We start from the raw sequence: 72,089 nt of genomic DNA on the forward strand, positions 1-72,089 counted from the left end.
CAAACAACCTGTACAAAATTTGTAACTTAACTCAAATTTAAAATCCTTCAAATCTAAAACATGAAATAGAAAAATATATGTTAAGGGAAAACAATTGAGAAGTTAGTGTAGAAGATTTTAAGATAAAGATCAAATAAAAATCGCCTTATATATAAAATCCAAACCATTATCAACAAAAAATACTACTAGCTATGATATATTCAATAATAATGTAGAAACGACTTTTACTTCTAATGTGTGTGTGTTTGTGAGACCCATCATTGCTTGATTTTAGAATGATATCAAATTTTCTTCACAAGATCCCTAACGTGGTTACAATTGCAGATTTTATGGCTTGTTAATTATCATATCACAACTCCTATATTACACATGTTGTCTGTAATGGATCTGCCTAAAAAAGAGTACTGCCAAACTTTAAGCGAAAGAAAACTTTAAGTTGGTCAACAAAATAAACTACCAAAAAATAATAAGAGACATATTAATGATTTTTTACTTTTCTCTCTTCTTTGCGATGCTTTGCATATTCTTTCTAACTGATCTTCATGCTTAGTAACAACCAGAGTTACTGAGTAGTTTATATTCCTAGTTGGTCAAATACCATAGAGTTAAATACAACTCAGAAAGTAATTCCCATCATGATTAAAAAGTCAATCCGAGCATGAATAAATATAAATTGTTTATATTCAAAGAAAGAGACATGGAAACCAAAACGTGGAATGATAGCTCTTTTATGGAAGTGTTTGCCTATTGCAGTTTGAAAAATGAAAGAATTTATGATTAGAAAAAAATTAAATGACTATTCTTATATATTACTCCCTCCGATCCACAATAAGTAATTTTTTGGCTCTTTTTTGTGGTCCAAAATAAATAATTTTTTCAGATTTCAATAATGAATTAATTATTTTTCTTCTACATTGCCCTTGGAGTAAATAGTGTTGGAGTATGTGTTAGGAGTGTTTATGTGAAAAGATAGAAAAGGTTAATATGGTCAATTTTATTGCTAATTAATATTAAAAGGTGAATTTCTTAATTTGTGTGAAAACAACCAAAAAATCATTTATTGTGGACACGAGGGAGTAGGAAAATAAATTAATGAATATTCCTAGATATTAGTAAAATAACTAAATTACTATTTTGTCCAGCGTGAACTCTGTTTTAGAAGGACAAAAAAGACGAACGACATTTTGCTAAGGGCATTCGTGCTTTTAATATAGTACTAGTCTTAGGGTACGCTCGTTGCGCGTGTACCCCGTCTCGGTGAGTAGGAACTTTAAAAAAATAAATTAAAATATTTTAGTTATAAAATAAAAGTTTTAAAAAAATAAAAAATTTCAAAATCGATGATTATTGATCCTATTTAACTAACTTAATAAATGAAGTCCCCATAAAAATTCTTAGTCATCTCAGTCAATCTATTTAATTCAAAATTTATTCCAGTTTTATAATTGCATTACTTTAACTTCAGAAATAATCATGCGCAAAACCTCATCTAAGTTTGAACTTATTATACAACAAATCAACAACATTTACCATTTAAAAGTTAGAAGGAACTATGCTATTTAAGGAAAGAGATTTAATTCACCTTCTGCATGGTGATGTGTCTACGATTAAAATCAAAGAGTACAATAAAAATTATTTGAAAAAAATACACAAGAAGTTTGCCCTAGAAGGGATGAATTTTATAACACTGGAAACAATGTTCTTATTAGTCTAAGCAACGTCATAATTTAACACTTGGCTGAAATAAATTTTTTTCATTAATTAGAGATTTTGAAAAAACAGGATAGCAATATTTAGAAAAAATAAACATAAAGATAACTTAGTGGAGAATCATACATGAAGAAACGTCACCGCAACAAAAGAATATAGAAGTATTGAAAATGAATCTAAAGAAATATTTTTAAGCAAGAGAAATTAACTACAATTGTACATATAAAATCCAGAGATAAAATTGAAAAATATATAGATTAGAAACCTAAATAGATCCAAAATCATACCTGCAGATCACAATTCTGTTTTGGTACTAATAAACGAAACAAAACTGCAAAATAGATAGGAAATCAAGTAAATTTATTTGCAAGTATATCTTTATCTTGACCTTAGATGCGCGGATTCTACTGTAGCATTCAAAGCAACCGAAAAACCTACCGTTTGCAACCATAAGTGCGACGACCCAATTTCACCAATAGGTCGTGATGGCGCCCAACACCACGGCTAGGCAAGCCAACTTAATAAATTAAGCATACATTGACAAAATTTAAAATCAAGAGAAATAATAAAACTCAAATTCTACCAATGTGTATGCCAAGACCTGGTGTCACAAGTGTATAAGCATCTAGTAGATTATACAAAACCTCAAATACTCTCTGAAATAAAAATAGACAGAATAAAAAATACAAAAAGAGACACTAGTAGCTGCAGAACGGATCAGAGAAATAGCTCACCACTATGCCCCTGGATAACGTGGGTGTAAGACGCTAGGTCCCCCACTAGTACTTGCCTCAATTCTTGCACAAAAAGTGCAGCAAGTGTAGTATGTATGAGTACGTAAACAACGTGTACCCAGTAAATATCAAGCCTAATCTCGAAGTGGTAGAGACGAGATGACCGACTTTGACACTCACTATAGGTCAGTAATAATAATTGAAATACAACTAGGATATTTAAATTAGCATAATTTACAGAATTTAAAATAATTTATTTAATCAGCGAAAATAATCAAATTCCTTCAAATGCAACAATTCTCAATATATTAATTAAATTCCTTCAATTCAAATAATTTTTAATTTATCAATTAAATATCATTTACATGAATAACAATTAATTCTTTAACAAGCAAGAATAATAATTCATTAAATTCCAAGGATTTTTTAATTTATCAATTAGTTTCGCAAGCTGAAATAAGCTATTTAAGTATCGCGTAATTATTATTATTAAGCACGATTTCTGCCGAGGACGTACGACCCGATCCAGAGTGTCGTGTACACTGCCGAGGGACATGCGGCGCGATCCATAGATGCATCTATCATGTCGAGGCGGTCGGCCCGCTCCACAAGAAAGGAGGATATTTTCTTATGTGCCCCCGGAAGGAGAGTATATTTATTATAAGATAAATTCGGGAGGAAGAACAATTTCTTTTAAGAATTAATTGATTTAAGCAGAAAATCAAGCATATGAGATTTTCATCCTTTAATATCTTTATCTAACAATTCACAATATATTCATATATATCAATTAATATTAATTAATCAAAGAATACAATTTACACAAGTAATGCATGCTTTGAGTCCTAAACTACCCGGACTTTAGCATTAATAGTAGCTACGCACGAACTCTCGTCACCTCGTGCGTACGTAGCCCCCACAATTAGCAATAATTATTTAATTTTAATCACCTACGAGGTAATTTCTCCCTAACAAGATTAGACAAGAGACTTACCTCGTCTTGCTCCAATTTAATCCACTAGAAGGCCTTTTCCACGATTATCCAACTCTGTCTGACTCGAATCTAGCCAAAAAATAATTCGATACAATCACTAAAAATTATAGGAATCAATTCTATAAGAAAATACTACATTTTCAATAAAAATTCAGAAATTAATTAAAAATTCGTCTGTGGGACCCATATTTCGAAATCCGGTGAAAGTTATAAAATATGAACGCTCACTCAAACACGAGTCTACCCATACCAAAATCACTAAATTCCGCTAAAAATTCGGCCCTCAAATCCTCAAATCTATCTAAGAGAGTTTTCAAACTTTTCTAACTCAATTCACCAATTAAATGATAAAAATAGTGATGGATTCAGGTAATTTAACCAATATTAAGTTACGAACACTTACCCCGTTGTTTTCTCTGAAAATCTCCCAAAAATCGCTTAAATACGGGCTCCAAATCGTTAAAAATGGATTTTCAGAACTTAAACTCTCTGCCCAGTGATTTCTTCTACGCGATCGCGTAGCACAAATTTTTCTGCCCAAACATTTACCCTACGCGAGCGCATCAAGTCCCACGCGATCGCGATGCACCGGGTTCTAACTCTACGCGATCGCATCCCTCTTCACGTGATCGCGTAGCACAAACACGTGGCCCAGCTTCCTCTCAAAATTCCCCTATGCGATCGCAAACAATGACACGCGATCGCGATGTACACACTGGCCAATCCTACGCGATCGCGGACGCGCCCACGCGATCGCAATGAACAAATTCCCAGCTTCCCAAATTAACCTTACGCGATCGCAACCCCATTCACGCGATCGCGTAGAACAAATTCACTTCTGCCTAAATTACTCTATGCGATCGCAGACCAACTTACGCGACCGCGTATAAGGATACCAGAAGAAAATACCAGCAGTTATTAGCAGTGTTCCAAAGGCCAAAGGTGATCTGTTAGTCGTCCGAAACTCACTCGAGCCCCTCGGGACCTCGATCGATTATACCAACAAGTCCCAAAACATCATACGAACTTAGTCGGATCCTCAAATCATACCAAACAATGCTAAAACCATGAATCATCCCCCAATTCAAGCTTAGTAAAACTTAAAATTTCCAACTTCTTCATTCGGTACCGAAACCTATCAAATCAAGTCCGATTGACCTTAAATTTTGCACACAAGTCATAAATGACATAACGAAGCTATAGAAATTTTTAAAACTGGATTCCGACTCCGATACCAAAAAGTCAACTCCCCGGTAAAACTTCCAAACTTAAATTCCTATTTTAGCCATTTCAAGCCTAATTTAACTACGGACTTCCAAATAAAATTACGAACATGCTTCTAAGTCCAAAATTACCATACGGAGCTGTTGGAATCGTCAAAATTCTATTCCGGGGTCGTTTTCTCACAATGTTGACCGAAATCAAACTTACCACTTTAAGGCCAACTTAAGGAACCAAGTGTTCCGGTTTCAACCCAAACACTTCCAAATCCCGAACCAACCATCCCCCAAGTCATAAATCATTAAAAGCACATACAGAGATTTTATTTTAGAGAATAAAGTTCTAAAAGTTAAAATGACCGGTTGGGTCATTACAACAAGCAAGTAAAAGATGTAGATTAATCGAAAATAATTCTCGTAAGTTGGATAACAAAAATCGGCAATCAACAAATTTAGTACCCAATCTGCTGAACAAATGTAATTTCCACTTTATAGATTATGATTACCACATATATCATATCATATGAATAAATTTTTAGCTTTAGATTCACTCGTTGAGATGTGCAAAAGAGCATATATTGCTATAAACCAATGCAAAATAGTGAGTCTCGCAGAAACATTTTTTCTTTATAACACTCGTTTCTAATTCGCCAGAAAATTATTAGGAGCAGAAGATCTTGACTTGCTTAAAAATCAATTAACTTACTTGCATAAAACTTAGAGATATTAATTAATTAATTAATGAGTCCCACAGAAACATATTTTCTTTATATAACTTGTTTCTACTTCGTTAGTCAATTATTGGAGTAGGGGATTGACTTGAGTAAAAATTAATTAATTTTATTGTATAAACGTAGAAGTATTAATTAATTAATAAATATATGAAAATAATGATAAAGCTTTTATAAATTAAAGATACATTGTACTTGCAAATTAAGACTCATATATAGTTAAAATAGGAAAATATTTAGTAGTCAATGTTTTAGTTAATTTCAAACTCTTAAATATTAAAAAAATAATTAAATTACTATTTTGACTAATCTGAAACCTATTTTAAACGGTAATAAAAAAACGAATAATATTTCGCTAAGTTTTTTTGTTTTTTTAATATAATATAAATAGATAAAAAGACAAATAGATATAAATATTTTAATAAGCTCGGTGGAAAAATATATTACAATAAATCAATTTGCAAACTAAGCATGCGTGGCAGATGGCATTAAATGCACTTCCTTCCTCGAAAACCATCTTAAAATCACAATGATGCCCGCATTCGCAGAGCCCAAGGTTTTTCGGGAGCGCGAAGCTTCTTGCCGTTCATCTGTCTATCTCGCTGGCGGGAGATTCAACCGTTACTAGGGCTCTCTGTCGACATTGCCGGCGTCAATTCCTTCAAGGTCTATTAATCCCTTAGCTCTAACGTATTGCTTTGTTTGATTCTGAAAATTATCCAATCCCGTTAAGACCTCCTAACCCTCCCCTTTTTTCTCTTCGTCTTGAACATGGCGCAACTTTAGTTGGTTTTGACATTATCTCATCTGAAGCAACTATAAAGATTTTGTTATTCCTCATTTTTTCTTTTTTTCTATGCTAAATTAGGAGTTCGGCTAGTTCGAGGCTGGCAGCGGTTAAGAAGCTAGTTAAGCTGCTTTCATGTTTGAATTCAAATCATTTTTCAAGTTAACTGTCTCACAAATCAAAACGGTGTTAACTCTATTTAAAAGCTAATTTTAGGTAAAATAGTCATTTTCTTTTTCTGGATTGAAAAGAGGCTTCAAGCTGAAGATTCACATTCTCCGCCCCGGTTGTTCTTGCAGAAATTATTTTCGTTTCTTGCCATTTTCTGGGCTGTAATCAAGCATTTCGAGACAGACATGGTTGATTGTAAGATAGAAGATAACAAAGAAACCCTGCCAGAAAAGGGGGATGCCATTTCCAGTAGCGGCGTCACAAATGGCACCGAGTTGAAAAAGGACATACTCTCAGAAAAAGAGAACTTGGGCGAAGAGTTGGTGGCTCCAGGGAAGGAGCTGTTTCAAGATGTCGGTAGTTGCACAAAGAGTGAGACCCCAGACTTCAGCATACTTGATGCTACGAGTCCTCGGGTGCAGAATGAAGAAGGAGACTCAGCAGACGAAAAGGTTTTGTTCAAATCTCCCACCGTTGCCTCCAAAGCTGAAGGCGATGTAAATGCTAGTGAATCTCAAGGCCCTCGTGGCTGCAGGGACAGTACTAATCTTGATTCTACCGATCAATTGGACTCCATCATCCAGAATGAGAGTCTTATCAAAATTAGAGCGGATGATGAAGAACTTAAAAAACAGAAAGATGGGGTGACTGAAGGGGAGGTAAGTGGTCAGGCAACTAAAATGGAATCATGTACGATATATGTTGCTGGAAAAGAGGAACTGAAAATTGGAGTGAAGAGGTGTACCTCACTCTTAAACAATAAAGAAATGGAGGAGAACTTGAAGCGAGGAGCAATTCTGAAGCAGGCATCAACGGAAAATGAAACAAAGGAGGGATCGGATGATGTGTTGAAAGAGACAGAGGTGCTATCAGCCAATAAAATAAAGGATGAATTACTAAAGTCCGAATTGGATGTTGAACATGAGATTGATGTGAAAACTCCTGGCAAGACCTTTCTGCTGGATATAAATCCCATCGGGGGCGATGAGTCTGGAACAGAGGAAGAGCAAGCTGCATTTATGAAAGGGCTAGAGACTTTCCACAAAGAAAGGTGCTTGGAGTTCAAGGCCCCGCGGTTCTATGGAGAGCCATTAAATTGTCTCAAGTTAGTCATTCACTTGTTTCAGAATCTCACCTATTTACTGTGTTCCTTGAACTTGGTCTAATTATTTTTGTTATCATGTTTGTCAGGTTGTGGAGAGCAGTGATCAGACTTGGTGGTTATGAGCAGGTTTGTATAGAGTTTCAATACGCTGCTGTACCGTTACCATTTAATTGACAAACTTGTGTAACTGGCAAGAGTCAGAATAATGCAAATTTGGGGTGAAAAGAAGTGTTTTGGATTGAAAAGGATCTGTGATGGTTAATGGCTAAGTGAAGGTTCAAGAAAGGGGCTGGAAAAGATTAACTGCACTGGTCTTTCTGAGGGCTAGGCAAACAATATGAGGAACTGAAGAAAGAGGAAAAGAAAAAGAATAAACTCTAGTGGTTTCCTTCAGTTCCCCTCTCCCTTTCTCCTAGGCGAGTGGATTATTGAAAAATAACCAAGGTTTAGCCACCTCTGTAAAGAATGTATACCGAGACCTAAAGAGCGTTCCATATAGACTCATTACATAAGAAATCCCCTGCAAAATAGAGAATTGGGCATATTAGGTTCAATTTGTCGCTGGAATAGTGGGGAAATTGGTGGAATTGATGGGTCTTTATGGGAACACCAATTGGTTTAGTTTTGATGAATAAAGTGCCTAAGTCAGAGGAATAAAGACTCTAGGATTCAGACCTACATTTCCACAAGAATAAACATCTAGAACAAGGTTGTATAAGCGCCAAAGAAGTGAGAAAAAAACTTCTTAAATCTGTAAGAAATTCACCTTAGTAAATTGGAACTAGTTTTCCTACAGGGGTCACTATTGTTGCTCCATCTTCAGTTACTTTCCTTTTTTTTTTTCTTCCTGTGGTGAGACAGAGTTGTATTGATCTTGTTGATGGATAGTCGTGTTGACATGGGTACCAAGAGGTGCCAAATGTGTTACAGTACAAAATGTTAGGAGATTCTGTGGGAACCCTTGACTCCTCCAATAACAAGTTAGCAAATATGTAAGAAACATTAAAACTTTAACCTGTTTTGTGTTTAGTCATTTTATATTTGTATTTTGGTTGTAGCAAGAATAGGAAGGTTCTGCGGAGCGCTCCTTCGCTGGTGGTGATGTGGTGTATTTGGTTGGAGTATGCTTTAACCTTTCAGGAGTGGTTTCTTTTACTATACCAGTATGATTGAGAGTCGGGTTTCTTTTCTTCTGCGCTGTAAGAATTTAGGCCTCTTTCATGATACTTGACTTTTTTTAAGTGGATTAGTGGATTGGAGGAGACTTCTTCTTATTTGATGCATTAATTTTTTACTTGGCTTTAGTAGAACTTTCGTTTCTTATTAAAGAGCTTCCAACTTTTGGGCTCATGTTTGACTTTTGTTAAGTGGATTAGTGGACTAGAGGAGACTTCTGCTCATTTGATGCATTAATCTTTTACTTGGCTTTTATTATAGCTTTCTTTTCTTATTAAAGAGCCTCCAACTTTTTGGCTCATGTGTTCCATACAAGTTTACTGACTACAATTCTAGAAACATATTGGAGTTAGAAGGAAAGACTACAAGAGCTTTATCTTTGGTTCTGCATAGAGATTACTATATCACTTGAACTCTCTACAGTGGTCAGAGTTTGGTTGTCTATTTTGTCTGTTTCTATATGAAGTTGAATTCTTGTATTTCATGCTTACAAACTTCTGTTTCTTTCGTAGCTTTAAAAAATTCATTGTTGGCTTATGATGGGGAAGGCAATGCTTTATTGATCAGTTATTTACTATTTATGGTTTTACAGGTAACATCATGCAAGCTATGGCGGCAAGTAGGAGAATCATTCAAACCCCCCAAGTAATGACAAACTCATATTTATGGTTTGCCTATATTGTTTAGAATTAGGGTTCTTTGATCGTATTGGGCAGCATGGAGAGACGAGAGCTAGGCGATATCTCCAATGGATTAGGATATTTATCAGCTCAACGGTTCCTAACCACGTGGTCAAATGCATTACTGTAGTAGAATTTGAATTTTGAGTTGGTTTAGATGTAGAAATTTAAGTTGATATTGACAAGAAAATCTGAAAGCTTTGCTTGGGCTAATGACTTGTTAGGCTACAAAAGTATATTTCAATCTTTTGGTCATTTAGGTTGCGACATCTATATCTAGTCAATCAGTAGAAGGTAGTTTGGTAGATAGCTATATTGTGCTTGCTTCCACATTTGTTTAAGACACAAGACTCATGTTTAAGACAAAAGACTCACTTTTTTGCCAATGATAAGAGTATTTCGTAGAACATCAAATGCGTAAGCAAGCAATGTGTTCTATTCAACTGAAGAAAATTTTAGATCTTATGATATTTACCAATCCAGAATGCCTTTTTGTGAGGTTGACAAAATTCTTGATGCAACTCTGATTTCAAACCAGTTAGTAGACTGAGGTTGTCGTGCAAGCTTGACTTTGAAAAGGATCATGGTCATTTCAATTGGGGTTTTTTGACTTTGAAATGGAAAGAATGAGATTTGGAAAATCAACGAGAGTCCCACATAATTCTTCCGAAGTGCAGGGGATCCTTTATCTACAATGATGTTTGTTATATAGTTATGTGTAAATAATTCTAGTCCCATATGTAGTAGGAGTAGAACATTATTATATATAGGGCTCATTGTATCATTGTTAATAAATCAATAAAATAATTTTTCCGTGCATTATTTCTCACATGGTATCAGAGCAGTGATGAACCAGAATACAACCAGCAGTCACCGTGCCTCAATTTTCCGGCAACTTTTCACGGATGTCTTGCGTCATCTCTCTCCATCAGTGTTGTGCAAAAACCAACACTACCACAAGATCCGTCATCGTCCAACGACGTCAACCTCTCCGACAGCAGCCCCCTCACGCGCCCTCAGAAGCTAGGGTTCCGGCGAGCGCGTGAGCTCACACGCCAGCGAGTACGACCCTTTCCGGCCATTTTTTGAAAAAGTTCCTTCAGGACAATTGCTTCGTCTACTAATTCCGACCCCACCCATATTGTTTTCGTTCTATTCCGATCACTTTGAGTTTTTTCCGTGATTTTTCCGGCAACTACAATGTCCCTTTTTCTGTTTCAGCAAGTTACAGTTGATTCATTCTATTATTTGATGATAATTCACTAGAACTCCCTTCAATCCAATATTGTCTCTGAATTTAGATGCTTTTGGTTCCAAAAATAGTGGAGTTAGAAATTCAGCCTTTATGATTACTTCTGGACCCCTACTTGGGAGTTCAAATTATTTATCTTGGGCTTCGTCTGTGGAGTTGTAGTTTAAAGGTCAAGGTATTCAAGATCACTTATCCAAAAAGGCTTGTGGGGGAGATGAACAGGCCAAAGCACAGTGGGAAAAGATCGATGCTCAATTATGTAGTATCTTGTGGCACAGGACGTGAATCACAAGGCCTTTACTACCTTGACTCACTCAATCCTTCCACAGCATGTCCAGTTACAGATCTTCTAGACCTAATTCATAGACGTTTAGGACATCCAAGTTTATCCAAGCTTCAAAAGATGGTGCCTAGTTTATTCAGTTTGTCTACATTAGATTGTGAGTCGTGTCAACTTGGAAAACATACTCGAGCCACCTTTCCGCGTAATGTTGGGAGTCGTGCAGAGTCTGTTTTTTCTTTAGTTCATTCTGATATATGGGGTCCTAGTAGAGCCAGTTCAACCTTAGGATTTCGTTATTTTGTTAGTTTCATTGATGATTACTCAAGATATACTTGGATTTTCCTAATGAAAGATCGTTCTGAGTTTCTATATTCTAGAGTTTTTGTGCTGAGCAGTTTGGCTTTTTTATTCGCATCTTTCGTAGTGATAATGCCTTAGAATACTTATTCTCTTAATTTCAGCAGTTTATGACTTATCAAGGAATTATTTATCAAACATCTTGTCCGTATACCCCTCAGCAGAATGGGGTAGCAGAGAGAAAGAATAGACACCTTATTGAGACTGCTCGCACACTTCTAATTGAGTCTCATGTTTCGCTGCGTTTTTGGGGCGATGCAATTCTCATGGCCTGTTATCTGATTAATCGGATGCCTTCATCTTCCATCCATAGTCAGATTCCGTATTCGGTATTATTTCCTCAGTCACCCTTATACTCTCTTCCCCCTCGTGTGTTTGGGAGCACATGTTTCGTTTATAACTTAACTCCAGAAATGATAAGTTAGCTCCCCGTGCTCTCAAGTGTGTCTTCCTTGGTTATTCTCGAGTTCAAATGGGATATCGTTGCTACTTACTTGATCTTCGTAGGTACTTTATGTCAGTCATGTCACATTTTGAGTCTCGACCTTACTTTACTTTTTCTGATCACCTTGCTATATAAGAGGTCTTACCTATACCGACTATCGAGGAGTTTACTATAACTCCTTCTACATCTTCCGCCACAAAAGTCTTACCTATACCGACCATTAAGGAATCTAGTATTGCTCCTCCTAGATCCCCAGCCACAAAAACATCACTTTTGACTTATCGTTGTCGTCCGTGACCAGCATCAGGCCCAGTTGATCACGTCTTGCACCTAACCTCCTGCGGACTTGTCTCCTCCTAGTCCACCGATTGCACTTCAGAAAGGTATACAGACCACACTTAATCCTAATCCCCATTATGTCGGTTTAAGTTATCATTGTCTGTCATCACCCCATTATGCGTTTGTATTTTTTTGTCCTTTATTTTCATCCCTAAGTCTACATGTGAAAGCACTGCACCATCCAGGATGGCGACGGGTATGATTGACGAGATGTATGCTTTACATACGAGTGATACTTGGGTGTTTGTTTCTCTTCCTTCAGGTAAATCTATTGTTGGTTTTCGTTGGGTTTATGCAGTCAAAGTTGGTCTGGGTGGCCAGATTAATCGACTTAAGGCCGTCTTGTTGCCAAAGGATATACTCAGATATTTAGGCTCGATTATAGTGATACTTTCTCTCACGTGGCTAAAATAGCATCAATCTGCGTTTCTCTATCCATGACTGTTGTTCGCCATTAGCCTCTCTATCAGTTGGACATTTCTTCACGGCGATCTTGAGGATGAAGTTTATATGGAGCAACCATCTGGTTTTGTTGTTCAAGGGGAGTCTAGTGGCTTTGTATGGCGCTTGCGTCGGTTATTTTATGGTCTAAAGCAGCCTCCTCGAGTCAGGTTTGATAAGTTCAGCACAGTTATCCAAGAGTTTGGCATGACTCGTAGTGATGCTGATCACTCTGTGTTTTATCGGCATTCTACTTAAAATCTCTGTATTTATCTAGTGGTTTATGTTGACGATATTGTTATTACTAAGTTGTAGGAATATCTCTTTCAACACTTTTAGACTAAGAATCTGGGCAGATTGAAGTATTTTCTGGATATTGAAGTCGCTCAGTCTAGCTTAGGTATTGTGATATCACAACGGAAGTATGCCTTAGACATTCTTGAGGAGACAGGAATGAATGGCTGTAGACCTATTGACTCTCCGAGGGATCCGAATTCTAAATTTCTACCAGGACAGGGGGAGCCGCTTAACAATCCTCCAAGATATAGCGCCTGGTTGGTAAATTAAATTACTTCACAGTGACTAGACCTAGACATTTTCTTTCCTGTGAGTGTTGTAAGTCACTTTATGGATTCTCTATGTGATAGTCATTGGGATGCAGTCGTCCGCATTCTTCGGTATGTAAAGTTAGCTCCAGGCTAAGGGTTATTGTTTGAGGATCGAGGCCATGAGCAGATCGTTGGGTACTCAGATGGTGATTGGATATGATCACTTTCTGACAGACGTCCTATGTTTGGATATTGTGTTTTAGTAGGAGGTAATTTGGTGTCTTGGAAGAGCAAGAAACCGAATGTGGTTGCTCGGTCTAGTGCAGAAGCAGAATATCGAGCAATGACTATGGCAACATGTGAACTAGTTTAGACCAAACAATTGCTCAAGGAGTTGAAATTTAGTGAAATTATCCAGATGGAACTTGTGTGTGATAATCAAGCTGCCCTTCATATTGCGTTAAATCCGGTGTTCCATGAGAGTACTAAACACATTGAGATTAACTGTCACTTCGTTAGAGAAAAGATACTCTCCGGAGATATTGCTACAAAGTTTTTGAAGTCGAATGATCAACTTGTAGATATTTTCACCAAGTCCCTCACTTGTTCTCATATTAGTTACATATGTAGCAAGCTCGGTACATATGATTTGTATGCACCAGCTTGAGTGAGAGTGTTAAATAGTTATGTGTAAATAATCCTAGTCCCATATGTAGTAGGAGTAGAACATGTCTTATATATAGAGACTCATTGTATCATTGTTAATAAATCAATAGAATAATTTTTCCGTGTATTATTTCTCACAATGTTTTTAGTCATAAAGGCACTTGGTAGAATAATGAAGAAAAGGATGCTATGGGAGGCTATTTGAGGGGATTACAACCTCCAAGAGAAGGCAGACAATTTTAATGTGTCATACATATTCTTTAATTTTCCAGCTACTTGGTGTTTTCATTAGTGATATTATTGGCTAATTGCAAGAAAGACATTATTAATGCATTGCATTTACTATTGCAGATGGTATAGTTGTATCGTGTGATATAAAGGATGCTCAACTCTATATCCTAAAAAACACTACCTATGTTTTGAAGAAGTTTCGTGGTTGATAATTTATATGAAGAAGTGTGAGATCATCCTAGCGAATAAAGTGACTGAGGTTCCCTTTTGTAAATTGGGTCCCTTTGCAAGATTTATTGGGGTTTACCTATGCGGCTCACAAGAACAATTCTCTATAGGATCCCGTCACTGTGAGGGTTGTAAGAAGGATAAGCAGGTGGCTGAAGAGATATCAAAGAGTCCATGGAAAAGGTTAGACACTTTGCAAAGTGTTCTCAGTGGGACTCGAGCGGGGAGGTAAAGAAATATCATTTGCTCACGTGGGAGGTGGTCATGTCTCCTACGTAGGTGGGGAAACAAAGAATCAGAGGCTTGAGGTGTTAAAACAAAACTTGATGAGGAAAGTGGATGTGTCTGGGGCGGAAATGAAGTGTTGTGGAGTAGAGATATTATCGACAAATATGCAGTTCTATTTGGGTGTTGGAGAATCAATGATGTAACTTTGTTGTATGGTGTAGCTTTGTTGAGGAGTATTATGAAAGAGTGGGAGGACTTCTATAGAATTTCAAGTGTAAAGTAGGAAGGGGAGAATGGAAGAGAATGTGAGTCACCTACTAGGCTATGATGTGTAGTGTGAAACATGTTAGGAGTAGCTTGGGTGATACCAGAAACTATTGAAGAGATGTTACTATGATGGATATTCAGGAGAAAGAGATGAAGAAGCAAGCGGGAGGGAGGAACGAGATAGCGACTGAAAGAGTAGGCAATTATATTGTACAAATTAAGTAGTTCTTGTGCATTTGGAACAGCTTTGATATACTACTCATTAGTCTCTTAGTAGAAAATCACGCCTTTAATGAGATTTTACATTTTTGTATAAATCTTGTACACGAGATTTTTCCATTAATTTAATAAAATATTAACGCAAGACATTGTATATGAGCACAGTGATCTCTCTAATGTGTGTAGCTCGTTTGTTCTTGAGCTGGTTTAGTATGCCAAATAAAATTAACGGGTTGTGCTCCAGCTTACTCCAGTGAATATTATTGCTAAGGGTGAGAATTGGTATAACATTATGACTTAAATATGTCACGTCAGTACTTATGGAAGCTTATTTTTGAATTATAACTTCAATATAAGTAGGTGATGAAATGCTTACTGTTCACTCCATTAACATTTGTTTCTTTCTGATTCTTATGTTTTATCTAGCTCTCTCCTGCATGACATTAGAAGTTTCTTTAGTAGTTGGTGTCTCTTAAAATGGAACTGTCTTGATGATTTATTGTTTTCAATCTTGTGCAGGACTTGTACTACTGTCCTGCACAAGATTCTTTCGTAGCTCTCTCCTGCGTGACATTAGAATTTTCTTTAGTAGTTGGTGTTTCTTAAAATGGAATTGTCTTGATGATATATTGTGTTCAATCTTGTGCAGGACTTGTACTACTGTCTCTTGGACATTCCGATGTTTTTACGAGAAGGTTAATCTAAAATTGTTTCCTTGAATTTTTATTTCTCTTCAAGTTCTAATTGCTGGAACTTTTTTGTTTAGATAGTGTGTTTAGGGCGCTCAAGATTTGTACAAGCTCAATCCTTTTTAAACGTGATATAAAGCGAGTGATCATGAATACTTCAGTTGACTAAAATTTTCATTTAGGTTAGGCCAACATCTAGTTGTACTATGATTATAACATCCCTGGAATCTAATTCTGATGGTTATGAATTATTGCTGTGGAAGGTTTGTTGTCTTTGGATAAAGGTTCAATAGGGAAGAACCATGTGTACATGCATTTCATTCTGACGGAGATATTCTTATTCTTCGGGCTGGGTTTGGCACATCCCCAGTGTTCAGGTGTATAAATTTTTATTTGGTTGATCGTCGAGCACATAGATAGGCATTTTAGGATGGTAAAACAAACAAGGGATGTCCTATCTGAAACAACATGTTGACTTGGGAAAATGTTCTTTCTCAAACCAAGAACGGGAAAGAAGACGAAAAATCCTATTTTTTGTTTGCGGTTATATCTAAATTGCACCTTCATCCCTTCATATAGCTACAATGGCAACCCTTCTTCTAGTCTCGTCTTTCTCTGTCCATATCTTTTGATAGACAAGTATTTGTAAGAGCAGTACAAAGAAGACATTGGAAATCTACTTTACACTGATCCTTGTCGTAAACCAATTCTCTTGGCTTAACTTTCTTGTATCGTAACAAAATATGATTTTCTTACTTCATCAAAAAAAATATAATTTTTTACGAACCCAATCTTCTATACGTACAAGAATTTTGTGGGTGGGTGCACCAAAAGAGAAATAAAGGATAAAAGGCTATTCCTCAAATGGACAAAATCCTTTCTTCTATTATCAACAACAACAAACAATAACAAACCCAGTGTAATTCCACAAGTGAGGTCTGGGGAGGATAGAGTGTACGCAGACGTTACCCCTACCTTGTGAGGGTAGAGAGGCTGTAGACCCGCGAAAAGATGAAAATCAACCGAAGCGAAAAAAACAAGAATAGGGATAAGAATGAGAAACAAACAAGAATAGGGATAAGAATGAGAAACAGAAACCCAAGGCAGTAAAAGAAAATTGAGCATAAGAAAATATAAGAGCAATATTAACACTACTGGTATGAGAAAGAAATATGCTCCACTGCCTATTATCTTTCTACCCTAATCCTCGACCTCCACACCCTTTTATTAAGGATCATGTCCTCGGTAAGCTGAAGCTGCGGCATGTCCTGCCTAATCACCTCCCCTCAATACCTCTTTGGTCTACCTCTACCTCTCCTCATACCCTCTAGAGCTAACTTCTCATATCTCCTCACTGGGGCAGCTGTGCCCCTCCTTTTCACGTGCCCGAGCCATCTTAACCTCACTTCCCGCATCTTGTCCTCCACGGAGACCAATCTCACATTGGATCGAATAACTTCATTCCTGATCTTATCTCTCCTGCTATGCCTACACATCCATCTCAGCATTCTCATTTCTGTCACTTTTATCTTCTGGACATGGGATTTCTTGACTGCCCAACACTCTGTCCCATACAACATAGTCGGTCTAACCACCACTCTGTAGAATTTACCTTTTAAGTCTTGGCGGTACATTCTTGTCACACAAAACACCGGACGCGAGCCTCCATTTCATCCAACCTGCTCCAATACGACGTGTGACATCATTGTCAATCTCCCCATCATCTTAGATTATGGACCCAAGGTACTTGAAACTCGCTCTCTTGGGGATGACTTGTGAATCAAGCCTCACGTCCACATCCGCTTCATGAGTCACGCCACTGAACTTGCACTCCAACTATTCCATTAAAAGCTCTCTTTTTTTTCTTTTCCCATACCATCCACGTAAGTGCTGGTGGAGCAATCTCCCACGCTTTACGTCTTCTCTTCTGTCTTTTAAAGGTCCAGCTAAAAATATCTTATGTGACTGTTCCTGTCATCATCACCCTGAATACCAAACTATCTCAGTATTTCCCACCCTAAGTGAGACGCTACCCAACAATGTAAAAGGAGGTGATTGACGTCTTCTCTTGAGCTTTTGCACATGAAGCATCCTCAAATTTTCAGCCTTCAATATTATCCCCCTCGTAGTTAGCCGAGTGAAAGAACACGCCTTTCTCAGTACTCTGGTGATCCATACCGAGAGTCAAGAGATATGGAAAAGCTGACTCCTCCAAATCAGAAGCTTCTCATAAGAGAACTTAACAGAAAAGAAGTCATTATCCCCTCTCCTCCATCTCCAAATATCTTGCCTATCTTGCTTAATTCTTTGTTTGTGAAGCAATTCTATCAAACTTTGGAATTCTGTAACATCCCAACCTTGTAAGTTCCTCCTAAACCTCAAATCCCACATAAATTCCTTGGTTGATCTTATCCAAATGACCAACAAAAATCTCAGTTATTAAAATTAAAAAATTTGATTGGCACTCATAAAGTCCCAATCTACACCATTTTCCTTACCTTTCGAGATTATTACTTCAAGTTCCAATAATGCTGTGACCCAAGTGAGGACATTAATGTGATGGGACAGAAGAGGTTCCAATAATGCTGGCATATGCGCTCAATTTCCTTGAACAGATTGCTGTTTCACATGCCTCTCCCACTTTTTCTGACAGTTTGAGTCTCCAAACTGTCATTTTCCATGCTCCAAAACTGAATGCCTATCTCCACATCCCCTCATCTCTTTTTCGTTCATGTTTAACTAGCTAGGTCTTTTAGTGCTTGTTGTTTTCCTCCATCTCCTATTTCCAGCAGAACGAGCCTTTCAAAAACCTTGTTTATCAGGAACTCCTTAGCATTTGCTTCACCTATCCAAAAACATAAGAAAATGACTCATTGCAATATCTACTTTGCTTTATATTTTCACAATGATTACATTTATCTATCCGAAAACATAATTTATCTTGAGAGTACCCTGCATCTACTATCCGTCTCAATTGGTATTCTGAGCTGTCTTCTCATATGTTTCACAATATAATCTCTTCGTTCGAATGTAAAATATTTTTTGTTATGTCCTTCCATCTAGCTCTAATGCCACTCTTTGTTTTAGTGACAGAGAAATTGATTGTCCCATCAGTACTCCTTATTTTCCTCCCCTTTCCATATTGTTTTACCTTAGTCCTCGTATTTCTGTCAGCAGATTTATACTCTTCCTTCCTCGCCTTCCCAAAGGGAAAAAACTAATTTTGCGGACCTGACCGCATGAGGGAAAAGGAGAATCTTTTTGCAGGTTCATAAATAATTATAACGCTTTTCAGATTTGTACTTTTCCCTCTCGCCTTCCCAAAGGAAAAACACTAATTTTCTGGACCTGACCGCATGAGGGAAAGGAGAACTTTTTTTGTGCAGGTTCATAAATATTTATAACCTACTACTGGTTTTCTTTGTTTCCGGTATTTTTACCGATTGTCAGCACAATCTGGAGTATTCGTTTTTGCCACATATGCCCCTATCTCTATTATGTCCAATGCTTTATGACAGATACATGAGTAACCTCCTAAAGAAGATCCCATGTTTATTCATGTTCCTCATCGGTACTGGTCCCGTTCGTTGGTCCTAATATGTTGGTATTAAAGAAGTGTTTAAGAGTTATTCAAAACTCTTTTGTTGCTGTATATTTTATTTTACCTACTCCATTTAGGCTGATGAGCTGTCGGCTTTTGCAGGCCCTACTAGAATATGAAAAGCACAAAATGCGTAGTGGTGAGCTTCCATTTGCTGAAGCTGCTTTTGCAGAACCTACTAGTTCTGGAATCCAGGTATTACTGTTTATCCATCTTGCAAGATGTTATTAACCCATGAGTACCTCTCTTTTTTTCTTAAGGGTTTTGGGGGTGGGGGGTGGGGGGGAGGTAGGTTCACTTTCTTTAGTGGAAGAACATTTTTTTTAAATAGTAATTGGTCTGGAAAAGTAAGAGGATGACATAAAAGCACCTAGTTGTTATCATCAATTTTTTTTTTCTGTCGAATTGTGCGTTTAAGTGAACAATTTCTCATTTCTGTATCTAGTTATCGTTTTGATTTTTCGAAGTTGGAAAGAATAGTATTTCAAGTGAAAGAACTCCTTTGCTCAATTTGGGAATTATTTTCTTTAGTCTACAACGCAAATTGCCGTGTTTAATGGTTTATTTTACACCAGCCATTGCAGAACTCTTTTCTGCAATCTAGCTTTCATTGGATTAGAGATGCAACTCTAGTTATGTGCTTGAACGGTGTGATTCCCGACAGTTATCTTTTTGCCTTTTCCGCAATTTAAACCAGATTCTTGTCACTGATGGTGTAATGAACAACAGTTATGTTTTTCTTTTCGTAAATTCAATACAGAGTTTGTCACTAATTTCATAATTCTAAACACTGCCCTTGGCTTCATTTTGGAGCCATTGCCCATCACAAAACTTTTCGACCCTTAAACATCCTGTCTTTTCTGCCATTTATCTGCAGTAATTTGGACCCTGAAAGCTCTATAAAAAATTTCCCCGTCACTCTTTTGGATTTTTGTTTCAGCTTTATTTATTAGGAAAATATGCTCTGGGATGATTTATCAAGTGCTCCTTTGTTTGGATTTGTTGATTAGAAAGGTGAAAGCCATATACTCAAATACACTTTTTTTCCCTATGTATAACTCAAGATATATTTAAACTCTGTGTTAGGATCCAAGGGCTTCAAGCCTTCAACGGCTATTTAATTGGCTAGAACACTTAAGCCCATGTTTTATGAGGAGACTAAGTGCATTTTTGTATCAGATGGAAAATTTTAATTTCTTATAGGTTTGTGCATATTTTGATGGATGTATACTCTTTGCCTAGAGGTGTTGCAAAGTAGTTGGTTTTGCAATTTTAACAAGATCAGGCGGGTTTCAAGTTCCCATTTCTCTTACAGCAAAAGGCTTGTGATCTAACGTGATTGTTGAGACAACAACAATAACGACCCAGTAAAATCCCACTAGTGGGGGTCTGAGGAGGGTACGCGGACCTTACCCCTACCCTGAGGGAGTAGAGAGGCTGTTTCCGAAAGACCCTTTGCTCAAGAAGACGAAAAGAGATAATATAGCAGTACCATCAACAGAAATTATAGAAATAATATCATAAAAATCAGAAAATAGATGAAAAGCAAAAGCAATAACCAGTAAATAGATCCGGCACTATGAGAAACGGATGAGTAGTGAGAACACAACATTAACCACTAGCAGTCTAAGACAAAATCATATCAGACTAGCCTCACATTGGTACGAAGTAGAAATAGGCTCAACTACCTCCTAATCTACAACCCTAATGCTCGACCTCCACAGCTTCCTATCAAGGGCCATGTCCTCGGAAATCCGAAGAACGCCATGTCCTGCCTAATCACGTCTCCCCAATACTTCTTAGATCGCCTTCTACCTCTTCTCGTGCCTTCCAATGCCAGCCGCTCATACCTCCTTACCAGGGTATCTGGGCTTCTCCTCTGTACGTGTCCGAACCATCTGAGCCTCGCCTCCCGCATCTTGTCATCCATGGGAGCCACGCCCACCTTCTCCCGAATATCCTCATTCCTTATCTTATCCATCCCAGTGTGCCCGCACATCCACCTCAACATCCTCATTTCTGCTACTTTCATTCCTAACCTGATTGTTGAGAAGTAATTAAATAAAGGCTGAATACATACGGAAACACTTAAAGTTGACACGATTTTTCATTTAGACACCTGAACTTAGGGGGTGTTCCTAATGAACACGTACATTATACGAACTTTGTTCCAATTAGACACTCTTTGGACAATTAGCGAAACTTACAAAATGTGTGCAATACATTCGCTGCTGACGTGGCAAAATGACGAATAAATTGAGGACATATATCTTTTTGAGTTAAAAAAGAGAGGAAAAACTATGTTAAATCTATTTAATAAACAAAATAAAAATAACATTCTCGAAAAGAAAAGAAAAACTTAATTTACACCCAATCAAGAAAGAACACATTTAAAAAAAATGAGACATTGGTGTTTTGGAAATCAGTGTTCTTGGTGTTCTTATATTCATGTGTGTTCTTGTTCCAACCACGATTTTATAACTTCAGCTAAAGATTCCCCACGACGACCCGAAGACAACTCCAACATTAATTTCTCAAACTTTCATCAAATCAAGTAACCCATTTTAAACCTTCAAGCTTTTTAAAGGCCCCATTAATGGTGTTTCGATTTGAAATGAAGAACTAGGACTCATTTCAGTTTTAATCAATAGGGACGATTGTTGGTTCAAACTTTCGAGCTAAATCAATGGTGGAGGCACAACAATGGTGAAAGTGGAGGAAGCAATGGTGGAAATGGTGGTGGAGAGAAAGAAGAAGAAGAAGGAAATAAAAAAGAAAAAAAAAGAAGAAAAAATCTGTTTTTTTGGGCTCTTCACGCGCCTATATTGGGTGAAACTCACTCTATGTGCCAACTCAGCAAGAAGTGCCTAATTGGAACAAAGTTCATGTAATGTACGTGCTCATTAGGAACACCCCTAAGTTCAGGTGTCTAAATGAAAAATCGTGCCAACTTTAAGTGTCTCTGTATGTATTCAACCTTAAATAAATGAAAGTTACAGTTTTAAGTTGGGTTGCTGAAGTCCAACACATCCCCAAGACGAGTGTCGTAGAGATGCGGATGCTAAGATCGATTTTAGATGAGGTGGTCACACAATTCTACACTGATTTTATTTACGTATTAGAGGTACGAAGTTATGGATGTAAAACGAATTTTCCTCAAACTCAGGTGCGAGTATCTGTTCTGGGTGCGAATGTAGAGGTCTGATTCTTCTATCACATAAATTTTCGGATTAGGGGTATGGATCCGAGTGCGGATACGGGTACTGGGATATGGCTGATAGATGTATATTACGATATATAAAGTATGTATTTCAATTAGTTAAAGTTATTGAACTAAAACTAATAAAACTATATTATTTATAAACACCAATATTTTATGCATAAGATAATCTCGTAATGGAAAAGCATTCTCAAACTGTTTATTACTGTATATATACACACACACATACCCAAAGATCAAACTAAATACCCAATCAATCTATACTTTTCGGTCATGGAATGTAGTCAAAGTGTACCCGAGGTAAGTTGACCAAATCCAGTATGAATCCCACACCCATATCCACACCCACACCCACACCTATAGATATGATATAGATTGCCCAATGCAAATTGGACTTCTTTTAATTTTCATTTCCTAGTGGAGCAGGGTCTACATTCATGAGATGATGGAGTGATTGTACCGATTAGTAGAGTTTTCCTTGATTTGGAACTTATAAGCTGTTGTAATCCTGCAGGTTGATGAGCTAATGTCATTCTGCTAAGAGTCCGATATAGCATAGGACTGATCTTGCCTTTTGTCTCTTAAACAACAACAACAACAATTGCGCCTTAGTTCACATCCTTCGTTAAGCTCAACTCATATATATATATATATATATATATATATATATATATATATATATATATATATATATATAAAAATATAAAATAATAATATTAGTAGTTCTCTACCAAGTCTATAACTTATTTCCAAACTAGTGGATATATATATTATCTAACTTATTTTCATTGTGATCTATCTTTAGCTAAGTCTGCATTGATTTCAAGGATTTGTAGGTCTTTTGAGACAACTTCCTTCCATGTGATTTTAGGTCTACCTCTTCCCCTTTTAACTCCTTCATTCACCATAGTTTCACACCTATGGACCGGAGCATCTATAGGTCGATGTAGGACATGACCAAACCATCTCAAACGACCTCTTATTTTATCCTCAATGTGTGCTACTTGCACCTCCCGGCGAATATGGTTATTTTTAATCTTATCTAATTTTGTGTGACCGCACATCCATCTTAGTATCCTCATCTATGCAACACTTATCTTGTGGATATGTTGGACTTTAGCATCCCAATATTCACTACAATGTAACATAGCCGGTCTTATAGCTATTCTGTAGAATTTACCTTTCATTTTGGTAGACATCCTTTTATCACATAACACCCCGGTAGCACTTCTCCGTTTCAACCATCCGTTTTAATCTTATGAGTAACATCTTCATCTATTATTCCATTCTCTTGGAGCAACGAGCCTAGATATCTAAGAGCCCGTTTGGACATAAGATCTTTTTCAAAAAAAATTCACTTTTTTTTCGAAATCAGCGTTTGGCCATATAATTTCCAATTTTCACTTGAAGATGAGTTTTGGAATGTTTCGAAAATTTGAAAAACTCCAAAAAACTGTTTTTTAAAATTTTCATTCATATCACTCACAAAACTTCAAAAACAACCCAAAATTATATTCATGTCCAAACACAACTCTAATTTTCAAATAACATTTTCACTTGAAATTTTTTCACTTTTTTTTGGAATTTTATAATTCTTATGTCCAAACGCCCACTAAATTGTTTGCATTTTGGCACCACAATCCCATCTAATCTCACCTTAACTTCTCTCTTTTCAGTCTTATTTCTACTTATCCTAAAACCTTACTCTCTAAGGTGCTTCACTCATAGCTCAATTAGCGCAATGCATCGGCAAATAGCATACACCACAGGAACTCATCTTGTAATACGTTGGTTAGCTCATCCATAACTAGGGTAAATAAGTGGTGGCTCAATGCAGAACCCTGGTGTAAACCCACAACCTTTTATCTGTTGTGCTTTTGAAATCTGTCTCCTACTATTCTGTGTTAACTCATAACTGTGTATTTAAGATCCAGTGTGTCCTTATTATGGAAAATAATGGTAAGACATAGGTGCATTTGGTCCTGGTTGCTACATCATAAAGGAGCTACGGCCTTCCTTCCACAAGAAACTAATTGTAGTGGCATCTCTAAGTTTCCATAATTATCTCTTCATGCATCATGTACTATTAGAACATTTGTTGTTGCAGGGGAATCAAGCCTCCGGATCTGGTAGAGCGAGAAGAGATGCGGCAGCTCGAGCGATGCAAGGTTGGCATTCTCAACGTCTTCTTGGTAATGGTGAGGTTGGAGATCCTATCATTAAGGTCTGTGAAGATGTCTATTAGTTTATTCCCCAAGACAATAGCAAATGGGTCATCTCAAAATGGTGCTGTTAATGCTTGCCTTTCCTTTCCTTGTCGCAGGAGAAGAACTCTGTGTCTATGCCAAAGCGTGAAAAGCAACTTAAAAACATTGGTATCGTTTGTTTTACAGAAAATCTTAGTTGGGACCCTTTTTTTTTTTTTTTTTTTTTTTTACACTGAGCTCCCTTTCTCAATTAAGGTTTGAAGCGGAAAAAGCCATCCCCCATGGAGCAGGTTGCCAAAGTTACATGCATGAAAGTATCAAAACCGCAGTTAAGATTCTGGGTTTCCTCTAGATTCTTAATGGACTCGTTGCTTACACATAAATTCAGGTGGCTTGCATAATGGAAATGCAGGTTACTAGTTTGAATGCACATTTCGGTGTTATTGTGAACAATTCTTTCTGTGAAAGGCATGGATAATCACATTAAGAATTATCCTTGTTTTCTCGATTTATTGATATTTTGCTGAGTACAACCACGTTTCTAAGTGGAATGTGCTCATTATGCTACTGTCATGGAGCTTCTTTGATATCCTTGTAAATTTTTTCACTCTGTTACAGCTGCTTGTTGTGGAAGCATCTTTTATTTCCTGAAGACTAATAAACACCTTTACATCCCCAAAATTTGCAGTTTGGAGACAATGGTGGTGGATATTGGCCCTCCTGCTGACTGGGTGAAGATCAATGTGCAGAGAACTGTACGTTTCTCTTTCTCCACTGGCATGATTCGTTTTTTAATGTGGTGTGTTATATTTTCTCCATGGGGACTAACTTCCAATGTAAAATGATTTGTACAGAAGGATTGTTACGAAGTGTATGCTTTAGTTCCTGGCCTTTTGCGTGAAGAGGTAAATCCTAACATTGTTGTTTCTCCTTATTTTTGTTGATCTCATGTGTACCAGCTGGGGAAGCTGTACCCGATAACTGTTGGATATAAAAATGTTTGAATATTACGTTTGTCAGCGAGCGAGCGTAGTCCATAACTTGTGGTTATTTCATCTGGACTTGCCATATCAGAACAAAGTGTATTTATCAAATGGGTACTGTTGCTTACTGCTTTCAGTTGTAACCAATTAAGATTCTCACATATCTTGTGTTCTGTGTCAATACTGAACTGGACTATCTCTGCAAATTTCGCGCCGGACAGTTAATTGATTGACTAATCTCCTATCACGTTTGTAATGATTATTCTATCATTGCTGATGCAAAAGCAGACAATTGCAATTCTACCATCTGCCGTAACAGGAAATATTGTGATTTTTCTTCTGGTGTTCTGATTATTCGCAGCTGTCATTCGCAGCTTAACCATTGTTTTAATATACACCTCTGGGTGTTTTTAAAAAACTTTTCAGGTTCGCGTGCAGTCTGATCCAGCTGGGCGCTTGGTTATTTCTGGCCAACCTGAACAGCTGGACAATCCTTGGGGTGTTGCTCCATTCAAAAAGGTTTGTTATATACACTCTCATGCCATTGATGTAGTCAGATGAATCATAAGAAATAACCTCAGCTATGCTTATCATCTGTGTATTACCCAAACAAATTTACCACTGCTGTTTAGTGTTGCTTTGTGGCAATGAAGTGTGTGCTTTAACTGCCCGCAGCACTTCTAATAAACATATTCCTTAATGTTGGTGGAAGAAAGAACCTTTTATATCACTTATCAAACAGGCTTATAATGCCATTCTCCTCACCTATTTATCCGAAAAAGAAAAAAGAAACTGCTTGCATGGTTTGGCACCATGTTTTTCTTTATTTATGATGCCAAGAAAATTTTACCTATTCTTATCTCATTCAATGAATTGAAGAGAACAGGCCAGAGAAAGAGAAGTTTGAGAATGCATGAGGACTATGTGTCTCAGCCCTTGTGCATTTACTGTATAATGTAGCCTTATCTACAATAATTTTAATCCCTCTAACAATATTTTAAATGAGTACATAACTCTATAATATATTAATTTTTGACTATTCCAGACCATATTGTATGACCAAAATCAATGACTCCATATCTTGCCGGAGCTTGCAAATAATATGCTCCAGGCCTGATACTACATAGAGTATTTCTGGTCCTCTTAAGTGATTTGTTGAAAAAGTCTACAAATTACTCGTCTCTGTCTGCAAAGATTGTAATTGTATCTTTATATGGTATCTTTTCCTGTACAAAGGGGCAATCATCTTAATAATGCTTGGTTCTGTCATGAAATACTGGATTAGATGCAATATGCAAGGTAGCTTGATTGTCACACATGAGCTGCATAGGTGATGATTCATGGATGGCAACTATATTAACCTAAACAAAAAGATAAAATGTAATTCTGCAGTGACCAGCCACACTTTGTGTAAGACCCAATACTTGAGCACCGATGTTCATTGTTCACCCACATAAAGTTATTATTTTCGTGAAATCTAGCAAGGAGTTTTAATTAGACATTCAACTCCTTGTCCCATGAACCATAATTCAACCGCATCAGAATTCATTCATTAAGTAGCTTTCGGTTATAGTAGTAAGGTTAGTGCAGTCATTAGGAATATAGGGGTAAATACTGGTTTCTGTTGAATCGGGAAGTTTCTCATAGGCCAACTTTTTTGGGATATTGTTTTGAGAGTTGAAAGACAAAAATGCGAGGACGTGTAGACTGGATGGAAGATCAGCAGCCTACCAAGAAATCCATTGCTAAAAGTTGTAACTCTTTCCCCTAACACCTTGATATTTTGAAGAGAAGTTAGAAAGAGAAGTAAACAGTGTTGAAATTCATGAGGAAATGTCTCTTATACTTAATATACAGTGTAAGATTTTTGTACAATTACCCATTACTGGAGACACCTAATACCCTTTGATAATGTGCAACGTTTACTTCGCAATGAAGAATTTCCTTTTTACTAGGCACCCAAGGGTGTGGCCTAGCGGTCAATGAAGTGGGTTGAGAATCATGAGTTCTAAGGTCAACGAAGTGGGTTGTAAACTTGTAATCCAAGCCTTGATGGATTGAGCCGCCGATACCTATGTTGGTGGGAGATAGCAGATAACCCGTGGAATTAGTTGAGGTGCGCAAGCTGGTCCTAACGTCACCGTTTTTAAAAAAAAGATTTTTTTTTTTGATTAATTCTTCTTTTGATTTATTTAGGAGGCTATTATGATCTGGACAGTGCTGCTTTCATTTGTCCTGCTTTCCTACTTCGTTTCTATAATACTTCCAGCTCTGCCGATCATTATTAATTCTCTGGTATTTTTATTGTTTGGCTTGTTTGTTATTCGTATTCATAATTCCTGTACTTATTTTGCTTTAGCTTTGCAAGAATGTTGTGGACATATGTGCATAAATATAATTTGAAGTCAAAGTTTGGCTTGAAAGTGGCCGCTGGGGTCAAATCACAATCCCCAGAGGGTTAATATTCCATTGCCATTAGACACATATATGGTGTATTTGGGTGCACTTTTTTTGTTGGTTCTTTACTTTCCTATACCACCTCTATACTGGGAATTTTCTTGCCACGTCAATAAAATTGTTACTTGATGACTAGTTTCTTGGGCAATTGGGAGTCATCCATCCACATTTCTGGTGAATTTCTAGTTAGAACTGTTCACTCGAATACAAGAGAAAGGAGAAAAGGAAAAAAAGTGGGAGAAATCATGTTTGTCATTATCATTTATAGGTTTTTATCTAATTTTCAATTGCAATTCTAACGTATGAAAACTAGTTTCTTTTTCAGGTAGTCAGTTTACCTTCAAGAATTGATCCTCACCAGACCTCTGCTGTGGTTACTCTGCATGGGCAGCTCTTTGTGCGTGTACCATTTGAACAATCAAATATTTAGCCGGAGGTGAGTGGGCCATATACAACAACAGATGACACCCTGGGGTGAGTTGTTTGGGAAATGAAGGTGTTGAATTCACCCGTGATACAGAATTTGGTTTGATAGATTTATGTTTTTTAGTGCTGGGTAACTCGTAGGTTTTATAATTTGCTCAGGACGGTGATGTATGTTTTATAGCAGGAAGCAGCTGTCACGCTATTTCCTCTTATCCCCGTCTCATATGGTACCTCATCCCAGTCTGTTAGTTTTTGTACAAATTCTTGCCACATCGCCAGCTGCTTTAGTAATATGAGTATGTGAGATCTTTCTGAACCTCGAACCATCTACCCTCATCCGTTTGGCCGTATGCTTAACCTAAATAAGCACATACTTGAGCTGAAGTACAACTGGTAAATCATTATGTACATGATACTGCTTCATCTGCCAACATAAGATTAAAAAGACGAGTTGATTTTGAAACCTTCAGGCATAGAAATCATTTTAAACATTGTGTTACTATAGAAAACTAAATTTAATCAGCTCAGTACATCCATTTTTGTAGTTTGATTTTCTCAACTATTTTCCATATGAATCAATTATGTTAATTTAACTATGAAACATGTTAACTACTAATGTCACCCGGTACCAAAAGAAAAAACGTTGAATTCCCAAATAAGAGAACTATAAAGCTGATATTAGTCTCAGTAGAGAGTAGATTTGCTTCGTCATAAAATATCTAGGTAAATAAATGAGATGACACAATCAAATCAAAAGCACTGTCATGTTACGTATGTCAAACCTTAGTGGTCTCACTAAGATTAACAGGGAAGTGTTAGGAATTTCTAGAAGTAAAGAGCTTCGCTTGATTTCATGTATCTAGGAACTACGTGAAACACACTTCCAACTATCCTTTCTCAGCTAGGAATGATTTAGAAGATAATCTATCTATAAATAAAATGTTAGCTTACAAAAATAACCTTTTAATATTAAGCGTAATAACTCACGATAAAAGGACATAATTAGAATTCTAGATATTAGCCTTGTAATCCTATTAGTTTTAGGACATAATACTACATGTAAGGAATCCTACATGATTACCTTTAGGAATCCTATTAGTATAATTATTTTCGGACATAGATATATAATACTACATGTTAGCATGTAAACCTAATACCTTTAGGAACACGTTAGATTTCCTATTAGTATAATTACTTTCGGGATATGGACATATTTTTAGCCATGTAGTTTTATTACTTTTAGGATATACTTCTTAAATTTTTTTTATTACTAATTTAATTTGAAAACGTATTATATTCTCCAAATCCATTTAGAAACATGAGAGCCTATATTATTATAAAAACACGAATCCAATATTGATAGACCAACATAGCCCTAAAATATTAAACAGAAAAACTCGTAGAGAAAGGACATAACTGTAATAACTTATTTTTTTGGACTACAATAACTTTTATGTTAATTTTTTAATATTTAAGATTTTAAAATTAATACAATCTTATCTATTGAATTCTTATTAAAAATATGTAGAAAGGGTTAATAAAATCAATTTCATAAGAATCCTCCATATTGATAATACATTACCACTTTATAATATTCAATACCAAAACGGACTGCATAAAGCATTGAAATTAAGAAAAATCCCCACGATAATATATTATTATATTATATTTGAACTGCTTTCATACTTAAATAATATTTTTTTATTATTAATTTTTCGTGTAATATAGAAAAATATACTCAATTATTAAAGAACAACTAAGGAAATTTTTAAGAATATAAATGTGTGAGAAAGAGAAAGAAAAAAGTTGGTAAGAGTCAATACCACTAATGATTTTGCAAACATAAAGATCTAAAAGTGAAATGTTAGATCGATCTTTCTACTCTTTGAAAATAAAATTTATGGTGGATAAAATTATAATTACGGTTAAATATTCAAACATGAGGTGAACTGATATTAAGAATCTGAATCAACCGAAAATAAATTATTTTTTATGTTAAAACCAAATAATCAAATCTTTCAATTAATTATTTAGCAAGATAATACAATTAAATTATTTTTAAATTCATCATATGAGTAAAATTATTTTTCAAGTTAAAAGAAAATCTTAGGGTACATGAATTAATTTCATAAAAAGAGTGTTAGAGATTAAAAAAATTAGATAACAAAGTAAAAAAGATTAGTATAATATTAAGAAGGTCATACAAGTGTTTGAGGAAGCACAATCAAAGCTAAATCTTGAACATGAATAAGCTTTCAAGACTAAATTATAAAAAGTGGACTCTGGTATAGCGGATTGTCCTTTGTAGATGCCTCCGGCGGAATCTAAATAATATGCATTACTTGAAAATATCAGATCAAGAGGCATGATATTGTTAGCAATAAGAACAAGTGGTGTACCAACAACGATTTTATTATGAGGTCGCACAACTCACTTTAGATTTGATATACCTTTTCAAATAACTGAAATAACCATCACAAATATATCAAAGCAGAGCAATAGTGCTAAATTTATAAGGAAAGCTAAAGTGATAATATGGGATGAAGCGCTTTTTGCTAAGCGTCAAACGATCAAAACAATCGCACAGAGTTTTAGAGATATATTGGATATTAATGAACTATTTGGTAAAAAAATAATAGTTTGGGAGGTGATTTCTATCATGTACGATCAATAGTTCCAAAATTGACGAAAGCAGAAACTGTAAAAGCTAGCTTGCCAAAATTATACTTATGGCCTCAAATGAAAAATATTCAGTTTTATGGTAAAAATAAAATATTTTTTTAGTTTTGACTCAGCAGAAGATGATACCAACAATTACTACCAAGAAGAAAACTTAAATAATTTAATACCAAATGGCTTTCTACCGTACATGTTTGTTGTCAAGTTCATTATTTTTTTATGTATATTAGTGTCACCATATATATAGTAGACTAAATTAAAATTTATCTTCCCTTGCATATAGGTTGATTTTGAGGAAAAATATGCCCGTCATACTACTAAAAACTTAGATCCGCTGAATAGCTTATGTAATAGTACACATATGGTATATAGAAGTTTTGACAATAACGTCATATATGCAGAACTTATGATAATGGTCAATGTGTTTCTAAGTATGTATTTATCCCTGAATTCACTTTCGTCTTCTAAAACTAAAGAATATCCTTTTAAATTTATGTGAAAATAATTTTCAGTGTGTTTATGTTTTGTAGTTATAATAAATAAAGCACAAGGACAAGCATCCTAAATATTGAATTATATTTTTAATAATATATTTTCTTACACGAATAACTATATGTTGCATTTTCAAGAGAGATATCAATATCGACAATAAGAGTTCTGGTTATGGAAAAGCAACCAAATCAATAGAAGGAAATATATACAAAAAAATATCTTTTATAAAGAAATGTTCGGTAAGATACCATCACATTAGATACCGTTAAACTACAATACATAATTATCTACCTAACATGACTAAAATTAATCATTTGTGTAAGTTCTGATGATGTCCTTTCATTTTGAATTCACATATTATGCTAATGTAACAATATTTTTCGGCATTTAGATGATTGTTGTATTATTATATTTAAATTTTCTCTCATTAATTAAATTTTGTTATTCCTTCATATAAATAAATATTTAAACCATCATAAATTTAATTTATTGTATTATATAAATAATTGACTATAAATCTAGTCTTAAAAGACGAATACGAATTAGTAGGGCTGCCCCCAATAGCTCTTTTTGAATGGACATCTGGAGTTTATTTTATTTAGTAGATTTAGACGACTTTTCTAATGCTAGGAAGAGAGTACAGATATCTTACTATCACTAGACCTGACATTACCTATGCTGTGGGGTTGGTAAGCCACCATGAGACCAGAAATCAATGCTTTAGCGCAAAGTCCTATAAGGTCTCGTAAGAAAAAGATAAAATGTAGGTAGGCTGCCGCGCGGAGTGAAGGTAACTAGCCAATTCCCCAAGGTCTAGTAAACTAAGGTGGTGGTTGTTCTCTGGGCCTGTCTTTTGCTCCCAGAGATGCCTCGAGCCTGTCCTACTCATTCTCCTTTTCCCGTTCCTGACCCTGAGTGTGGAGGGGTTAGCCTCTAACGAAAATGGAACATTCAATGGCGAAATTAGCTCGCGATAATGCTCAGCCACCCGCTCATCTCCGATGACGATATCGTCGCCGAGGATAGCGTAGCATGTAAAAGGAACTCCTGGATATACTTGGGCTGCTACGAACGTTGCACGTACATAAAACTAGTAAAATAACAAATGGTTAGTCAAGAATTTCTCCTTTTGGCGAGATAGGACAAAGTACCAAAAACTACACTAGGAAGGCATTTAAATAAAGTAGGGAAAATGTCCAAAATTGTCCCTCTACTATGGTATATTGTTTACTTCTGCCACCCATTATACTTTTCATCCAAATCTATCCCTACCGTTAACAAAGTTTGCATAATTGCTCCTAACCCTAACGGATCTACACCGTGGCAGCTGACCCCCCAATTTTCTCCATGTCAGCTGCCAAGTCAGAGTTCATGTCACTATTTTAAAAAATATTTTATTTATTACACTTATTTACTAAATCAGCAAATTAAAAAAAATCCCCAAAAAGGTTGATTCTTCTTCTTCCTCAATGCTTCTTCATCTCTGCTTCAAATATTTCGATCCAAACAAAAAATTTAACCAAACAGACTCAGATCGTCCACAACTTCTCCACAGAATATTCCCAATAAACTCAAAAACACTTAGCTCAAACTTCAGCAAATCAGAATACCCATCTTATGTTTTCGAGCTCTCTTACAGCTCCTTCAATGGTGATTTTAGCAGGTCTCACACACTGCCAGTTTTGGACTCCATATAACTCTTAAGACGATCCAATTAGTTTGAAATTAATACATTAAACTATCAAAATCGAACTTCCCCACCACTACTTTCCAGATCTAAATCTCAAATCTCTTTCCAATCAAAATCCAAAATCTTCTTCTATGGCGGTTCGAACTCTGTACGGATTGGTGTTCTTAGCAGCGTCAAGCACTTGCTTCATCTTCCTCTACCTCCTTCTTCAACCTATCTTCTACTTTACCGCCTAACACGGCGTCCCCGATTTGAACCGGCCGCAGATGAGTCGACGAACCGGAAACATTTTTTTTACCTCCATCGCCACCTTCTGCTTCCAAATCCTTACACGGCGGCTGTGTGTGGGACCTGCCATGTGTTTAGTTGTAGAATTCAATAAGTTCCAAGGAAAATTAGGTCCGGGTTATGGGTAAAAATCATGGTCGGTTTTAATTCGAACTGAGTATTAAAATTGGAGGGATGATTTGTTAATGGGAGAAGAAGACTAAATTTCATTTTGGTGGAGGTATAATCTCTGCAATGGAAAAGGTAAAGGGAAAGGATGAAAAAAAATAAAAAAGTGTTGGGAAAATATTTCGTTTTTAGAGGGTGGGATAAGGAGATTGTACGGGAAAATGGGAACTTGTTTTGGTCAACTATTCAAATGCAGAATATTAGAGGGGTTGGGTGGGACCTGCTGACTTGGCAGCTGACATGGAGAAAATTGAGGGGTCAGCTGCCACGGTGTAGATCCATTAGGGTTAGGGACAATTATGCAAACTTTGTTAACGGTAGGGATAGATTTGGACGAAAAGTATAACGGGCAAACAATATACCATAGTAGAGGGGCAATTTTGGACCTTTTCCCAATAAAGTATCCGCTGAGGTGATAAACAAGGTTCATAGTTATGTTAAATATAAACGAGCCTCTGGATAGAAAGATTTAATGCTTACAAAATTTCAGATTCTGAGCCTAGAAACAAAATTTTCAGGCTGCCTAAAGTACAAAGAAAATCAGGAAGTAGCAATCTTTATGGTCAGTTAAATGGCTAAGAAATGGCCAAGGCAGCCTAGAATAGCTCAGTAAATGGTGTATATAATATATATATATATATATATATATATATATCACAATTTCATAATAATGGGGCCAATACAGGATTGAAAAAAATGACTGAGCTCACGCTGAACTTCTCCTGAGCTATGCTCACTCCGAACAAGATCTACCATTAACGGGAACAACTGAGAAATGTATCTCCTAAAAGAATCACTTTGCCAACTGCACAGAATGCGTAATACTGATAGAACCAAGGGAGTCCTTGCTACTAGCTCTTCCTTCTTAGCTGAACCCAAAGGAAGATTCCACAGGTATGTTGCCTTATCATCTGGTTTCCTCTTGACAGAGTTCAATCCAGCACAGTCCAAGTATACGCGTAGAATTTCTTCACATACACCCACAAGTTCCGTTTCTATATTTCTCTTTTCAACCAATGATGAATTGTTAACAAGCAGCCCATGCAAGAAGTTGAGGTAATTCTGGTAGGACTCATTTTCAAAATACACCAGCGGAGGTTCTGGTATCTCAAGGATAGAGCATGCTTTTTGCAGCTTCACTTGTACACCTTTCTCGGATTTCAATTGCTGGGCATGAGAAGTAACAGATGAATAAATACCAAGGAGGATATTGATAGTATCAGCTGATACTGATCGCCGACACATCTTGTAGAGATCAGACGACATCTGCACATCAAAAAGCAGCAGCACAATGAATAAGAAAAGCACAGCGAATCATACTGTTCTCTAATAACAGTGCATTTAACAAAACTCTTTTGTAACATTGGAAACTCTGAAAATATCTCTCCAGACAGTTCATAAATAACGAAAAGGAAGCAGGGAAATAGACCAAAGTTAATGCATGAACTATGTTTATTCCTTTTTTAAAACATTCAATCATGATAATGTCCGACCTACTGGTGATGTATAGGTCTATGTCGGGACACAACCAAATTATCTGTCTACTTTCTCTCGTTCTATCTTCTATGTGTGTTACTTGCTGTTTCTGTTTAATGTGATAATTCATAATCTTATCCAATCTAAATATTTCCATTTCTATCACTAATCATGTGGATAGTATAAGTTCAACATTTACTCCTATATAACATTATTGGCTTCATAATAGTTCTAGAAAATTGTTTTTCCTTAAGGACTATATCCAACAAAAGCAAAAAGTAGTGCTTTTTATTTTTTCTAAATCAGGTAAGGAGAATTTTATTAACCATGCATCCAGTAGATGCATTCAAATTACAAGAATAGGGTTTAGCTCTGACAAAGTCCCAGAAAATAGAACTATTTACATTACAAACTTAACATCCAGTCTAGCTTTCGATGTGTGTTGAGTTGAGATTCCGTCAAAGCACCGCAGGTTTCATTCCTTCCAGATTGCCCAAGCGATGCAGGCTGGAGTTATCTGCCAGGCGCTTTTGATGGGCTTTCAGGCTTAAGATTTGTCCTATCTTTCAAGCCACCATGCTCAAGCCGTACCATGCAGATAAGGATGACTCTAGCATGGGCAAGTCCAGCCGTGCGCCTATCACTATCACTGCCTCCACATGATAGGGACATTGAACCAATCATTGACTACCTGGCCACACAGAAAAAGGGACAAAGCCTACCACCATGTTCCTTATTCATTAGAAGGGGCGAGCACCGGAAGGGGCCATATTGGAACAATATGAAGACTTGTGGCAAGTCAAGTATAAGGTCAATGCATTCATGGAGTAGCATTGCGCCGCGGTCGTCACGACATTAGAGGGGGGAGAGTATGATAAGCTGCCACATAATCACGCCACATAGGCACCATTCGGCATACAACAGTTCCACGCAAGAAGCTTACATCTGCAGCCTTTTAGCTATCTTGGTGGTCTATTCCGGAAGGATGGAGGTTCCATTTGGAAGACAAGAGTAGGTCCTTATTTGTAGATATGGAGGTCCTTATACACAATTATAAATTTATAAGCCCTACTTTATTCGACACTACCCCGAGGAGAGTTGTATAGGTATTCCATAAGGATGGAGAGGTTCCCTTTGGAAGACGAGAGTAGGTCCTTATTTGTAAATATGGAGGTCTTTGTATACAATTATAAACTGTATAGGCCCTACTTCATTTGCACACTACCCCTAAGAGAGTGGTATATATAGGGGGCCATTCATTCTCGTTTGTATCAAGCAATCAGGCAAGTTCTCTCTAATACAAAGCTTCCTTTGGCAATCTCTCTTGTGATATCTAGCGCTAGCAATATCAATTTGACTTAACCTTGCAAGTTGTGTGCACGTTGTTAAGTGTCGCTCGGTGTGCTTTGTTTAAGACTATGGACATTACAAAAGGGACTTCACTGAGCATTGTAGCAGCTTCTTGCTACGACAAGGTCTCCATTCTTTTCTCTCTTTCAGATCCTTGGTGTTTTCAATCATCCATTTAATCAGAGCCCTAACTCAGAGGTGATACAGAAATTGTTCGTCAATAGGTGGAAAACCAGAGCTGGCCTCAAGGTCACTCCTTTAGCCCATATTCTTTTCGAGTTTCCTTGCATGCAAGAAGCCATACGAGTTAAAACTGGAGATTGGTTTTGGAACGGTAGACATCTCTCTCTTAACTGGTGGTCCCCGGCGATGAAGACTTCCTCACTGATGTCGGAACACAAATGGGTGAAAGCTTTTAGGATTCCACTGCATGCTTGGTCCTCAGATACCTTCCGCAAGATTGGTGATTATTGTGGGGGATTTGTCGGAATCGACGAAGATACAAAGAATAGGATGCATTTTTTCTGGGCTCGAAGTTGCGTTGCATGCATAAAAGAAATTATCCCCAACCAAATTGAATTGCCGCTTGGAGATCAAAAACTTGAAATCTCAATTTTAGAAGATGCCCTAGTCACCATATCTGCTGGAATAGGAACCGTTGTTGCCTGAAAAGGGAAAGAGAGAAGACCTCTGCTAGGGTTTCATCGAGCCAAACAAGGGCCCCCGTTGTCGCTTCAGTCAGGGGCCACATGGGTGAGAAATTTAATTTGAATTCAGGGGACCAACAATTTACCAAGACAGATGAACCGCCCCCTACTAGGTTTTAATACAAATTAATAAAGCAGGGGCCATATACAAATTAATAGAAAAATATTCTATGCGGAACAATTGACCAGTGAAACAGCACCAAATAGGACAACAAACAAGTATACTCAGAGAATGGCAGGGAAGGGCGGAAGACGGACCTGTATGATGCGCAACTGAGCCGCTATATGATCCTTCATTCTTGAAACAACATATCGTGCAGTATGCAGGTTGTCATCCTCTGATTCGTCATTTATTAATCCAGCCCCAGAAGAAAACTCCATATCATTATCGGACTGACTAATGGGTATCTCAATGCCGTCCATTGTTCTCAAAAGCTTAGGAAAATTGGGTAGAGTGGAATTTGAAGCTTCTTTCAGAGCTAGAAAGATAACTTTCCAGTCCTCTTCACGAAATTTGCCTCCCAAATCACCTGCCAAACGCATTAAAGAAGCTACCCCAGTGGTTGCAGGATCCTTGCCAGAACCTTTTATAAATCCTACCATTATAGACACTACACTTGGCAATTCAGACCTCACCATACCAAAGAAATTAACAAATAGATCCACCAAACATTGAGCTGCCACCACAGAAGTTTCAGAGTCCCATAAGCATCCATCCAGTGGTATATATCTGGATTTAAATGAAGACTGGTCATACTTCACTTGAGCTTCTGTGCTATCGTTTACTGGACTGAATATTGGGTAGATTACAGACTTGAAGACATTAATCCAGAATAGGTGTGGAAAGAGATGGCCATGGTCCTTCAAGATATTGAAAAGAACTTCCAATGCACTCTTTCTGATAGCTGATCGGGGATCTGAAGTCAATCTTGATAACCCTGAAACAGGATCAACAATGACTCAAAAAGTTTAACTTGGAACCCTCCAGTAATTATACACGGGGATAATTGCTACTATAGAAAAATGCAACTTTTGAAATTCCTCCAGAAGTCCAAATAATTTAAAATTACATGTGCACTCCACAATTTAGATTCTGAAATTCATTTCCAGTTCACTCATAATCAAATTTCCTCTGGTCCTCCCCATTTTTAAAGGTGTGAGGATTATGCAGAAAGGATGGTGAACTAATTTGACTTCAAAAAATTGGTCATTCCACACAAGTGTAAGCAACCCCTCGTTGCATTAGCCACTTGTCACTGCATGATACAACTAGGCAGGTTCACCAATAAGAATTGTTTAATGTTTCCAGCAAGGCAGAAATAGGGAAAAAGAAAAGCAACAAGACACCTGTGAGCAGAGGCTCCCAGAAAGACATATAATCATCTTTATCTGTGAAGAACATCCCATCTGAAGCCTCATCTTCGGCCACTGGAATAGATGAATCATTATTGTTGTTTTTCTCGTTGCTAACAAGGCCCCCTTCTGCAAGTTTAACAGCACAGAAACGGAGAAAAGCAATAGCATTGAGGCTAACATCACTGTTGAATCTGCTGTTTGTGAAGGTGATGAGGCATCTAACACAATCAGTAAAAGTCAATGTTTCAGTCTCAGTAATATAACGAAAATATTCCCGTACAATCTTTTCCATGGTTTCAAAGGCCAGCAACACAATATTCTTCCTTTCATCTGCAGCAGCAGCTGTAAAAACCTGCAAAGGTGCATATAAAGACATATCATATCCCAGGTTCCATTTCTATACCACTTATTAAAGACTTAACAAAAAGACAAAAACAGTCGTACAGTAAATATTAGTTGCTACATCAAATAAATAACTAAGCACATTAAAGAGGATATATCTCACATGAAACTCAGTTAGGAAGACAAGTAGATTCCTGGAAAAGAAAGCTCACACCATAAAAGGGACAGAGGGAATAGAATGCTAATAAGCAAGAGAGCAATAGAAATAGATACCGAAAGACGCTAACAATCATATATGTACTAGATGATACCCGATAAGGATAAAGCAAAACTCTATAAAAAGTTGAACTAAAGATGTGATAATTACCATAAAAACACTCTTCCACCCAGATTTTACATTATTGACACGACTCAGAACCATTTGGGAAATACAACGAACTATCAACTCCCTGATTTCAGCAGAATTACTTTTCTGCATAACAATAACAAATGGTTTCAAAAATTCATTCTGAAAGTTGTAATTCGCCAGTTCCTCTCGTTCTAAAAATTTCATAGCAAGTTGTCGCAATGAATCCATGACAAAAATTGCAACTGAAAGATTTTCTGACAAACCAACAGCCACAAAGAACTCTGAAAGAACACTCCATATGTGGGACCACACTAATCTGATACGGTTCATGTTATAGTGCCTGCATAATCAAGATCATACTTTCATCATATTCACTTTCTAAAAGTTTCCGTCTTTGTGAGGTAAATATTGATGAGTTCAAGGACAGAATCTTACGCAACTTCAACAATTTTTGTAAGGCTAAATACACGGGGATCTGTTGGAGACTGTAGTTCTGACATCGAAACTTTGCAAAGGGCCTTGACAAAAGCAACTATTGCTTCACTGTTCAGCCTTTGGCTATGAGCAAATATGTGATTTAGTTCAAAGTTGCCGATCTGATCAAGTAAGTTTAAGTTTGAAATGAAGTTATTTATCTGTTCTGGAGTCACCAATACTGGAGAGTTAGCTCCAACAGTTGCGCTGTCATATGAACCCCCTCGAACAACAGCAGCAACAGTTGGGTTTTGGAGTGTCCCTTTTTTCTTCAGTGATGGAAATCCAGCTGACTTCAATGTCTTTTCCTCAGATTCAGAGTTCGAGGTAGTAAAAAAAGAGGAATCAGATGGTGCACCCTCCCCCAGCAGCTGCAGATGCTCAAATCGAGATAGACACGTCAAAAAATGCTCCCAAGCTTCATGAAGATGATTCCCATCTTCAATGGCAATCGACATTATTGTCTGCATGCAAGTTAGAAGGATGTTATTCTGCATGAGTTTCAAATTAGTAGAACAGTTGATGGATTTTTTTTTTTTTGGATAAGGTAAAGGTTTCATTAAATAAAGTACCAAGATGGTACACAAAATTACATGAAAGAAGGCTCCAACACAGCCAGTTACAATCAGTGTTTTAAAAGGCTTTTCCCGCCTCAGGGCTTACGCCTCGCCTTACGCCCGCGCCTTTTAAAACACCGGTTACAATAACTTCCCAAGCATCTCAATAAAGTCCAAAATTGATCTACATTCTCCAAAATACTAGTCTTACACCAGAAATAGAATATTCTTAATTCTAGAGATATGTCTTCTTTGTCCTTCAAAGCATCTCTTGTTTCTTTCCGGCCATAAAGTCAAAAAGATGCATAAAGGAATGGTTCTCCAAAATTAGTAGAACTTTCGATGGAATTGAAAGTGACTTGTACAGTTGAGGAATAGATTCTTGCTTTTAGTTTTTCATAGTGCATAGACAAGGTTCTTGTTTGTATCGAATATGATGTGTAGTTGTAGAGCTTACTCTCAACCTTTTGGTGCACTTGTTGTATACAGAAATTTTTCCCATATTAATATAATTATTTTACTTCATAGAAAAAGAAGGTGTGTGGCATGCGTGTATTATTATGTAGGGTTACTCTTCATTTGTTGCAAGTTTGCTACCGTCTGAGCATAAGATGGTAAACTGACATGACAGAGATTGAGGGAGATGGAAATTACTTTCATTGCATCAACATTTTTTTGTTTCATATCTGCAGCACAATGAAGATAAGTGAACTTTGCCATAGATGTGACAAAAGCATCTCTCTGCGTCTGCATACCCATCACAGCTGTAATGTGCACAGCATGCCTGAACCCCAGCAAACATTGAGAAGTGGCATTCTTATCATCACTCTGGTCTAGGGTGACGCTGAAAGCAGCAAGCATGGGACCCCAGCAGACTTCTACCATAAATCTCAATATAGCTGGATCTGCAATGACATAATAGATAGACCTGCAACAGGACATAATATAATTTTATGTGTACTTTTCCATCTGAACAAGAAAATCCGTGATAAGAAGACATATGAGGCCAGCTTGAGAAAACTAAATCATATGTATGGGGACTATAAGGCACACAATCCTTTCAATAGTCCGTATATGTGATATTTTGGCAATTCTACAGATTGCAGCGACTCATCGAAAGGAAATATCAATCCGTACGCAGATGATAAAGAAAGAGTCAGATTCCTATCGTCTGACAAGTGGTACATATGCAGCCAGAAAGTAGATTCAAAAGTCAACATGTGGAATTAAATCTTACTCCGATTTTCCAGATTTTGTTTTAAACTGCTCTTGAATATGCCTCACAAGAACCCCATTGGCACCCAGTGGTTTTTCTTCTCTCTGTTTCCATACTAGATTCAGTATACCATCCAAACCCAAAAGCTTATTAAGACTGTTACCCTGCTTGTTTTGCGGCACAGAAGAATCTGCATTCATCTTTATCTCATTTTTCACAATTTGGTCATAGAGAGCACCCAAATAATCTTCAGGTAAGTCCTTCCCATCGTCAATCCCTCGATTGTTCCGGATGAAATCAGCTTTTGTCATCTAAATGGAGAAATACAACAGTTAATTCCGAAGAAAACCAATCACATTATTTTACAAGTAACATCTACATGTGTAACTAAGTTAAGATGACCAAGTGCATAGACTAAATGTAAAAGACTAAAACAGACAAAAAAGATACTCTCCAACCCAGTAACTGATCTACTATGTGCTCTCGAAGTCTCAAATACTGGAAAATGAAGATGTTGCCTGCCCCATAATTGGTTGCAGCAATATTGGTAACCCATATCAGTCAATATCAAAAACAATTGGTAACTCATATCCGTGACTTGTACACTATCCTTTCATGCAAAACTCAAGATCGCCGTTGAATTTCCTAATACAGGATAATTAATTATAAGCTAACAAAATGATATTTAACATTCACTGGGAAGCTCTATCTGGTTTGACATAACTTTTCTTAATATTACCTTTGATAAGGGACATCATTCTTGTTAATATTATATAAAAATAACAAATACGGAAATTCTTTTTAGAAGTCTTCATTTCTAAATTCATATTCACAAACAGAATCTATTACATGTAGAATTCCAATTTTTATACATTGTAAAGAAATAACTTTAGTTTTGTAGTAAAGGTTCAACTAAAAATATTGTTAATTAAGGTAGTAGCAAATTCATCCAAATATAGCTTTACAAGGTTTTAAATTCTTATAGTCCATACACATTGACACAATTTGACCTTTTAAACTTATTTTAGCTAAGCATCACTATCATTGAACGTTCTACACCATCCTCCTTATACTATGGATCTTTTTCATAAGTAAATAATTTTAATACTAATGGGAAAATCTCCCGTATACTAGCAGCATACTCAAAAGTAGAGAATCTACAACATAATATGATTCTCTAAGAATGACACTCAATCTTCTACTGGGTGCATTTAAAAGAAACTAGGAATGAGAGGCTATTCCTCAAATGCACATAGTTGTTTTCTATCCTATCAAAAGCTTTCTTATTTCTTTCCTTCCATCGGACCAACACATAAGTGCTAGTGGGGCAACATTCCAGACTCTTCAAGTTCTGTTTCTCCTTCTGAATTTCCCGCTGGCCAGTGCCTCCTCCATTGTGCCCGACATTGCCTACTGCATCCCAAACCATCTCAAAACACAAGCAAGTTGTCACCCGATGATGTAGGAGGAGGTGGTCCACATCTTCACCTAGACATTTGCACTTGAAGCACCTGTTGGCATATGTAATCCTCTTTTACTCAAATTCTCAGCTGTCAATAGAGCTCCCTTTGCCGCCAACCAATCCTTATACTATGAATTTATATGCACAAAATCACTAACCATCTTATTTCGGGGGTTTTATTATATATTACTCCATTATTTTTCATTCACTAGAATTCTTATTATATACTTTAATGCCGAGTAAACACTCATAAGGAAGGACGAGAGGCTTGAAAAGCCCTTTTATCTATTGGGTTTGCCAGCGTCAAAGGTATTCAATTAGTTGCCTTGCATGTTATGGACTATTTAACCCAGTCCTAGAATGTCAAATTTGCAGTCTATTGATCTTTCACTACAGTAAGCTGACAGCAGGGTAAATTGGCTAAGTTGTTTTTGTTTTCTTTATAATCGTGGTGTGTGGGCCAGCTTGCGTGCACCTCAACTAATTCTATGGAGCACCTGCTACCTCCAACCAGTACAAGTAACGGATAACTCTGCCTACCAAGGCTTGGACAAATGGGAAGAAATCGCCTAGTGATTTTGCCTCCAAAATTGGCTAAGTTGTTAATACCAAAGAATGAAATGAGTGAATGAATGAATGACAGACACCCCAGATTGAAAGCTATTGAGATGTGCATGTGGGTGTCGCCCCTATTGAGATGGATGTGCGGGCACACTAGGTTAGATATGATTAGAAATGAGGTTATTCGCGACAAAGTGGGTATGACCCCTATTGAGGACAAGATGCGAGAAGCGCGGCTTAGGTGATTTGGTCATGTGAGGAGGAGCACAGACGCCCCGGTGAGAAGGCGTGAGAGGTTGACATTGGAGGGCCTACAGAGAGGTAGAGGTAGGCCAAAGAAGAGGTGGGGAGAGGTGATTAGACAAGACATGGCGCAGCTTTAGATGACCGAGGACATGACCCTTGATTGGAAGGTATGGAGGTCGAGGATTAGGGTAGTAGAGTAGGTAGTCTAGAGTGTTCATAACAATAGTATTGGCACGCAGTCTCGCTTTCTGTTGGTAGTAGGTTTTTATGACTAACCGTTGTTTTCTTTCATTGTTGATCACCTTACTATCTTGTTGTCTTTATTCTGCTTTTATATGGCTTTTGGTGTTGTCCCTTCTTGTCTATATTTTCATTAATGTGGTGCTTATACTTTCCTGAGCCGAGGGTCTATTGGAAACAACCTCTCTATCCTCACAAGGTAGGGGTAAGGTCTGCGTACACACTACCCTTCCCAGACCCCACAATGTAGGATAATACTGGGTATGTTGTTGTTGTTGTGAGATGTGCATGTGGCACCTTCAATCAACCATTACGCAATTCTCCTAAAAACAATAATGAATGTGATAAGCTCAAAAAAGTTGAAGATGTATATATAGCCAACTCTCAAGCACATTATGTCTGTTTTTTGTTCAATATTGGTTTTGAGCTCTTCTCATAGTCATAAGTCACAACTCTTATACTCTAATCCTTGTCCAATATGGCCACTAATAATAATATTGGAAACTTATCTACTGGACAGATTTTTCTTTCTTATTGTCATCCTCAAGAAAACATGGACGAATTCATTACCAACCTCTCGAATAAGAATATATTTGTTCAAGGACAATATTTTGCAATGATTATAGTACTAGCTTTGAGCTCTGGCCCATTGCAAAAGAACTACAGTTTATTGAGCTGTATTTTATGAACTAATCTATATGATCGGGTGACACAGGTTCAACAAGCCAGTAAGCTAGTCATTTGGTTGGGTAGTGAGGAGATTTAGTAGGCGTTTCGACATAAAAATTGTGATTTATGAAAAAAGTAATTTTTGGAGTTAAGTTGAAAAAAAAGCACTCCCTCCGTTCACTTTTACTTGTCAAGTATTCTAAAAATAGATTTTCACTTTTACTTGTCACTTTTAGCAAATCAAGAGAAGACAATTTCTTTTTTCCTGTTATACCCATAGTATTTATTAATTACTCATTGCAAATCATTTTCTCAAATCCATTAAAACTATGCATCAATTAATATGGGTATCATGGTAAATTATGCACTTCATTTATTCTTTCTTAAAGGGTGTGTAAAGTCCATAGTGGACAAGTAAAAGTGAATGGAGGGAGTATTTAGAATTTGAAATTGTGTTTGGACATGAAAACTATTGCAGTTTTGTGAGGAAAAATGAAATTTTACATGAAAAAGTGGCAAACCCCTCTTTTTCAAATTTGGAAACCCATCTTCAAAATTTTTTTCAAAATTCAATCCAATGTATAACCAAACAAGTTTTGGAAAAAATAAAAAGAATCGAAAAAAGGAAAAATTTTGTATGGACAAACAGGTCCTTAATCTCCGCACACAATTCCACATTAATTGATACAATATTTGGTTGCTACCTTTTTTTTTCCATAAATAATACTTGCATAAGTTGTGCTGGAAAGCTATTATTATTTCACGTGGGAAAGAGTGTGAAGCAAGAATGTGGCCATCAGTAATACATGAATATAAGCACTAAATTACAAAACTAACCCTCATAATAGTAGAAAACTTTTATTTTGTTGAAAAAGTAAAACTCATATTTTAAATTAGAGATTGTGTACTAATTTGTAATATAACAAACTAACCAGGAATTTGTAAACATCTAACCAGGAATAAACCCCATATTACAATCCCTGTATTATTTTAACTTTTTTTGGTAATTAAATTTTCCCAAATTTTCGATCCATGCATTATTAATTCATGTAACTTGTTTCAAACCAAACCGCCCCTAAGGGTAGAAATGAATGAAAGTAGCAGACGTTAATGGGAGAATTTAAGAAAACGTGCACTGGATCATACACCTAGGAGAAAAACACTTCAGAGAGATTCCCAGGGTACCTTATCTTTCACCATGCTATTATGTGCATCTGTATTGAGCATTATCACAGAGTAAGCAAGCACATAAGCTGTTTCTGCACTGGTAAAAGAGTTTGGGTTGCATTTACAATAGCGCTCTGCAAACTTCTCCATTATACGGTCAATCTTCTGAGCTTCACCAGGTAATCTGAACCCTCTAAGGAAATATCTGATTGATTCACCAAAGTCCATACCTTCAAAATTAAAAGAATCGACATATGCATGCATAACTTTCAGAGGAAACTCCTCTCTTTCACCCAAATAATCACCAATAATGGATGGATTTAATCCGGTCGTGTTCTTCAGAAAAGAGGCTACATCTTCTGCGGAATTGCCAAGCTTTTTGGTGCTCATTAAAAAATCAATCCCCTTTGAAGGCTTTCTGTTGAACAGGGAAACACCTTTCTGCATTTGATCCATTAGAGTTGTCAGTACTTAACCATACCTCAAGTACCATGAAGTGAATGAAAGCAGAGAATGAAGATAGTGGAATGTGCTAACAAAGATGATAAACCTGTATTTCTAATTTATAAGCACGGCGCTGCTCCAAGGCAGCAGCACCAGAAAATTCAGAATTTGCTTCCGGATGCAGCTCGTAGTCAATAATATTTCCCTCTTCACTAACACTGGTAGCGGCTTCTGGCACTTCATGATCAGACACCTTATCTAGATTGGGGTCCCCTACCTTCAGTTGTTGGTCCATCCACGTCCCCATTGACTTTATAATTGTAACTAAGCATTTCACCGATTCAGAACGAAATGTAATATCTTGGACTGGAGACAATGTAGTAGTGGAACCAGGAGGTGGACCAAGAGCAGTTTTAAGAAGACCATTAACAGTCCTGCAAATATCTGATGGAATTAAAGCTGTTTTAATTCAATTTAGATGAAAATAAACATGAGAATTTAGTGACAGGAAACATATATGAATAACAGTATAATACAACGGCAAAAAAGCATGTGCATTGCTGCAAAAGAGAGTGTGAGTGTACATAGCCAAGCAAGGATAAGGAGGTAGGCTTCCTGTCTCATTAAAAGCGACTGTTTAAATAGTTGCGTTCACAAGCTCTTGGCATACAACAGTATCACAATACTTTGTTCAAAATTGCCAATGAGCTAAGGACACAACCTTACTCTTGATCTTAAGGTTGAGTTCATATTCGTTATTGAACTATGGGAGAATAAGATATTCATCTTATAGCTGATATCCGACACTGGAAAATATGAGAGAGATGTATTGATGATTTGATAAAGAAATGCCTATTTATACACTATATTCTTCTTCTTCTTCTTCTAAACGTCCAAAAAGCAGCGAAATGCTGGCGAATTTTTTCCAGAATTTTACTGCCCAATTTTTCCAGTTATTATCAGAGAATTCCTATGATTTTTTATATCCTTTATAGTTTATTCTTAGTTCTTATTGCCTTTCTTATGTGTTATGTAATTGTTCTTTTAATGGCGCCAAAAGAAGATAGGAAAGATCCGGCTTGGGCTTACTCTGAAAGAGTTTGCGAGACCAACAAGATGGCAATTAGATGTCTTTTTTGTGACAAGATTTCAAATGGAGGAATCTATCGTCAAAAAGCGCATCTAATCGGCGGTGATCCAAATGTCGCATCTTGTCCTAAAGTTCCGTCGCATGTGAAGGAAGATTTGAAAACATTCCTTCATAAAAAGAGAGAGTTAAAGACTCAACTGATTCATGAACAAGAACTGTATAATCTTGATGACGATGATGAAACAGAAGAAGGTGACGATGCTTCGTCGCTTCCACCAAAATCACAAAAGCGGGGAAGGATGCAACCAATGTCTTCTAGTTGTGGATCTACTGGCAAGACCAAAGGTCCTATGGATTGTTACTTCTCGCAAAAATCTGGAGATAAGGAAGGAAAATGTGGTAATCCTCAAATTGATGCCAAAACGATTTTGAGGGATCGTGCAATTACAATGTTTGCGCGGTGGATGTATGATGCAGGTCTTCCTTTTAATTGTGTTAATTATACTGACACTTTTTCTGCTTTTATTGAGGCCGTAGGCCAATATGGTCCAGGAATGAAGCCTCCAACATATCATGAAGTTAGAGGGCCATATCTAAAAAAAGAGGTGGCAGAGGTGAACAAAATCGTGGAGGAGCACAAAGTAGAATGGAACAAGTTTGGTTGTTCCATTATGATGGATAAGTGGACGGCGAGAAATGGAAAAATGATCATCAATATCTTGGTGAATTCTCCTAAGGGAAGCCTGTTTCTTGAGTCCGTTGATGCAAGCGACTCTTCGACTGATTCAACCAAAATGTACTCTTTGTTCAAGAGTACAATAGACTCTATTGGAGCAGAAAATGTTGTTCAAGTTGTCACGGATAACGCCAGTGAAAATGTTAAAGCTGGAGATTTGATGTCTGCTGGGTACCCGCATATTTATTGGACTCCGTGTGCAGCACATTCCATTAATTTGATCTTTGGTGACATTTTCAAGGAAAGACCCTTTAGTTCAATCTTTAATCAGGCAATTAGAGTGCATTCCTATATTGTTCAAAGGCCTTTGTTATTGAATATGATGAAGAGATTCACTAAACAAAGAAGCTTGGTGAAACCCGCAAAGACAAGATTTGCTACTGCTTTCTTGACTTTGCATAGGATGTATGAGCAAAAAAGCAATTTGAAGAAGTTGTTTGTTTCAGATGAGTACACCAACAGTGCCTATGGAAGGGAAGCTCGAGGGAGAGAATCTGCAGATATTATACTTTCTCCTTCATTCTGGAACAATGTGGTTCATGCATTGAAGATTGGTGGTCCTTTAGTTAAAGTGCTTCGTTTGGTGGATGGGGAGCAAAGGCCACCAATGGGCTACCTGTACGAAGCAATGGATAGGGCAAAGGAGGCTATTCAAGTCTCGTTTAGTGATCAAAGAAAATACAAAAGAGTCTTTGAGATCATAGATAAAAGGTGGGATAGTAAGCTTCATAGCCCTTTGCATGCAGCTGGACTTGTTTTGAACCCGGAACTGTTTTATGACAATGAAGAAAGGATTCTAGGAGATGAACCTTTGTGGAATGGATACTATGAATGTATTGAGAAGTTGATACCTGAAGAATCCGTGCAAGATAAAATAACAGAGCAATTTAGTATTTATAGGAACGCTGAGCAACTTTTTGGAAAAAACATGGCGATTAGACAAAGAAAGACGAAGTCACCAGGTGAGCGAGTGCTTATATGTTGTTTTATAGTTAATAAGTTATTTCTTTATCAATATTATATTTTGAAAATTTGTTCTACTTCTACAGTTGAATGGTGGAAGCAATATGGCCATTCCACTCCGGATTTACAAAAGTTTTCCATCAAGGTTCTAAGTCTAACATGTAGCTCATCCGGGTGTGAAAGGAATTGGAGCGTGTTTGAACATGTAAGAACTAAGAAGAAAGATTAAGTATATTGAGATAATTAAATTATATCTCAATTGTCCTAAACTTACTAATTACTTATTATTTGCAGATTCATACCAAAAAAAGGAACAAACTAACCTTGAAGCGTCTCAATGATCTAGTATTCATTAAGTACAATAGAACATTGAGGCGTCGTTACAACGCTCGCAATGTAATTGATCCAATTAGTTTGGACAGCATCGATGATGCTAATGAATGGCTAACTGGAGTCCCGGAAGATCATGCAGATGAAGAAGTATTTGAGGAAACTTCTGATTTCACTTGGGGTGATGTTGCGGAGGCGCGTGGAATTGGGGAGAGGATTTATGGTTTGAGAGGGAGTACCTCAACTTCAGAGGAAGGGAAAAGAGGCAGCTACTTTGTCCCTAGTTGATGAAGAAGAAGAAGTTGAAAAAGATGACGAGCAATATAATAATGATAGTGGAATACAAGAATTTGACAATCTTGTAGAAGAATAGGATGCTCATTTTGTGCTTTAATTGATGCTACTATTTAGTTTTTATATTGAAGTATTGAACATTTGCTTACAATTACATGTGTCTATGCAATATTTTTTTTTTTTTTAAATTTCGCTTGACTTCAAAAAAGCGAGCGCTTCGCTTCTCGCTTTAAGCGAAATGGGGTTTGTCGCTTTTTCTCGTTTCACGCGCTTCACAACACTGCTAGAAACCAGTGGCAAACGGTTCAAAACTCGATAGATAACCTTTCTCGACTTAAATACCAGAGTTTTCTATGCAGCAGGGTTCGAACCCATGATGTCTGCCTAACACACATTACGCATTGCACTCTTACCACAATATCAAAGACCTGGGGGACAAATTAAAAAAAAGAGTATCTTTATAGTTTATTTTAGGCGCAATCACCTAATATGTACTTTCAATTAGTAAGGTTTTCTTAATTGTAACAGCTTATAGGTGTTAAGCTTTCAGGCAGCAACGGGACACATAAGCCTCAATTTTCAATAGAACCTTAGATTTCCAGATAGAAGCAGCAGAAGGAAAACTCCTTAGAGATTGTACAACACAGATAAGAGAGAGGAAATGCAAGTGAAAATGCCCGACAATTCTAGATTCCAATCTTATTGATAGAAGCTCAGATAATGGAGAGAAATTTTTTCCAACACAGCACAGGATGATTTCCCATATGCTATTTGCTGATAATATTGTCCTAATTGACTAAACCAACGAGGGTGTCAACCCAAAGCTTGAACTATGGAGAAGCACTCTAGAGAGTAAGAGTTTTAGGATAAGCAGAAGTAAGACCAAATATATGCACTGCATGTTTAGCTAGCATAAGAAAAGAAAGTTCAGGTGAGATTAGAAGGGATTGTGGTATCTAAATGTAAAATTCAGATATTTAGGCTTGTTGGTCCAAGAGAATGAATGATATGTGAAGATACAAAAATAATCAAAGTTACATGGTTGAAATGAAGAAGTGCTATCGAGGGATTATGTTATAGAAGGATGCCTACCAAAGTGAAAGGTGGGTTCTATAAAACAAATACAAGACCAGTAATGTTATATGAGAGTGAAAATTCGGATGCTAAAGTCCAACACATTCCACAAGATGCAGAGATGAAGATGCTAAAATGCATGTGTATCAATACAAGATTAGACAAGATTAAAATTGTTCACATTTGCCGGAAGGTGCAAGTAGCACACATTGAGAAAAGTCGTCTAAAATGGTTTTGTCATGTTTTGCATCGACCTCCAGATGCACCAGTCTTCTTGGGTGCAAAACCATGGTGGATGAAGGCGTTAAAAGTGATGGGTAGACCTAGAGGCTAGAGCACACGCCACAATGGAAGGAAAAGATCTATAAAGCCAATGCCACTTACGTAGAATATGTTTTACTCGTGTTAGTACATTTAGTTCAAATGGTATGCTTTCTATGAGGGTTTTTAGCTCTATTAGAGATTATTATGATAGTAGGAAATATAGAGAACTTCTAGTACTCTAGATTTTACTTTTATTTTGCATAATGCTGGCATGAGATTATGCATGGACATTTTGGACTCATATAGAAGCATAAGAATAAATGTTAATTGGTAATTGATATGTAATTTGGACTTTATCATGCATAGACACTCTACATTCATATAGAAATATTCGAGTAAACGTTACTTGGTGCACATCTCTTTTGTATGCGGATTTAGTGCATTTGTATCTGCTTTGACTTGTTTAATTGAAAAGGCATGCTTATTACCTTCCTCTTTGATTGAGCACCTTATTACTGATATATGTTGTTCTTTGACTGTTTCTTGACTATTTCTCTGTTATTGTGTATGCCTATGAGCTGCAAAGGTTATATAAAGTTAGTATTTTTATACTAAACCTCGTCACTACTTCGTTGAGGTTAGTCTTGATACTTACTGAGTATGCGGGTCGGTTGTACTCATACTATACTTCTACACCTTGTGTGCAAATTTTGGAGCGGCTCATGATTTGTACTACCATTTTTTGGGGATATTTGTATTAATTTTCGCATTCTTATTTTATTATGTATTTGATGATCTTCCGTCCGAGCTGTATTATATGTTGGTTGGCTTACCTAGTGGATTGGGTTAGGTGATATCATGAGTTGGTGGGATTTTGGATCGTGACACTACAGTGTTATCAAAAGCTTAAGCCCTGAAAGCGAGGCTCAAAATATGTTGAGCGTTTCGCCTCGTTTAGCGGACACTTCAGTGTTGCCATCAAGGCTCTAAGGCATACTTTTCCTTGCCAATGAGTGTAATCCTGAATAGGCGATACTAAACAATTGATATTTTACTTTATCGTAAATTTTCTTCAATTTCTTTGTTCATATATTTGGTATTCATGCCAATAGATATTAGTCTTTGACTATACAAATATATTTGTAGTTTTCTCCATTTGCACCTTTCTTCATTAAAGTCCACGCTTTACTTGCGCTTTGCGCTTAAAGCTCCAACAGACCTTAAAGTTTTTCTTACGCTTTTCGCCTTTGATAACACCGGTGACACACATGGGGGTGCATGACAAGGTTTCCGGCAGTGGGTACACAATGAAAAGGAGTTTCCTTGGCACGTGGAGGTGCATGACAGGTTTCCGGCAGTGGGTACCCAAAGGTGGGTACACAATGAGAGTCTCCTGGTGGTAATGTTATGTGCACAGCATGGACAGAAAGTGATAAACTCTTCAGAAAATCAACACACTCACCGGAAAATTACACGGCAAGCAGTGTTGGTAAATGCTCATTAAGGCGTGCTTAAGCCCTAAAGCTCAGAAAAGCTCAGGTAGCGCGTTTCGCTTCGCTCAAGTTGCACTTCAGTGTGTACACCAAGGCACTAAAGTGTGCGCCTTATTTTTTATCTTAAATTGGGCATTATTAAACAACAATAGTAATCGACAAACAAGTGTATTAGTTACATATATATTTCTTTCTTTCTATCATTGCGCCTTTTTTTGCCGCCTTTGACAACATTCACGGCAAGGGAGTTTATCACTTGTATGTTGCAAGTGATTGCACAACAACTAGTCTCTCACCAAAAGCTCTGATACCAAAGCTTCTTTGGTTTTTGCCTCCGTTAAGTTTCCTAGACTATTGCCAACTCCACTTTCTCCTGCACAATCTAATAGCCTGTTTGACCAAGCTTTTTTTTGGGCCAAATATTGAGGTGTTTCGCCAAGGTTTTAGAAGGACGAAAAAAGTGCTTTTGAGGAGAAGCAGAAGCAGTTTTTGAGAAGCAGAAAAATGTAGCTTCTCTCAAAAAGCACTTTTCTGAGAAGCACTTTTGAAAAATATACACTTAGAAGCAGTTTTCAAAAGCTTGGTCAAACACTAATTAATGCTCAAAAGTGATTTTCAAATTAATTAGCCAAACACAAACTGATTCTCACCAAAAGTACTCTTTTGAAAAGTACTTTTGAAAAAAGCACTTCTCAAAATAAGCAGATTGTAGAAGCTTGGCCAAACATGCTATAACTCTCTCCCCTATCTACTCTCTAATTCCTCCAAGATAGGCATTAGCAATCTAATTTACCCTTCGCCCACCCATAAACCTATTTGTTCAACCTTCAATTATCCGTTCTTAGGAATTTCATCTTGCTAGCCATTTGGGAAGACAATATTCCTTTTGATAACTACCTCACCATTGCACCATCCTACCAACACTCTTAGCCATGTGACGTCGAATATGAGAGGTGCATGTCCCCTTCGCCTTTGCCTCCTGTTACAGCCAACACTATCGGCAAATAGTCTGAGGTTAATATGGGAAGTGTGATTTTTCATATCCACCACACATACTAAATGAAGTTATTATTACTAGTATACATAAGAACAACAAGATTCTGATATGAAGAATTTCTTGGAAACTAAATAAACTTGGGACAAGTCTAGACAGAGTCAAAAACGATTAAAGACTTGGAGATCAAGTTGTATCTCAGATTTCTAGTTCATACCTAATAACAAAGAGAAACATTCTACTATAACCTTTTTCAATTAAAGAATCCATCATATACTCTAAAGTCCAACGAAAAAGATAATAAAACTCAAGGACCTTGACTCTGGCTTTTTATTGTGAATATCAAAATCAACTAGGAAGCTTGAAAAAATGAATGCAACATCAAAATAAATCTCAACAATCAACTAAGAAGCTTGTAAAATGAATGCAGCAGTGTCTATGACTGATGAAACAAACCATTACATAATATAATCTAAATAAGCCATTAGTGAAATATATGATTGTTCTTTTCAAAGTTTACTTGGTCACATACTAAAAGGGCAGCCCGGTGCACTAAGCTCCTGCTATGCGCGGGGTCCGGGGAAGGGCCGGACCACAAGGGTCTATTGTACGCAGCCTTACCCTACATTTTTGCAAGAGGATGTTTCCACGGCTCGAACCCGTGACCTCCTGGTCACATGGCAGCAACTTTACCAGTTACGCCAAGGCTAGTCACATACTAGAGGACATAAATTACAGTCATAGCAAAAAGTAGAGCACAACTAAAAAAAAATACCTTTCAAAAATGTTGGGAGCATCGACATCACAATCATAATTGACAAAGACATCAATGATAATCTGAGGGTCCTTTGATACCTCCTCCAGCAAACTCAAAACAGTCATCTTCTGCAAGAAACTAGGCTGAAGCACATTCTCCAGCACACGTAAGATGAGCATGGGGAAAAAGATTCCAATTTCCGATTTCAACCCAGATCTATATTTTGATAATAAGTTCTTGAATATTGAACAAAGAAGTTGAAAGATCGTCATCACAGATAATGCACTGTTCTTCAACAATGATAAGCATAAAAATTGCTTGATAACATTGAGAAACCTGTATTCAGAAGACAATGTTAAGCCAGAAATATACCAGATACATCAACCTTTTTTTCCGAAAATGCAGATACATTAACATATTATTATCTTGAGTTCTTTAGAACCCAGTTGAGACAAATGACTTCTACACAAAGCTCGACTTTGCTACATTAAGAATAAAGAAGGGTGGACTTTCTTTATCAATCAAGCTGAATGTTGTAGGATAAAATCTACGATCAAGAATAAATCTAAAAGAAATTTTAGCTTAAATCACTTTTCCAGCTACAGTAAACTCAGTTACATCAGGATTTACTTTCAAATTCTTGTTTCATTACGAGTTTCAATATCTTAAGCAGTTTCTTAATTTGTGAGAAACTTCTTTTTTTTTTTTGAGAAACTCTCTTAGACGCAAGATCCGTTACAAGGATTTGTAGTCCAACTTTTACCAGGAATGATAATCTAAGACTTGCTATCCTACAAATGTTAATCTGGCAGTCAAGTTTTTATCATCTCTTCCTTCTCTCTAAAACCTCTGCCAGTAACTAAGGAATCTTCTGGAGCAGAATGTCAAAAGAAGTGGGGGTCGTAACACGAACCAAGCCGCAAGCATGATAATACGGTCAAGACTCGCACTCTGAAACCAAGAAGAAGTTGGAGTTTTGAAGCCATACAGGTGCGTACATGTGACAGAAGTCAGAAGGTTCACCCGAGACGTAGCGGATCCGCTTCTCATGCATGGAATGTCCCATTTGGGGTTATATTTCTAAGGTTAAAATTAAAATAAACTTTAGTAAAGGACCTACTGTAGTTAAATTTTGGATGAGAATAGCACTGTGTGTAACCAAAAATGGGTTTCGCTGGAAAAGTAGACTGAGTGGACAAATTCGAAGCATCAACTACGACCAAAAAAGGTTGAGACCAATGTCTTTCAATTTGAAGGCAATGTGAGAACCACAATCGTTAGTCATCACCAACATACGAAAAGGCACTAGAATAGAGGAAGAAGACAAATAACCAACCGCCAATGGCATAGGACAGCCCATTTGTAAGTTTGCAATACAAATATGAACACAGATGGGCCATAAAACGTAGGCCTGGAGCGGACTTAATGTGAATGGGGGAAGCAAGGCCCATAATGAAAAAAGGGAAGGTCCTTGAGCCACGCCTCGTCATAGTGGCACAGCGAGGATTATCACTAAAGGAATTCAAAATATATAGAAGTAAACAAACGAACAAGCCAAGGGGATTCAACTTATACTATATATAAAGTGTTTTTTCCGGTGAAGGAGGTTCTGATGAACCCCCCTTACGCCCCCAGCTCCCCCGCTGCTCGTCAAGCCTAGCTCTAATTGAACGCATGGCAAGGTTAGTGTTGTCAAGGACACGCTTGATGCTAGCTTAACTCTTGAGGACTGAAGCTAAGCATAGATAAGTCGGGTGCTTCACCTAGAGACTTATCCTAAGGCATGCGTCAAATCGTCCACAGACTATCTTGAAAAGGGTTGACTCTAACAATTAAGATAACTTGCAAAGCGTAAGAGATGAGAATCAGAAAAGTCAAAATTTAGTATAAGATAATTATTCGCTAATTTGAATTAGAAACTTAAATTTGTATCTTTGCATCTGAATTACAAATTTAAAATGGTTTGGAACTCAATAAACATGATTTGTACTTCGTATATTTCACTTAATAACAAATACTATTGCTACACCTCAATCTCAAATCATATATTTCACTTGATTGAAGGTTTTTCAATTTCTTTGTTCATATAATTGTTGTCTGTATTAAAATTATTTTTATTGCATCACATTTACCCCCTTTTTATTATTTTTGACTTTTTCTAAATTAGGATTATTTGTGCCTTTCTGTAGTTAAATATGTGCCTTAGTTATGTTTTCACTTTGGCAACACAAGAAGAGAATGATGAAGACCCAATAAGACAAGGAGAAAGTGGACTACATAATGACAGGCCACTTTTAAAAAATTCTACATGATGAACTGAAGTTAAATTGAGCCCAAGAAGTGGTTCTGACCCATCAAGACAAAAGTCTAAAAGTGGAACTTAAAGCAAGTGAACCATAATGAGGTACCCGGAGGCCATTTGCACTTCTGTGCCGCCAAGTTTCGAGGTCCAGAAAACCAGAGATGTAAAACAAGGAAACAAATGAACAAAAAGAAGAATTTCCTTCAAAGGTAAGTCACAACAAAAGAATCCAGTAGAAAACTGGTCGTTGCCTCGACCGAGGCCATATTCGAAGACGGAGAGCGAAGTAGATCTAATGGGGAGATTGACTTCAAGTCAATATGAGCCAACCATATCACTTGACTAAGCTTGAAGACCTCGAAATGAGCTCAAAAGACAGTCTAGTTGGAGCTCCAATTGAAACAGAAACAAACAGAAAAAGCCTCAAAGTGAACATAAATCAACTCGAAATGACATATAGTGAAAAGATACGAGAACCCAAGCTTCAAAGTTTACACCACAACTTCATGCGATCACGATAAGCTTGGTATCTAGCCTAGATGCATAATGGTCAAATACTACAAATAATCCATTTCTAGTGACACTTGTAGCTTCATGAGCTCTCCCACCTGGTTCCTATGGATCAATGGTACAACTTTTTCTATCGACTTTTCATCCTTTATGTGAGAACTAACTACATTCTACACCACCAAAGATTTCTTTAAGGGCAAGCGAACTATCATATCAATCTATGTAATGTCTGTATATCAGGGGAAGCTAGACATATTAATTTAAACCATCACATCTTGCACGCAAAACTAATCTAAAAGTTCCAATTAGAAAGATCTATTGTCGAACTGGTGACAGAAGTTAACTCCTCGACTTTAGAGGGTCTATCATAAAAGCATAAGATGTAATTTCCCGGCCATGTTAGTTGAATGGGTAGACCCTGCGTAACAAACAAAAAAAATAGACGGCAAGAAATCAGCAGAACATAGTAACAGAATGACATAAACCTCTCATTTGAGCGCCAAATTGGACCAGCATTATCCATTATAACCTTTAGGAGCTCCAACGATAACACTTTCCCCCTTAACAAAATGTTGTCATCCGCATGCTCCTGTGATGAAAACTTCATAGACAACTTACATAAATTCTTGAAGAGCATGAAACCGTCCTCTCTAATTTTACTGTAACCACTCAGATCAGCTTCCTCACTCAGTTCCCCATCAGTGGGCTCACCCTTCTTTTTTTCACCCTTGTCATTCTCCAACTGCAAACACAATTTCGATTCAGCAAGGCCTTCCTTGGACTTGGCATCCACAATCTCATTGAGAAAGTTCTGGGCGAACTGTATAGAGCTGCCCTCATTCAAATTCCTATCCGTGAACTCCAAGAGTTCAGCCACAGAGACGGTCTTGAATTCCACCATCATGGAGTTCTCCTCCACCCTGGTGAAAACAATCATCATCATCTGAGCAAGGACGGACTTGGCGCAAATCTGATTGGTGCCATTCATGCCCCCGAGATAGACATTGTAACAGGACCTAACAACGTGGACAAGGCAATCACCTCTGACAAGCACGTAGGGAGATCGAACGACGGAGAGCAAGACCCTGAGAAGGGCAAGCTCGATTGCTTCGTCCCCAAGAGCGCCGCATTTGCAGACGGAATCTATAAGGCGGAAAATGAGGGAGGGAGGACTTGGGTTAGGGCTGGGGGTGTCGATCTCGCATCGGATCAAGCCCAAGGAGAATAACCTGAAGGCGCAATCTAGGGCGGGTTCGACAACTTTGGGAGATGCGGAGTCGAGAGCCATGATGAGGGGTTGCAAGACGAAATCAGCATCGGAAGGAGAGAGGCCATAGAGAGGGGTGCAGGAAGCTGGATCTACAGGGTCGTCAACAACGGAATCAAGCTTGTCGAGAGCGGACTTGCAGGCGGCGACGAGCTGCGAGTGTTTCCTCCAGGCGACGTTCTTGATGATCTTATCAAGAGACGGACCCAGTACCCAGCCACAGCGCGAAGGCCCGCCTAGCGTTTGAGAAGCCGACATTTTGACTCACTTCTTCATCGGTATGTGAACTTTGCTATCCAGCAATGGCGACTAATTCTGGTGGGGTTGGGATATATCATAAGAATGATGGCGTTCCGCGTACGAGGGAGGAATGCTCCTACAACTTCGACGCCTGGAACCGACACATGCCCTGATCTGAATACACTTCTTTTCCGGCTAACTTACACCCACAACTCAAGTTAAATACTCAAGGGTCGTTTTGCAGGAGGGATAAGTAAAAATAGTGGTGGGTAAAAATTAATATCACCTTATACCTTGTTTGTTTATTAAATTTGGGATAAGTTATTTCGGGATTAAAATTAATATTTAAATAATTTATAACTTGTAGATATGAATAATTAATACGGAAATAACTAATCATTTTTCTACTTCACTTTTCCCATTCTTTACTAATATTGGTAAAGCAACGTCACTAAAAATTTCGTTGCTCTTGTAGACTTCTTTGGATGTAGAAGCTATGATGTAGTGATTGAGGAACAACTTCGACATCATCTTCCATTTTGATTCTCTCACAAGGTTGAAATTTCTGTCAAAACCTATTTCTCCTGTTCTTTTTTGTTATCATTTATAAGTTCTTTGTTGCATAATTTGGGTACAGACCTCTTCTCTATCAAAATAGTAAAAAATCGATCACTCTTTTATGAATACTACGTAATTGTTTTGCTGAATTTTATTTAGTAAATAATTGAGGAAAATCATAGCCTTTCAACCTCGAATTGGAAATTGACGTATGTCAATTGGATAAAGGACAAGAATAGGGAGGCTAAATAAGATGGAGGGTATTTTTATAAACAAACAATTTCGTCTTAGAAATTATGCAATGCATGTCATTTTTAATACAACATACCAAACAGTGGATAAAAAATAATACCAGGATAATTAATCTCAGCATAACTTATTCCACCATAACTTATCCCAGCATAACATGTCTTCAAACCAAACGACCCCTAAGTGTTCTTGTGGACAAAAAAACAATACTCAAAAGTTTTCAAAATTAACCAATTTAATCCTTCCGTCACTCATCGTTTCAAGATTAACGAATATATGTATCTCAATGTCAATTAAGTTTTTGTACCCTTTGTAGTGCATTCCATGTTGGATAAAATTATGATTACAATTAACTTTTAAAAATTTATTATTTTTAAAAATTATTACAACTAACTATTAGGTAATTTGAGATTTAATTCTTGGCTTTATATAATACATCATTTTTATTGAGAGACAAGTGTCTTCACAATTTGAAATTTTGCGGTGTCATGATGGTGATTCAAAAGGTTGGAGATGTGAATGGCGGTAAGTGATCATAGAAATTTGTATCATATGTATATCGTCCGAGCGAAATTTAGAGATGAAACTGCTATTTTGTCAAATGAGTTAGCATCTCTGTTGTAGCATTGTTGGATATAAAGCTTTTTTATTTTGTCTTTTTTAGATGTAATAATTTGTAGTGAGTTTAAGTTTGGTAGTTTAAAATGTGTGAATTCCACTCCGTGAGCATATAAATTGAACTCAAATCGCTCGTTATTGATCTTCTATTTATTTTTGTTTTTTGTGTGCGCAAAATATAACATATCTATATCTATATCTATTTATTTATCTACTATAATAAAAGCACGAAGACATTTAGCGGAATGTCGTTCGCCTTTTTTACCCTTCAACAATAGAGTTCACATTGGATAAAATAGTAATTTAAGTTATTTGCTTAATATTTGGCAATAGTTATTTTAATTGATTTCCTACTATTTAGGAGTAGTTACCTTTTAGGTTTAGTTTTTTTTTGTTTTGTTTTGTTAATGAAATAGGAAATTTCATATATTTTGGAGTGTTAAATATCTCCTTTTAGGTTTACGAAGGTAACAGTATTAAATTCTTGCAATTCACATTAGGTTTCGTTTGCTTTCTAATTTCATTTATATTTAGATATCTCCTTTTAGGTTTAGGAAGGATTTTTATTTAATAAAATTTAGTGTTTTTTTGTTAATAAAGTTTTGATAAATTAATTCTTTATAAATATGAGTAACTGCGATTGTAGTTTTCTTTCATAATATTTTCTTATGGCCTCACCTCTGAAACTCGACAAAGTTGCCTACCTTTCTTTCAATACTTTAAGATGGAAGTACATCGAGTATAGGACTTTCTCAATCTCTGTCCAAACGGATTTGATTTTTTATTTCATTCCTTCTCTGTTCCTGAAAACATATCAAGATCAAGGATGTTAAAAAGACAGAGTCAACCGATAGATCAAAGAGTTTTTTTTTTCTAAAGTGACATTCTCTCTTCTATCTATCTTTATTGAATTATGAACTTCAGGTGTTTATATATTTCAATTAGAAGCAATAGTTGAACTAGCATAATAAAGAAACTAGCAAAAGGGTGGGCTTAGAGTCAGATTCGGCCAAATAAACCAGTCTTCTTGCATTTTTGAAATTGACTACGCATTTTATCATATGCGTTTTTAGCCGTAATGATTAACCCATACATCTTTATTTTGGTATTATTGATTGTGAATCTTGGTTGAACTTGACAGTCGCCATATTACGTCAGACTTTGTGCTTCAACCTTTTGTCAAGCTATTTCTTATACTATTTTGTCGTGTTCCCATATAATAAAATACAATATAACTAAAATATTTGACGCAGTACACACGTGCAACGCACGTACACTAAATCTAGTATTATATTAAAAGCACGAAGACCCTATAACGAAATGTCGTTCGTTATTTTTATTACCCTTTAAAAATAGAGGTTACATTGGATAAAATAGTAATTTAGTTATTTTTCTAATATGTAAGAATACTCATTTAATTATTTTTCTAATAAGTAGGAATACTCATTTAATTATTTTTTCTAATATTTAGGACTACAAAATCAACTAAATTTTATATATTACATTCTTCCTTATTTGGATTACGTAGAAAACTTTAATATTTAGAACTTCAAAAATATTAACATTTTATTTTATATAAATTTTTACACTTAAATTATATAAATAAATGGCAAGAAAAGGAAAGAATTAAAAATAATAACCAAATAGGACGTAACCACTTGGTGTTTAGAAGTTTATTCCTTTGGACAGATACCAAGAATTCAATCAAAAAAGAAAGAGGACGTTGATCACGCCCAACTTTAGTCCTAAAAAGGATAAGCGGTCGCTGCAAATATAATCCGGTCTAAAAGTCCGAAGTCGAATCCCACAAAGAACTAAGGCTTAGCTATAGCTTTTTAATATCACTAAGAAGACAAGTTTGAATAATTTTCTAAATTATAAAGATTGAGATTTATATATCTAACGAATTAACTAGCAAATACTAGAAAGCGGTAAAATTATCAACTAACGAGACAAAGGGTTGGAGACTAAATTAAGAAGGTCTAGAGTTATGATTACCCTAATTGTCGGAATCCTTCCAGCTATGTTCCCAACAATTTCGCCGATGTATTCTCTACTGATCGTGAGCACTTTAGGTGTCGTAATTCTCTCTCGAGCAACTACAATAATTTACTAGACATATTCTCTCGAACTACTCTAGTTGGCTTCATCGAACCGCTCACTATGACCACGTCAAGGCTTTATTATTTCTAAACCTACCTTTAAACCCACTGTATTGATTTCTCACATACGTTAGGAGTGACGTTGTTCAACAACCACCTAAATATGTATCCTTTCACAAATAACATATAATAAATAGGCACAGTCAATCGATGGCCATTCAATCAACTGAAATAAATACGTAGTTGAACAAATAGATAAATTCAAAGGCTAAATTATATTAAAACATAACAAGAATTCATCCTACAAAAGGTTCCATCAAAATCCTAGATAACAAATTAGCTATTCATAATAGTATGCATAACTACAATACTAGAATTCATAACCAATAATAGAAATAGTAAGAAGGAAGTGAGAAACTTGTAGAAGAATTCTCCGCCTTGCTCCTAGTGTGTTCTTGCCTCCTTAGGTCGAATCCCCAGTCTCCTTAGCTTCCTTAGGTCTAAATTGTGTCAAAAATATGTCAAAAGTCCTCAAAATACCATTTTTCCATGTATATATACCAAGTAGGTTCTAGACCAAATAATTATACTTTCTCCTACGCAAAAAATGATACTTTTCCAGGTCAGGACGTCCGCGGCCGCGGATTTTGGCCAGTTTCTGCCTCACACCCGCGGCTAGTGCGCGGTCGTGCACTTCTCGCGTATGTTTCACCCCGTTATGTTTGGCAATGGGAAAAACGTAAAACATGAAAATTGCATCCCTTTGAATTATCTTTCCAACAATATATTGTGGAGCCCAAATGGAGTTTTGAGCGAAAAGTTATGTTCAGTTTACTAGACAGTGCGCAATATGCCTACTTGATTCTTCGTTCGTTCTTAACTATCATCCGTTGATCCCTGAACACGATCCCGACTTTATTCCTTGGGCTTTTACTCATAATTCAAAGCTCCAAATAACTTGAATTCATTTCATATCATCTACATAGCTCGAAATCACTCCCACAAGGCATAAAATACATAATTAGTGCAAAACACTAGCGATTAAAGCTCAAACTCAACTAAAGTGCAGTAAATTAGAGTGTAATAAGGGACTAAAATACATAATTATAGCCTATCATCAACGACGTTCTTGGAAGGTGACGGAGTAACTTTTTATATATTTTGATTTAGGTGAAACTCTTTTATATACTAAAATACTTTAAAATATACAAAACTATTTCCCACTCATTTGATTTTCTTACAATTTGACAAAAGAATTTTTATTCGATAAAATATAATTATAATCGAACATTTAAAATTTGGTATGAGCTAATATTAAGAATTTAAATCAATAAAATATAATTATATCTTTTATTGCTGAAAATAAATAATTAAGTATTTGGAATAGCTAATTAGCAAAAATATTTAATTTTATTATTTTTCAAATTCATCATACAAGTAAAACTATCTTCAAGTTGACACAACTTTTGGCTTAAATAGATATATTTCAATAAAAAAGACCACCGATGATGAAAGAAATAAGCAAATAAAGTCGAAACAATTACAATATAGTATTAAAAATTAACTTGGTTAAAATTCAAAATAGAAGAAATAAGAATGAAATAATAAGTATTCAAAATAAAGTTCATATTTATTATTAATTTTATTTTTCATCTATTCTAATAAATGGCCCTCTATAGTTTTTTGTATACGAATTAAGTTATTGGTTGTGAAATACACATTCAGTATTAGTCAGTTTTATACCTTACATTGTTACTTAATTATTTATTTTTTCCCTAGAAACTATATGACCTAGCGGTTCATTCCAATAGCTCTAAAAGAAAGATACAATTTTTTTAATTAGTGTTAATTTGATGACTGTTTGAATAATTATAATAAAAATATATAACGATTTCGATCATATTAAATTTAATATTATGTCACAAAAATGACTATAATTTTTGTAAGCTTACCCCAAAGGATATGCCCTTCAAATTAATATAAAATATATGTGCTCAAATGTTTTACATGTGAACCAGTTTCTTCAACAGATATATCGATCATTTTAGATTCAATAACATGTTACAGGAATTACTACAATTTTCGTAAGATTTTTCCAAAGATATGCCCTTCAAATTAAGAAGAAATACGTGTTCTCCAATCGAAATGTGTATCGATCATTTTACCTTTTAAAAATAAATTTTAGAATTGTTATAAAATTAATTATTTTCAAATATAACGAAAAATGGAGTTAATGAATATTAGAATTATTTAAATACTAATTCCACTTGAATAATGATATATTGAAACTAAATATACTCTTTCAAATATAATTCTGAGTCATTCTCCGTTGTATTTTACTAGCTTACTTTAGTATTCTTATTGAATGTCTTTTCTTATTTTCAGGGCACTTTGATTTTGTGTTCATCTGAAATTCATGGATTATTAGTTGTTTGCTATATGTGTGAAGTTCTATCCACTATTTATGTTTTCAATGACTATGTGTACTACTAAAACTGAAAATGAAGCATGCTAACTTTATTTATTAAAAAAGTGACATAAATTTTAAGTTGAATTATTAACTGACGATTGAGGATTTCTATGAGACGTTTTTTTCTTAATTGAGTTAGTTATACGTACAATGTCAATATTAATGACTATTGTCAGGAACTTATACTTTTATTTCATAACTCAAAAACTAATTGAGATAGGATACACGCACGATGCGCGTACCCTGAATGATTTTTTTAATTACATTAAACGTAAAATTCTTTTTAGATAAAAATTATAATTAAAATTAAATATTTAAAACTTGGGATTAGCTATTATTAAGATTTGAATCAACAACAAAAAAATCTCTTTAACGTTAAGAACAATCCTAATTAACCAAAAAAATCTTTGATTTAACTAATTTGTGAAAAATCCAAGTCATTCTTTTCAAAATTGATAATAAAATAGATTATAATATCGTAGTAAGAGTCAAACTATTAAAAATGCAAATGTTAAAAAAAATACGAATGAAATATTAGAAGACAAAATATATTCTAAGTTAGTTGCCATTATTTAATTTTCTTTCTGGTATTCGTTCAAATAAATGACAACTCCCTATACTTTTCTCTGTACAAAGTTACTTATTTTAAAATATTAACTTAACGTAGACATTTTTAAAACTTAGCATTTGATAACTTGATTTACATGTTCTTCATATACACATATTTTACTAATTGATGCTAACCACACGTGCAACGCACATACACTAAAACTAGTTATATTAAATGCATGTACGTACAAGGAACAATATACAACAGATGTGCAGCGGTGGTAAAGCTACTACCACTGAGAGAAACATGGGGAGGACTCGGGGAGAAGTCATTATAGAATGGAGGTGCGAGGATTGAGTTCCTAAAGACAAAGCTGGTGATGGTTAGTACATTAAAGTCGAGGATAGTGAAACAACAGACAACTACATATCTAATACAAAATGTCGTAATATGTAATGATCCGACCGGTTATTTTGAGTATTTTAGCCTTGTTCCCCTATTTTCATCTCCTCTATGTTCAATTATGGTTATGTGTCTTGCTGGGGTAGTTGGTTTAGTTTCGGAGTGAATTGGGACACTTAGTCCCAAAGTCAGAAGCTTAGGTTGAAGGAGTTGACGGAGTTTGACTTTTATATAGACGACTCCAGAATGGAGTTTTGATGGTTCTCATAGCTTTGTATGGTAATTTTTGACTTAGGCATATGTCTGGATGTTGATTTAGAGGTTTGTAGGTCATTTTGGCTTGAATTGGCGAAAGTTGGAAATGTTTGGAAGGTTGAGAGGTTTGACTTTGTTGATACCGGGTTTGGATTTATTTTCAGGAGTTGGAATAGGTACGTTGTGTCATTTGGGACTAGTGTGCAAAACTCGAGGTCATTCGGAGTTGATTTGGTATGGTTCGGCATTTGGTTTTAGAAGTTGGAAGTTCATTAGTTCATTAGGCTTGAATTGATGTGAGATTCATGGTTTTGGCATTGTTTGATGTGATTTGAAGGTTAGAGTAAGTTCGTATCGTATTTTTGGACTGGTGGGTGTGTTTGGAGGGGGCCTCTGGGGTGTTTCAGATGGTCGTCGGACCATGTTTTGGACTTGAGGAGCTGCTAATATCTGGTGTCTGGTTTTCTCTTTCGCAATCGCGACGAGAAGGATGAGATCGCGTAGAGTGTTCTAGGAGGCAGGCAATATGTACATCGCGTTCGCGAAGTGGTTACATGTTCGTGAAGCTTTAGATGGTTGTGTTCTTCGTGATCACGGTTGAGCGTTCGCGTTCGCGTAGTAGTGTGAGTTCAGCTGAGGTGTCAGGCGTTAGCCTACGTGATCGCGATGTTGTTTCCGCGTTCGCGTAAGGCAAAATTTGGTGAGGCTGGAAGTTGTTCTTTACGATCGCTTGGGATTGTCCGCGATTGCAAAAGGTAAATCACTGGGCAGACTGTTAAAAACCTATTTCGAGGGTTAGAGTTATTATATCACATTTTGAGGTAGAGAGCTCGATTTTGGGCGATTTTGGAGGGAATTTTCACGATTTGGATCAGGATAAGTATTTTTCACTCGGGTTTGTTTATTTTTCATGATTCCATCTTAGTTTTTATCATTTATTTAAAGTGAAGAAGTGGGAAATATTTGTAAAACTTCCTAAAGTGAAAATTGGAGATTTGAAGGTCGGTTTGAGGTCAGAATTGGATAATTTTGGTATGGTTAGACTCGTTATTGAATGGGTGTTCGGATTTTATAAGTTTGGTCGGGTTCCGAAGTACGAGCCCCAGGTTGACTTTTTGAGTTGACTTTTTGATTTTCTTTTAAATATTGTAACTTTATTATCCAGAATTGCTTCCTATGGTTTGTATTTATGATATTAAATTATTTTGGCTAGATTCTAGCCATCTGGAGTTGGATATTCGCGAGAGAGGCTTATTAGGGGATTGATTTGGCTTGTTTGAGGTAAGTATCTTGCCTAACTTTGTGCGGGGGAACTACCCCTTATAAATTGGGTTGATTTGTGTTGTTTGAGTTATGTGAAAGACGTGTACACGAGGTGCCGAGTGTGTACATGGGCTTATGTGTGTTACTTTGACCGGACTAGACTCTTAGACTCTTTCATGCATTAAATTAGAAATTGTAATATCATGTTATATCTTCCATTGTTAAATTGCTCTTATATGCTTTCCTTGATGTTGTTATCACATGCTCTATCCTTTATTGTCAAGCATGCTCTTATATGCTTTAATTGCCTTTGTTATCTCTCTTGTTGTCTTGTTACCTCTTTTATTGTCGAGTTATTCTTATTTGGAGTTGTTATTTCATGATGTCCTTCCGTGTTGAGTTATTCCATGTATTTAGATATAGATACTAGTTCATACCATCTATTTTATTGTTAATCATACGTTGTGCTTTTAAAGTAGAAATTGTCATTCCGTGGAAATACCTCCGTTTTGAGTTATTGAAGTTGAAGTTATGAAAACTAATATCACATTGAGGTTGAAATTGTTGATTATTGAGTTATCTTTCCTTGTTGAGTAATTCTCATTCACATTGTTATTATTGAGATTCTTGTTCATATTGTGGTTGATTTGTGGGCTATATGTTGTGGAAATTGGGCTATAGCATACGAAAATTTAGGAATCGGGCGGAATTCCAGTTTTATGGCCAAAAAATGATAAAAAACAAGGAACGGTCATAGCGGGGCGGTGACTATTGTTCCTCAAGTCATTTTTGATGGCCCGGAAAAATATTAGGCGATCCAGGTCCAGGGGCCCGAGCCCATGCGGAAGGCGTGGGGCACACAAAAAATTGGGAATCGGGCGGAATTCCAGTTTTATGACCCAAAAACGCCAAAAAATGAGAAACGGTCATGGCGGGGCGGTGACTATTTTTTCTTAGGTCATTTTTGATGGTGTGGGAAAATTTTAGGCGATTTGGGTTCGGGCCCGAGTCCATGCGGAAGGCTTGGGTTATAACACACAAAAATTTGAGAATCGGATGGAATTCTAGTTTTATGACGCTAAAACACCAAAAATGAGGAACGATCATGGCAGGGCGGTGACTATTATTTCTAAGGTCATTTTTTATGACCCGAAATATTTTTAGGCAATGCGGGTCCGGGGGACCGGGCCAATGCGGAAGGCGTGGGCTACACAAAAGTCTGGGAATTGGGCGAAATTCTAATTTCATGGCCAAAAAACCAGGGACGGTCATGGCGGGCGGTGACTATGGTTCCATAGGTTATTTTTTATGGCTTGAATTTTTTTAGGTGATACGGGCCCGAGGACCCAGGCCCATTCGAAAGTCATGGGCTATAGCACACGAAAATCTAGGAATCGAGCGAAATTCCAGTTTTATGGCCATAAAACATAAAAATACGAGGAATGGTCATGGCGGGGCGGTGACTATAGTTCCTTAGGACGTTTTTGATGGCCTGAAAAATATTTAGGTGATCCGGGTCCGGGGGCCCAGCCCATGCGAAAGCGTAGCACACGAAAATCTAGAAATTGGGCGGAATTCTAGTTTTATATCCGTAAAATGCAAAAATGAGGGACGGATATGGAGGAGCGCTGACTATGGTTCCTTTGGTCGTTTTTGATGGCCCGAAAATAATTTAGGCAATCCGGGACAAGGGGCCTGGGCCCTTGCGGAAGGCGTGGGCTATAGGACACGAAAATCAGAGAATCGTGCAGAATTTTAGTTTTATGGCCTTAAAACGCCAAAAAATGGGGAACGGTCATGGCTGGGCGGTGACTATGGTTCTTTAGGTCATTTTTTATGGCACGCAAAATTTTTAGGCAATCCGAGTTCGGAGGTCCGGGCCCATGCGGAAGGCGTGGGCTATATAGCACACGAAAATTTGGGAATCAGGTAGAATTGCAGTTTTATGGCCGTAAATGCTTAAAATGAGGAACGGTCATGGCGGGGCGGTGACTATTGATCCTTAGATCATTTTTGATGGCCCAAAAAAAAATTTAGGCGATCGGGCTCCAGGGGCCCGGGCCCATGCAGAAGGCGTGGACTAGCACACAAAAATCTAGAAATCGGGCGGAATTCTAGGTTCATGGCCCTAAAATACCAAAAACAAGGAACGATCATGGCGTGGCGGTGACTATTGTTCCTTAGTTCATTTTTTATGGCACGAGAAAATTTAAGGCGATTTGGGTCCGCAGGCCCGGGCCCATGCGGAAGGTGTGGGCGATATAACACACGAAAATCTGGGAATCAGGTGGAATTCCAGTTTTATTGCCCTAAAATTTCAAAACACGAGGAACGGTCATGGCGGGGCGATGACTATTGATCCTTAGGTTATTTTTGATAGCCCGAGAATATTTTACGCGATCCTGGTCCGAGGGTCCGGACCCATGCGGAAGGCGTGGGCTATAGCACACGAAAATCTGAAAATCGGGCGGACTTCATATTTTATGGTCCTAAAATGCCAAAAAACAAGGAACGCTCATGGCAGAGCGGTGACTATTGTTGTTTAGGTCATTTTGGATGACCTCATGAAAATATTAGGTGATCCGGGTCAAGAGGCCCAGGCCAATGTGGAAAGCGTGGGCTATAGCACACGAAAATCTGGAAATCGTAGAGAATTCTTGTTTTATGGCCTAGAAACGCCAAAAAATGAGAAACGGTCATGGTGGGCGGTGATTATTGTTTCCTAGGTCATTTTTTATGGCCCGGAAAATTTGAGGCGATCCGAGTCCGGGTGCCCGGGCCCATGTAGAAGGCGTGGGCTATAACACATGAAAATCTGGAAATCGGGCAGAATACTAATTTTATGGCCCTAAAACGCCAAAATACGAGGCATGTCCATGGCAGGGCGGTGAATTTTATTCCTTAGGTCATTTTTGATTACCGGAAAATTTTTAGGCGATTCACGTCCTGGGCCCCGGGCCCATGCGGAAGGCGTGGGCTATTGCACACGAAAATTTGGGAATGAGGCGGAATTCAAGTTTTATGGCCCTAAAATGCAAACAAACGAGGAACGGTCATGGCGGGGCGATAACTATTGTTCCTTATGTAATTTTTGATGGTCCAGGAAAATCTTAGGCGATCTGGGTCCAGGGGCTCGGGCCAATGCGGACGACGTGGGCTATGACATGAAAATATGGTAATCAGGCGGAATTCTAGTTTTATTTCCCTAAAATGCAAAACAACAAGGAACGGTCATGGCAGGGCAATGACTATTATTCCTCGTGTCATTTTGATGGCCCGGGAAAATTTTAGACGATTCGGGTCCGGGGGCCCGGGCCCATGCGGAAGGCGTGGGCTATAGCATACGAAAATCTGGAAATCATGCGAAATTCAAGTTTTATGGCCCTAAAACGCACGAGGAACGGTCAGGGTGGGGCAGTGATTATTTTTCCTTAGGTATTTTTTGATGATCCGAGAAAATTTTTGGTGATCTGGGTCCGGGGTCCCAGGCCCATGCGAAAGACGTGGGCTATAGGACACGAAAATCTAGGAATCAGGCGAAATTCCAGTTTTAGGGGCCCTAAAACGAGTAAAGGTCATGGAGTGGCGGTGACTATTAATCCTTAGGCCGTTTTTTGTGGCATGGGAAAATTTTGGGTGATCCGGGTCCGGGGGCCTGGGCTATATCACAGGAAAATCTGAGAGTCGGGCGGAATTCCAGTTTTATGGCCCTAAAATGCCAAACAATGAGGAACAATCATGGCAGGGCGGTGACTATTTTTCCTTAGGTTGTTTTTGATGGCCCGAAATTTTTTTATGCGATTATCCTGGGCCCGGGCCAATGTGGAAGGCGTGGGCTATAACACACAAAAATCTGGAAATCGGGCGATATTCCAATTTTATGGCCCTAAAGCGCCAAAAAATGAGGAATGATCATGGTAGGGCGGCGACTATTGTTCCTCAGGTCATTTTTGATGGCCTGGAAATTTTTTAGGTGATCCGAGTCCAGGGGCCCGGGCCCATGCAGAAGGCTGGGCTATATCACATGGAAATATTGGAATCAGGCGGAATTATAGTTTTATGACTCTAAAACGCCAAAAAAGAGGAAAGGTCATGGTGGGGTGGTTACTATTGTTCCTTAGGTCATTTTTATGGCCTAAGAAAATTTTAGACGATCCGGGTCAGGGTCCTGGGCCCATGCGGAAGGTGCGGGCTATTGTCACGACCCCAATTTTTTTACGTAGGACGTTGTGATGGCATTTAGTCTCTACGACTAGGTAAGCCTAACCGATAACAGATAACAATAACTTGGCAGAAATAATTACCAAAATACTAAAATAAAGTTGGATAACTGATATAACCTTCCGAAACAAAACAGAATCTCATCAATACACTCCCCAAAATCGGTGAAACTGAGTCATACGCTCTATAGAATAAGCTAGAATATCTAATACATCACTGCCTGAAAGAAATACAACAGGAAGTAAAATAGGGAAGGTGACTCCGAGGCCTGCGGACGTGGAGCAGGTATACCTTGAAGTCTCCACAACATCAACTCAAATCAACTCTAGCGTCTGGCACTAGCAGGCGTACTTGGATCTGCATAAAAATTGTGCAGAAGCATAGTATGAGTACACCACAACGGTACCCAATAAGTATCAAGCTTAACCTCTATAGAGTGGTGATGAGGCCAGGTCAAGACACCTACTAGGATATAAATGAGCAGTATGAAAATGTAATAAGGATAGATAATGGAACGCGAAGAAACAAGTGATACGAAACAAGATAATAACATGAACTAGTACTGGAAATTAAACATAGAGATAGCATAAAAGAAGCAACTAAAGAGAACTACAATAATCATATACGGACAACAACTATTAGAACAATAAAGAATGAAACAATAAGGAATGTTCCCACCAAAACTCTTTGCAACATGAAATAAACAGCAAGAATCACAATGAGGTACTGCCTCGAGTACAATAAATTCACAACCGAGGT

At 37.0% G+C, this 72,089-nt stretch overlaps 3 protein-coding genes across 7 annotated transcripts; 2 read left to right on the top strand and 1 right to left on the bottom strand.

Annotated features, from left to right (window-relative positions):
* Positions 1-5,882: 5,882 nt before the first annotated feature.
* Positions 5,883-28,711, top strand: LOC104105773 (AT-rich interactive domain-containing protein 6-like). 4 transcript variants are annotated; one of them, XM_018773998.3, is made up of 14 exons: positions 5,885-6,055; positions 6,258-6,392; positions 6,476-7,452; positions 7,539-7,578; positions 9,221-9,273; positions 15,462-15,507; positions 19,205-19,297; positions 24,430-24,546; positions 24,646-24,697; positions 24,785-24,857; positions 25,218-25,284; positions 25,384-25,434; positions 25,939-26,031; positions 28,295-28,711. In XM_018773998.3, the coding sequence occupies exons 3-14, from the start codon at positions 6,533-6,535 to the stop codon at positions 28,397-28,399; spliced, it is 1,710 nt and encodes a 569-aa protein (XP_018629514.1). In that variant the 5' UTR covers positions 5,885-6,055; positions 6,258-6,392; positions 6,476-6,532; the 3' UTR covers positions 28,400-28,711. The 4 variants fall into 4 exon arrangements, 3 of the variants coding, with proteins under 3 accessions (XP_018629514.1, XP_009612456.1, XP_018629513.1); XM_009614161.4 differs by having other exon boundaries at positions 6,258-6,313; XM_018773997.3 differs by lacking the exon at positions 6,258-6,392.
* A 5,414-nt stretch (positions 28,712-34,125) lies between these two features.
* LOC104105775 (brefeldin A-inhibited guanine nucleotide-exchange protein 1) lies at positions 34,126-58,850 on the bottom strand. 2 transcript variants are annotated; one of them, XM_070186745.1, is made up of 11 exons: positions 57,621-58,850; positions 54,342-54,659; positions 46,435-46,762; positions 45,903-46,325; positions 41,561-41,850; positions 40,978-41,251; positions 39,728-40,230; positions 39,311-39,632; positions 38,593-38,953; positions 37,504-38,183; positions 34,126-34,978 (listed from the first exon to the last, which is right to left on the bottom strand). In XM_070186745.1, the coding sequence occupies exons 1-11, from the start codon at positions 58,658-58,660 to the stop codon at positions 34,367-34,369; spliced, it is 5,151 nt and encodes a 1,716-aa protein (XP_070042846.1). In that variant the 5' UTR covers positions 58,661-58,850; the 3' UTR covers positions 34,126-34,366. The 2 variants fall into 2 exon arrangements, with proteins under 2 accessions (XP_070042846.1, XP_070042849.1); XM_070186748.1 differs by lacking the exon at positions 57,621-58,850 and having other exon boundaries at positions 46,435-46,772; positions 54,342-54,544.
* On the top strand, positions 47,376-49,735 carry LOC104105772 (uncharacterized). Its single transcript, XM_070192696.1, has 3 exons — positions 47,376-49,116; positions 49,204-49,322; positions 49,412-49,735. Exons 1-3 carry the CDS (start codon positions 47,376-47,378, stop codon positions 49,733-49,735), a joined length of 2,184 nt encoding a protein of 727 aa, XP_070048797.1.
* Positions 58,851-72,089: the final 13,239 nt, after the last annotated feature.

The sequence above is a fragment of the Nicotiana tomentosiformis genome, chromosome 1 (assembly GCF_000390325.3).
Source record: "Nicotiana tomentosiformis chromosome 1, ASM39032v3, whole genome shotgun sequence".
Classification (NCBI taxonomy): domain Eukaryota; kingdom Viridiplantae; phylum Streptophyta; class Magnoliopsida; order Solanales; family Solanaceae; genus Nicotiana; species Nicotiana tomentosiformis.

Bases quoted from the DNA above. Each gene is read 5' to 3' on its own strand.
- LOC104105773 (XM_018773998.3), top strand. From the start codon at position 6,533: ATGGTTGATTGTAAGATAGAAGATAACAAAGAAACCCTGCCAGAAAAG. The intron at 9,274-15,461 runs GTAATGACAAAC...AATCTTGTGCAG, and splicing joins GAATCATTCAAACCCCCCAA to GACTTGTACTACTGTCTCTT. The intron at 15,508-19,204 runs GTTAATCTAAAA...CGGCTTTTGCAG, and splicing joins TCCGATGTTTTTACGAGAAG to GCCCTACTAGAATATGAAAA.
- LOC104105772 (XM_070192696.1), top strand. From the start codon at position 47,376: ATGGCGCCAAAAGAAGATAGGAAAGATCCGGCTTGGGCTTACTCTGAA. The intron at 49,117-49,203 runs GTGAGCGAGTGC...CTACTTCTACAG, and splicing joins AAGAAAGACGAAGTCACCAG to TTGAATGGTGGAAGCAATAT. The intron at 49,323-49,411 runs GTAAGAACTAAG...TATTATTTGCAG, and splicing joins ATTGGAGCGTGTTTGAACAT to ATTCATACCAAAAAAAGGAA.
- LOC104105775 (XM_070186745.1), bottom strand. From the start codon at position 58,660: ATGTCGGCTTCTCAAACGCTAGGCGGGCCTTCGCGCTGTGGCTGGGTA. The intron at 41,252-41,560 runs GTAAGATTTAAT...GTCCTGTTGCAG, and splicing joins ACAAAATCTGGAAAATCGGA to GTCTATCTATTATGTCATTG. The intron at 34,979-37,503 runs GTCCGTCTTCCG...TTTGATGTGCAG, and splicing joins CTCAGTTGCGCATCATACAG to ATGTCGTCTGATCTCTACAA.